Below are 72,089 nucleotides of genomic sequence, written 5' to 3'. Positions count from 1 at the left end.
AGAGGCCCAAGCAAGACGCGCCCCGAGGAGTGTCTTGCCACATGTCACCACTGGGTCTGACTGAGCGCCTCCAGGAGAGAGGCCCAAGCAAGACGCGCCGTGAGGAGCGTCTTGTCACATGTTAACACTGGGTCTTTCTGAGCGCCTCCAGGAGAGAAGCCCAAGCAAGACGAGCCCCGAGGAGCGTCTTTCCACATGTCAGCACTCGGTCTGACTGAGCGCCTCCAGGAGAGAGGCCCAAGCAAGACGCGCCCAAAGGAGCGTCTTGCAACATGTCAACAATGGGTCTGACTGAGGGCTTCCAGGAGAGAAGCCCAAGCAACACGCGGCCCGAGGAGCGTCTTGCCACATGTCAGCACTCGGTCTGACTGAGCGCCTCCAGGAGAGAGGCCAAAGCAAGACGCGCCCCGAGGAGCGTCTTGCCACATGTCAACAATGGGTATGACTGAGGGCCTCCCGGAGAGAAGCCCAAGCAATACGCGCCCCGAGGAGCGTCTTGACACATGTCAACACTGGGTCTGACAGAGGGCCTCCAGGAGAGAGGACCAAGCAAGACGCGCCCCGAGGAGTGTCTTGCCACATGTCACCACTTGGTCTGACTGAGCGCCTCCAGGAGAGAGGCCCAAGCAACACGCGCCCCGAGGAGCGTCAGGCCACATGTCACTACTCAGTCTGACTGAGCGCCTCCAGGAGAGAGGCCCAAGTAAGACGCGCCCCGAGGAGCGTCTTGCCACTGTCAACACTGGTTCTTACTGAGGGCCTCCAGGAGAGAAGCCCAAGCAACACGCGCCCCGAGGAGCTTCTTGCCACATGTCAAAACTCGGTCTGACTGAGCGCCTCCAGGAGAGAGGCCAAAGCAAGACGCGCCCCGAGGAGCGTCTTGCCACATGTCAACACTGGGTCTGACTGAGCGCCTCCAGGAGAGAGGCCCAAGCAAGACGCGCCCCGAGGAGCGTCTTGCCACGTGTCAACACCGGGTCTGACTGAGCGCCTCCAGGAGAGAGGCCCAAGTAGGATGCGCCCCGAGGAGCGTCTTGCCACGTGTCACCACTGGGTCTGACTGAGCGCCTCCAGGAGAGAGGCCCAAGCAAGACGAGCCCCGAGGAGTGTCTTGCCACGTGTCACCACTGGGTCTGATTGAGCCCCTCCAGGAGAGAGGCCCCAGCAAGACGCGCCCCAAGGAGCGTCTTGCCTTATGTCACTACTCGGTCTGACTGAGCGCCTCCAGGAGACAGGCCCAAGCAAGACGTGCCCCGAGGAGCGTCTTGCCACATGTCAACAATGGGTCTGACTGAGGGCCTCCAGGAGAGAAGCCCAAGCAAGATGCGCCCCGAGGAGCGTCTTGCCACATGTCAACACTGGGTCTGACTGAGCGCCTCCAGGAGAGAGGCCCAAGCAAGACGCACCCTGAGGAGCGTCAGACCACATGTCACTACTCAGTCTGACTGAGCGCCTCCAGGAGAGAGGCCCAAGCGAGACGCGCCCTGAGGAGCGTCTTGCCACATGTCAACACTGGGTCTGATTGAGGGCCTTCTGGAGAGAGGCCCAAGCAAGACGCGCCCCGAGGAGCGTCTTGCCACATGTCAACAATGGGTCTTACTGAGGACCTCCAGGAGAGTGGCCCAAGCAAGATGCGCCCGGAAGAGCGTCTTGCCACATGTCAACACAGGGTCTGACAGAGGGCCTCCAGGAGAGAGACCGAAGCAAGACGCGCCCCGAGGAGCGTCTTGCCACATGTCACCTCTGGTTCTGACTGAGCGCCTCCAGGAGAGAGGCCCAAGCAAGACGCAACCCGAGGAGCGTCTTGCCAAATGTCAACAATGGGTCTGACTGAGGGCCTCCAGGAAAGAAGCCCAAGCAACACGCGGCCCGAGGAGCGTCAGGCCACATGTCACTACTCAGTCTGACTGAGCACCTCCAGGAGAGAGGCCCAAGCAAGACGCGCCCCGAGGAGTGTCTTGCCACATGTCAACACTGGGTCTGACTGAGCGCCTCCAGGAGAGAGGCCCAAGCAAGACGCGCCCCGAGAAGCGTCTGGCCACGTGTCAACACTGGGTCTGATTGAGGGCCTTCTGGAGAGAGGCCCAAGCAAGACGCGCCCCGAGGAGCGTCTTGCCACATGTCAACAATGGGTCTTACTGAGGGCCTCCAGGAGAGAAGCCCAAGCAACACGCGCCCCGAGGAGCTTCTTGCCACATGTCAGCACTCGGTCTGACTGAGCGCCTCCAGGAGAGAGGCCAAAGCAAGACGCGCCCCGAGGAGCGTCTTGACACAAGTCAACACTGGGTCTGACAGAGGGCCTCCATGAGAGAGGCCCAAGCAAGACGCGCCCCGAGGAGCGTCTTGCCACATGTCAACACTGGGTCTGACTGAGCGCCTCCAGGAGAGAGGCCCAAGCAAGACGCAACCCGAGGAGCGTCTTGCCACGTGTCAACACTGGGTCTGACTGAGCGCCTCCAGGAGAGAGGCCCAAGCAAGATGCGCCCCGAGGAGCGTCTTGCCACGTGTCACCACTGGGTCTGACTGAGTGCCTCCAGGAGAGAGGCCCAAGCAAGACGCGCCCCGAGGAGCGTCTTGCCACGTTTCACCACTGGGTCTGACTGAGCGCCTCCAGGAGAGAGGCCCAAGCAAGACGCACCGCGAGGAGCGTCAGACCACATGTCACTACTCAGTCTGACTGAGCGCCTCCAGGAGAGAGGCCCAAGCGAGACGCGCCCCGAGGAGCGTCTTGCCACATGTCAACAATGGGTCTTACTGAGGGCCTCCAGGATAGTGGCCTAAGCAAGATGCGCCCGGAGGAGCGTCTTGCCACATGTCAACACTGGGTCTGACAGAGGGCCTCCAGGAGAGAGGCCCAAGCAAGACGCGCCCCGAGGAGCGTCTTGCCACATGTCACCTCTGGTTCTAACTGAGCGCCTCCAGGAGAGAGGCCAAAGCAAGACGCAACCCGAGGAGCGTCTTGCCAAATGTCAACAATGGGTCTGACTGAGGGCCTCCAGGAAAGAAGCCCAAGCAACACGCGGCCCGAGGAGCGTCAGGCCACATGTCACTACTCAGTCTGACTGAGCGCCTCCAGGAGAGAGGCCCAAGCAAGACGCGCCCCGAGGAGTGTCTTGCCACATGTCAACACTGGGTCTGACTGAGCGCCTCCAGGAGAGAGGCCCAAGCAAGACGCGCCCCGAGGAGCGTCTGGCCACGTGTCAACACTGGGTCTGATTGAGGGCCTTCTGGAGAGAGGCCCAAGCAAGACGCGCCCCGAGGAGCGTCTTGCCACATGTCAACAATGGGTCTTACTGAAGGCCTCCAGGAGAGAAGCCCAAGCAACACGCGCCCCGAGGAGCTTCTTGCCACATGTCAGCACTCGGTCTGACTGAGCGCCTCCAGGAGAGAGGCCAAAGCAAGACCCGCCCCGAGGAGCGTCTTGACACATGTCAACACTGGGTCTGACAGAGGGCCTCCAGGAGAGAGGCCCAAGCAAGACGCGCCCCGAGGAGTGTCTTGCCACATGTCAACACTGGGTCTTACTGAGCGCCTCCAGGAGAGAGGCCCAAGCAAGACGCGCCCCGAGGAGCGTCTTGCCACGTGTCAACACTGGGTCTGACTGAGCGCCTCCAGGAGAGAGGCCCAAGCAAGATGCGCCCCAAGGAGCGTCTTGCCACGTGTCACCACTGGGTCTGACTGAGCACCTCCAGGAGAGAGGCCCAAGCAAGACGCGCCCCGAGGAGCGTCTTGCCACGTGTCACCACTGGGTCTGACTGAGCGCCTCCAGGAGAGAGGCCAAAGCAAGACGCGCCCCGAGGAGTGTCTTGCCACATGTCACCACTGGGTCTGACTGAGCGCCTCCAGGAGAGAGGCCCAAGCAAGACGCGCCCCGAGGAGCGTCTTGTCACATGTCAACACTGGGTCTTTCTGAGCGCCTCCAGGAGAGAGGCCAAAGCAAGACGCGCCCCGAGGAGCGTCTTGCCACATGTCAACAATGGGTATGACTGAGGGCCTCCCGGAGAGAAGCCCAAGCAAGACGCGCCCCGAGGAGCGTCTTGACACATGTCAACACTGGGTCTGACAGAGGGCCTCCAGGAGAGAGGACCAAGCAAGACGCGCCCCGAGGAGTGTCTTGCCACATGTCACCACTTGGTCTGACTGAGCGCCTCCAGGAGAGAGGCCCAAGCAACACGCGCCCCGAGGAGCGTCAGGCCACATGTCACTACTCAGTCTGACTGAGCGCCTCCAGGAGAGAGGCCCAAGTAAGACGCGCCCCGAGGAGCGTCTTGCCACGTGTCAACACTGGGTCTGATTGAGGGCCTTCTGGGGAGAGGCCCAAGCAAGACGCGCCCCGAGGAGCGTCTTGCCACATGTCAACAATTGGTCTTACTGAGGGCCTCCAGGAGAGAAGCCCAAGCAACACGCGCCCCGAGGAGCTTCTTGCCACATGTCAAAACTCGGTCTGACTGAGCGCCTCCAGGAGAGAGGCCAAAGCAAGACGCGCCCCGAGGAGCGTCTTGACACATGTCAACACTGGGTCTGACAGAGGGCCTCCATGAGAGAGGCCCAAGCAAGACGCGCCCCGAGGAGTGTCTTGCCACATGTCAACACTGGGTCTGACTGAGCGCCTCCAGGAGAGAGGCCCAAGCAAGACGCGCCCCGAGGAGCGTCTTGCCACGTGTCAACACTGGGTCTGACTGAGCACCTCCAGGAGAGAGGCCCAAGCAAGATGCGCCCCGAGGAGCGTCTTGCCACGTGTCACCACTGGGTCTGACTGAGCGCCTCCAGGAGAGAGGCCCAAGCAAGACGCGCCCCGAGGAGCGTCTTGCCACGTGTCACCACTGGGTCTGATTGAGCGCCTCCAGGAGAGAGGCCCCAGCAAGACCCGCCCCGAGGAGCGTCTTGCCTTATGTCACTACTTGGTCTGACTGAGCGCCTCCAGGAGAGAGGCCCAAGCAAGACGTGCCCCGAGGAGCATCTTGCCACATGTCAACAATGGGTCTGACTGAGGGCCTCCAGGTTAGAAGCCCAAGCAAGATGCGCCCCGAGGAGCGTCTTGCCACATGTCAACACTGGGTCTGACTGAGCGCCTCCAGGAGAGAGGCCCAAGCAAGACGCACCCCGAGGAGCGTCAGACCACATGTCACTACTCAGTCTGACTGAGCGCCTCCAGGAGAGAGGCCCAAGCGAGACGCGCCCTGAGGAGCATCTTGCCACATGTCAACACTGGGTCTGATTGAGGGCCTTCTGGAGAGAGGCCCAAGCAAGACGCGCCCCGAGGAGCGTCTTGCCACATGTCAACAATGGGTCTTACTGAGGGCCTCCAGGAGAGTGGCCCAAGCAAGATGCGCCCGGAGGAGCGTCTTGCCACATGTCAACACTGGGTCTGACAGAGGGCCTCCAGGAGAGAGGCCCAAGCAAGACGCGCCCCGAGGAGCGTCTTGCCACATGTCACCTCTGGTTCTGACTGAGCGCCTCCAGGAGAGAGGCCCAAGCAAGACGCAACCCGAGGAGCGTCTTGCCAAATGTCAACAATGGGTCTGACTGAGGGCCTCCAGGAAAGAAGCCCAAGCAACACGCGGCCCGAGGAGCGTCAGGCCACATGTCACTACTCAGTCTGACTGAGCGCCTCCAGGAGAGAGGCCCAAGCAAGACGCGCCCCGAGGAGTGTCTTGCCACATGTCAACACTGGGTCTGACTGAGCGCCTCCAGGAGAGAGGCCCAAGCAAGACGCGCCCAGAGGAGCGTCTGGCCATGTGTCAACACTGGGTCTGATTGAGGGCCTTCTGGAGAGAGGCCCAAGCAAGACGCGCCCCGAGGAGCGTCTTGCCACATGTCAACAATGGGTCTTACTGAGGGCCTCCAGGAGAGAAGCCCAAGCAACACGCGCCCCGAGGAGCTTCTTGCCACATGTCAGCACTCGGTCTGACTGAGCGCCTCCAGGAGAGAGGCCAAAGCAAGACGCGCCCCGAGGAGCGTCTTGACACATGCCAGCACTGGGTCTGACAGAGGGCCTCCATGAGAGAGGCCCAAGCAAGACGCGCCCCGAGGAGTGTCTTGCCACATGTCAACACTGGGTCTGACTGAGCGCCTCCAGGAGAGAGGCCCAAGCAAGACGCGCCCCGAGGAGCGTCTTGCCACGTGTCAACACTGGGTCTGACTGAGCGCCTCCAGGAGAGAGGCCCAAGCAAGATGCGCCCCGAGGAGCGTCTTGCCACGTGTCACCACTGGGTCTGACTGAGCGCCTCCAGGAGAGAGGCCCAAGCAAGACGCGCCCCGAGGAGCGTCTTGCCACGTTTCACCACTGGGTCTGACTGAGCGCCTCCAGGAGAGAGGCCCAAGCAAGACGCACCCCGAGGAGCGTCAGACCACATGTCACTACTCAGTCTGACTGAGCGCCTCCAGGAGAGAGGCCCAAGCGAGACGCGCCCCGAGGAGCGTCTTGCCACATGTCAACACTGGGTCTGATTGAGGGCCTTCTGGAGAGAGGCCCAAGCAAGACGCGCCCCGAGGAGCGTCTTGCCACATGTCAACAATGGGTCTTACTGAGGGCCTCCAGGAGAGAGGCCCAAGCAAGATGCGCCCGGAGGAGCGTCTTGCCACATGTCAACACTCGGTCTGACAGAGGGCATCCAGGAGAGAGGCCCAAGCAATACGCGCCCCGAGGAGCGTCTGCCACATGTCACCACTGGGTCTGACTGAGCGCCTCCAGGAGAGAGACCCAACCAAGACGTGCCCTGAGGAGCGTCTTGCCACATGCCAACACTGGGTCTGACAGAGGGCCTCCAGGAGAGAGGCCCAAGCAAGACGCGCCCCGAGGAGTGTCTTGCCACATGTCACCACTGGGTCTGACTGAGAGCCTCCAGGAGAGAGGCCCAAGCAAGACGCGCCCCGAGGAGCGTCTTGTCACATGTCAACACTGGGTCTTTCTGAGCGCCTCCAGGAGAGAAGCCCAAGCAAGACGCGCCCCGAGGAGCGTCTTTCCACATGTCAGCACTCGGTCTGACTGAGCGCCTCCAGGAGAGAGGCCCAAGCAAGACGCGCCCAAAGGAGCGTCTCGCAACATGTCAACAATGGGTCTGACTGAGCGCCTCCAGGAGAGAGGCCCAAGCAACACGCGCCCCGAAGAGCGTCTTGCCACATGTCAACAATGGGTATGACTGAGGGCCTCCCGGAGAGAAGCCAAAGCAAGACGCGCCCCGAGGAGCATCTTGACACATGTCAACACTGGGTCTGACAGAGGGCCTCCAGGAGAGAGGCCCAAGCAAGACGCGCCCCGAGGAGTGTCTTGCCACATGTCACCACTTGGTCTGACTGAGCGCCTCCAGGAGAGAGGCCCAAGCAACACGCGCCCCGAGGAGCGTCAGGCCACATGTCACTACTCAGTCTGACTGAGCGCCTCCAGGAGAGAGGCCCAAGTAAGACGCGCCCCGAGGAGCGTCTTGCCACGTGTCAACACTGGGTCTGATTGAGGGCCTTCTGGAGAGAGGCCCAAGCAAGACGCGCCCGGAGGAGCGTCTTGCCACATGTCAACAATGGGTCTTACTGAGGGCCTCCAGGAGAGAAGCCCAAGCAACACGCGCCCCGAGGAGCTTCTTGCCACATGTCAGCACTCGGTCTGACTGAGCGCCTCCAGGAGAGAGGCCAAAGCAAGACGCGCCCCGAGGAGCGTCTTGACACATGTCAACACTGGGTCTGACAGAGGGCCTCCATGAGAGAGGCCCAAGCAAGACGCGCCCAGAGGAGTGTCTTGCCACATGTCAACACTGGGTCTGACTGAGCGCCTCCAGGAGAGAGGCCCAAGCAAGACGCGCCCCGAGGAGCGTCTTGCCACGTGTCAACACTGGGTCTGACTGAGCACCTCCAGGAGAGAGGCCCAAGCAAGATGCGCCCCGAGGAGCGTCTTGCCACGTGTCACCACTGGGTCTGACTGAGCGCCTCCAGGAGAGAGGCCCAAGCAAGACGTGCCCCGAGGAGCGTCTTGCCACATGTCAACAATGGGTCTGACTGAGAGCCTCCAGGAGAGAGGCCCAAGCGAGACGCGCCCCGAGGAGCGTCTTGCCACTTGTCAACACTGGGTCTGATTGAGGGCCTTCTGGAGAGAGGCCCAAGCAAGACGCGCCCCGAGGAGCGTCTTGCCACATGTCAACAATGGGTCTTACTGAGGGCCTCCAGGAGAGAGGCCCAAGCAAGATGCGCCCCGAGGAGCGTCTTGCCACATGTCAACAATGGGTCTTACTGAGGGCCTCCAGGAGAGAGGCCCAAGCAAGACGCGCCCCGAGGAGCGTCAGGCAACATGTCACTACTCAGTCTGACTGAGAGCCTCCAGGAGAGAGGCCCAAGCGAGACGCGCCCCGAGGAGCGTCTTGCCACTTGTCAACACTGGGTCTGATTGAGGGCCTTCTGGAGAGAGGCCCAAGCAAGACGCGCCCCGAGGAGCGTCTTGCCACATGTCAACAATGGGTCTTACTGAGGGCCTCCAGGAGAGAGGCCCAAGCAAGATGCGCCCCGAGGAGCGTCTTGCCACATGTCAACAATGGGTCTGACTGAGGGCCTCCAGGAAAGAAGCCCAAGCAACACGCGGCCCGAGGAGCATCTTGCCACATGTCAGCACTCGGTCTGACTGAGCGCCTCCAGCAGAGAGGCCCAAGCAAGACGCGCCCCGAGGAGCGTCTTGCCACATGTCAACAATGGGTCTGACTGAGGGCCTCCAGGAGAGAAGCCCAAGCAAGACGCGCCCCGTGGAGTGTCTTGACACATGTCAACACTGGGTCTGACAGAGGGCCTCCAGGAGAGAGGCCCAAGCAAGACGCGCCCCGAGGAGTGTCTTGCCACATGTCACCACTGGGTCTGACTGAGCGCCTCCAGGAGAGAGGCCCAAGCAAGACGCGCCCCGAGGAGCGTCAGGCCACATGTCACTACTCAGTGTGACTGAGCGCCTCCAGGAGAGAGGCCCAAGCAAGACGCGCCCCGAGGAGAGTCTTGCCACGTGTCAACACTGGGTCTGATTGAGGGCCTTCTGGAGAGAGGCCCAAGCAAGACGCGCCACAAGGAGCGTCTTGCCACATGTCAACAATGGGTCTTACTGAGGGCCTCCAGGAGAGAAGCCCAAGCAAGACGCGCCCCGAGGAGCTTCTTGCCACATGTCAGCACTCGGTCTGACTGAGCGCCTCCAGGAGAGAGGCCAAAGCAAGACGCGCCCCGAGGAGCGTCTTGACACATGTCAAAACTGGGTCTGACAGAGGGCCTCCATGAGAGAGGCCCAAGCAAGACGCGCCCCGAGGAGTGTCTTGCCACATGTCAACACTGGGTCTGACTGAGCGCCTCCAGGAGAGAGGCCCAAGCAAGACGCGCCCCGACGAGCGTCTTGCCACGTGTCAACACTGGGTCTGACTGAGCGCCTCCAGGAGAGAGGCCCAAGCAAGATGCGCCCCGAGGAGCTTCTTGCCACGTGTCACCACTGGGTCTGACTGAGCGCCTCCAGGAGAGAGGCCCAAGCAAGACACGCCGCGAGGAGCGTCTTGCCACGTGTCACCACTGGGTCTGATTGAGCGCCTCCAGGAGAGAGGCCCCAGCAAGACCGGTCAGGCCTGCAGTGTACACATCAGAGACATGATGTTCTTTCACAGAACTGAGGTTGTTCATTACTAAATGACTTTTACAGGAATATTTTTATTATACTATTCAACAGGTTGATCATAATAATGTGTATTAAACCCACAACCTAGCACTGAGGACAGAGGGACTTTATTTAAATTAGTACTTAATGGAAACGATACATAATGATACATAAGAGCCATGTCATACATTGAGCCTAGGAATAGTAGCATTGTGCACTATTAAAAATATACACATCAATTGCTCGAATCCCATTGTTGCAAAGTAAAACTCTAATAAAACTCTAGTCTGACATCAACAGAGAAGACTTAGTGTATGTACTACAAATACAGCATTAGGATTTCGAGTGGACCGTGCACCTTGTTAACCATCAGAGGCTTATGACGCAACATATCTTCCAGTTGCTATTAAACAAGTTATAATTCTCGACCATTTTTCGGAACTGGTTTCTTGGGTCTGTGAGTAAATGGCAAATGAGATGATAGTCCTTAAGTAAGTTCCTGGCGATCCCATGTCACGCTCTTGCCCATCAGCCGGTGAACGCTGAGACGGAACTCGATGAGAGCGATGTATTTTTTAAGTGCTCCGAATGTACTTCTAACAAGCGTGCGATTCACTTCGTGAGTAAACCGCAGCTGCAGCTGATTCAAACAGTCGAGCCAACTTTCTACATCACAATATGCGTTTTGTAGTTAGTTGAGTTACCTTTTGTGTGGCGCATGCACGGGTCGTTAGCGTCCAGCTCCCAGCTTAGAGAGTCCTGTATTGACACAGACGTCAATACATCTCGATGTCATGCAACACACAAAGTCTGTCGCATACAGGTGGGTTAACACATGTACGATACCTTTTGTGTGGCGCATGCACGGGTCGTTAGCGTCCAGCTCCCGGCTTATAGCGAGTCATGTATTGACACAGACGTCAATACATCTCGATGTCATGCAACACACAAAGTCTGTCGCATACAGCTGGGTTAACACACATGTACGATGTGTGCGATGGCGCGCCCGTTTACAAAGGGACACGACGATGATCATTGTTAACCAAACTCTTGTTTCTCACGACAGGTGGTAGCGTTGTCTCCTGCACCTGGTCTTCGTGCACAGAGGGTGTTGTAATGTGCTCGTCATAGTCGCGATCGTTGTCACTCGAATCCGTTGTTCTCACGACAGGTGGTAGCGTTGTCTCCTGCATGTTGTCTTCGCGTGCGGCAAGCGTTGTGCTGTGCTCGTTATAATGGTTGTCTTCGTACAAAGGGGGTGTTGAATACTCCTTCGCGAGTAGTCTAGGAGGTGGTGTGATGGGACGTATCTCAGAGGCGTTATGTGAGCGTACCACCATGGCCTGAGCAACTGCGACTACTGAGAGTACACCCAGTACAGACAGCGAGATCATTTTTTTTCTTGGGTGTTGTACGTGTGGGTACAGCCGCTTTAATGGCAGTGAGAGCAAGTGGGCAAATGTATTTATAGGTCACTAGCAGAAACTAAGGCACGTGGTCAGAGTGTAATCGTAACCACCATAGCTCTTGTCATAATTTAATATACATAGAAATCAGAAACGGGCATGTCAGGATAGACATCGCGAGTGATAATGCGGCCAGTATCTGTGTGCACTTGAGAGCACCTTGTTGTTCTACTGTGGTGCCCACGCCGCCGGGTCTGTAAATGTCATCGACCTTCTTTATATACGCATACGCTAAAGACCGTATATTCTCTATGGATTTGAACACGTCCTTTGTTTCGCGTAACGCTTGAGCTGTCTCGAGCGTGATGTTGTAAGCGTACGCCAGTGTTTCGCGTGCACCGAGGTCCGAAAGGGCGTGCGCTACAACTATTAACCTTGGTTTGGGAGTGTGGCGAAACGCTCGCTCCGCTGTAATGGGCGGATGCAATTTTATCACCTGGTACGTTTCGTTAGTCGGGTCGTAACACACCGGTCCGTCACACGGACCGTCACATTGTATGGGGCACAGTAAGGACAACACGCCGCCGACCGTGACTTCGCACTCGACCGCAGTGGTGTTGTCGATTTGCAAAGGATCACATACGCCTCTCCAGTCGCAATGAGGCACATTGTAGTCGACGCGACCGTCGGTCACCATAGCTTTCGTCAACCAACACACTCGATTGCCCTGCGAAACATCGGCGATCAACGTGAGCGTAGAGGTCGCCGTCGCTTTACTGTACGCCAGGATATCCGTGTGTGAGTGCACGCTCGACGTCGATTGACAACCGGTCATGTAAGACCTGATCAGACCTTCCGAACATATGACCATTAGTTGTTGTGCGGCCGAGAGTATCGCGATCATACCGATGAGATGTGTAGAAAGCGCGTACACGCCAGCCTTCCACGTTTCCAAAGTTTCCAGAAGTTCTAGAGGGACTTGTCTTAGCGCGCACGGCTGTGCTGAATTTGCATTGGGTAGACACAACGGCTTCGACCTCGCTTAGTATCTGTGGGCTCATGTACTCGTGGTAGGCCAAGACGTGTATAATCGAGCGCGGTGACGCCCCGAACACTTGACCCGGTTTTGTTGTGGTGACATGCTTGTCCAGTAACGCGGCAAAGTCCGCGTGACTAGCGTGTATTGATTTTACAGCTCGCTCATACCCCAACAGTACGGTCCGTAGAAGTTCGTTCACTTGTTTCCATGCGCTCGTGGAACACAGGACATCATAACCTCTGTGATACTCAAGTAAAGCGTCCCACGCCAGCTTGTTGGAAAAACAATCGGTAGTAACTTCTTACTCCACTCTATGTTGAACTCGTATAGAAAGTATTTGGGCGGTTGCGGCGGTTTGCACATTTTCTATCTACCCTCCGCTAATATGACTCTGTGGTCTGTCTCCTGAGATGGTGCAGTTGGAACTTGCGAGAGTGCACTATCGACGGTCGGCGTTTCCATTTCGTCAACTGTGCCATTTTCAGCCGCTGGCAAACGGCCGTCGACGGTCGATGCGAGACACCAACATAACGTTAGACCGCGACCCTCATGCCAGTTTTCTGTAGTACTGGTTGTAGTTTATGGTGCACACTCGATACGCCATTACGATCACAATTACGTTGATTAATAAATCCAGTGTTGTAGCGACTGCAGCCAGCGCCATCGCGCAACTCGTGTCGGTGTTATCTCTCGATACTTTCATTCGTATCCAAGCGTATGCAGAATCTACGGATCTGGTGAAGTTGCTTGTCACTAGCTTGCGCACGTTTTATATGGCACTTTGCGCGAGACTCACACAACCTGCAGTGGCGACTGTCGCGTCAGTGCAAAGTTTTTCCGATATATCGCTCGCAACATCGTTTGTCATTTGCTGTACACTGCGCACACTGGCCGCGAGGTCGCAGAGAGGGTCTTCGTTACGAGTTGAGTAATATCCGCTGACTTGCCTATTCAATTCTGGTGGCGCTGACCCAAACGAGAACGCTTTTAAGGCGCATGTCGTGGTAACTCTGGTAGCGCCGTGGTTGACGAGGACGATCATCTTTAGCAATAGTTCATCTCGAAGCGCAACGATGGTGAGGGCAACGGCTTGGCCGGTTCCGCCTTCAGGCCACTCGGTTGCCGCTAGATTGCCCAATGCCACACACGCAGACGAACCCTGTACACACTCAATGACCCGTGTGCGATCGTTGATTTCTGCTAGTACGTTTGCTAGTTCTACGTGCTTCCACGGATCGGGCGTGGGCACGCGCTTGTTTTAGAGGCGTTTTTGCGCAGCCTCTACCCTGCACGACCGCTCGTGGCCGCACTAGCTATATTTATCTTTATTTGTTTCACACACACACACACACACTTACACACACACACACACACACACACACACACACACACACACACACACACACACACACACACACACACACACACACACACACACACAGGCCCTTGCGTGCAAACCCCGGTCAGGCCTGCAGTGTACACATCAGAGACATGATGTTCTTTCACAGAACTGAGGTTGTTCATTACTAAATGACTTTTACAGGAATATTGTTATACTATTCAACAGGTTGATCATAATAATGTGTATTAAACCCACAACCTAGCACTGAGGACAGAGGGACTTTATTTAAATTAGTACTTAATTGAAACGATACATAATGATACATAAGAGCCATGTCATACATTCAGCCTAGGAATAGTAGCATTGTGCACTCTTAAAAATATACACATCAATTGCTCGAATCCCATTGTTGCAAAGTAAATCTCTAATAAAACTCTAGTCTGACATCAAGAGAGAAGACTTAGTGTATGTACTACAAATACAGCATTAGGATTTCGAGTGGACCGTGCACCTTGTGAACCATCAGAGGCTTAAGACGCAACATATCTTCCAGTTGCTATTAGACAAGTTATAATTCTCGACCATTTTTCGGAACTGGTTTCTTGGGTCCGTGAGTAAATGCCAAATGAGATGATAGTCCTTAAGTAAGTTCCTGGCGATCCCATGTCATGCTCTTGCCCATTAGCCGGTGAACACTGAGACGAAACTCAAAGAGAGCGATGTATTTTTTAAGTAATCCGAATGTACTTCTAACAAGCGTGCGATTCATTTCGTGAGTAAACCGCAGCTGCAGCTGATTCAAACAGTCGAGCCAACATTCTACATCACAATATGCATTTTGTACTTAGTCGAGTTACCTTTTGAGTGGCGCATGCACGGGTCGTTAGCGTCCAGCTCCCAGCTTATAGAGACCTGTATTGACACAGACGTCAATACATCTCGATGTCATGCAACACACAAAGTCTGTCGCATACAGGTGGGTTAACACATGTACGATACCTTTTGTGTGGCGCATGCACGGGTCGTTAGCGTCCAGCTCCTGGCTTATAGAGAGTCCTGTATTGACACAGACGTCAATACATCTCGATGTCATGCAACACACAAAGTCTGTCGCATACAGGTGGGTTAACACACATGTACGATGTGTGCGATGGCGCGCCCGTTTACAATGGGACACGACGATGATCATTGTTAACCAAACTCTTGTTTCTCACGACAGGTGGTAGCGATGTCTCCTGCTCCTGGTCTTCGTGCACAGAGGGTGTTGTAATGTGCTCGTCATAGTCGCGATCGTTGTCACTCGAATCCGTTGTTCTCACGACAGGTGGTAGCGTTGTCTCCTGCATGTTGTCTTCGCGTGCGGCAAGCGTTGTGCTGTGCTCGTTATAATGGTTGTCTTCGTACAAAGGGGGTGTTGAATACTGCTTCGCGAGTAGTCTAGGAGGTGGTGTGATGGGACGTATCTCAGAGGCGTTATGTGAGCGTACCACCATGGCCTGAGCAACTGCGACTACTGAGAGTACACCCAGTACAGACAGCGAGATAATTTTTTTTCTTGGGTGTTGTACGTGTGGGTACAGCCGCTTTAATGGCAGTGGGAGCAAGTGGGCAAATGTATTTATAGGTCACTAGCAGAAACTAAGGCACGTTGTCAGAGTGTAATCGTAACCACCGTAGCTCTTGTCATAATTTAATATACATAGAAATCAGAAACGGGATGTCAGGATAGACATCTCGAGTGATAATGCGGCCAGTATCTGTGTGCGCTTGAGAGCACCTTGTTGTTCTACTGTGGTACCCACGCCGCCGGGTCTGTAAATGTCATCGACCTTCTTTATATACGCATACGCTAAAGACCGTATATTCTCTATGGATTTGAACAGGTCCTTTGTTTTGCGTAACGCTTGAGCTGTCTCGAGCGTTATGTTGTGAGTGTAATTAAGTGTTTCGTGTGCACCGAGTCCGAAAGGGCGTGCGCTACAACTATTAACCTTGGTTTGGGAGTGTGGTGAAACGCTCGCTCCGCTGTAATGGGCGGATGCAATGATATCACCTGGTACGTTTCGTTAGTCGGGTCGTAACACACCGGTCCGTCACACGGACCGTCACATTGTATGGGGCACAGTAAGGACAACACGCCGCCGACCGTGACTTCGCACTCGACCGCGGTGGTGTTGTCGATTTGCAAAGGATCACATACGCCTCTCCAGTCGCAATGAGGCACATTGTAGTCGACGCGACCGTCGGTCACCATAGCTTTCGTCAGCCAACACACTCGATTGCCCTTCGAAACATCGGCGATCAACGTGAGCGTAGAGGTCACCGTCGCTTTACTGTACTTCAGGATATCCGTGTGTGAGTGCACGCTCGACGTCGATTGACAACCGGTCATGTCAGACCTGATCAGACCTTCCGAACATATGACCATTAGTTGTTGTGCGGCCGAGAGTATCGCGATCATACCGTTGAGATGTGTAGAAAGCGCGTACATGCCAGCCTTCCACGTTACCAAAGTTTTCAGCAGTCTAGAGGGACTTGTCTTAGCGCGCACGGCTGTGCTGAATTTGCGTTGGGTAGACACAACGGCTTCAACCTTGCTTAGGATCTGTGGGCTCATGTACTCGTGGTAGGCCAAGACGTGTACTTAATGGAAACGATACATAATGATACATAAGAGCCATGTCATACATTCAGCCTAGGAATAGTAGCATTGTGCACTATTAAAAATATACACATCAATTGCTCGAATCCCATTGTTGCAAAGTAAAACTCTAATAAAACTCTAGTCTGACATCAACAGAGAAGACTTAGTGTATGTACTACAAATACAGCATTAGGATTTCGAGTGGACCGTGCACCTTGTGAACCATCAGAGGCTTATGACGCAACATATCTTCCAGTTGCTATTAGACAAGTTATAATTCTCGACCATTTTTTGGAACTGGTTTCTTGGGTCCGTGAGTAAATGCCAAATGAGATGATAGTCCTTAAGTAAGTTCCTGGCGATCCCATGTCACGCTCTTGCACATCAGCCGGTGAACACTGAGACGGAACTCGATGAGAGTGATGTATTTTTTAAGTGCTCCGAATGTACTTCTAACAAGCGTGCGATTCACTTCGTGAGTAAACCGCAGCTGCAGCTGATTCAAACAGTCGAGCCAACATTCTACATCACAATATGCATTTTGTACTTAGTCGAGTTACCTTTTGAGTGGCGCATGTACGGGTCGTTAGCGTCCAGCTCCCAGCTTATAGAGTCCTGTATTGACACAGACGTCAATACATCTCGATGTCATGCAACACACAAAGTCTGTCGCATACAGGTGGGTTAAGACATGTACGATACCTTTTGTGTGGCGCATGCACGGGTCGTTAGCGTCCAGCTCCCGGCTTATAGAGAGTCCTGTATTGACACAGACGTCAATACATCTCGATGTCATGCAACACACAAAGTCTGTCGCATACAGCTGGGTTAACACACATGTACGATGTGTGCGATGGCGCGCCCGTTTACAATGGGACACGACGATGATCATTGTTAACCAAACTCTTGTTTCTCACGACAGGTGGTAGCGTTGTCTCCTGCACCTGGTCTTCGTGCACAGAGGGTGTTGTAATGTGCTCGTCATAGTCGCGATCGTTGTCACTCGAATCCGTTGTTCTCACGACAGGTGGTAGCGTTGTCTCCTGCATGTTGTCTTCGCGTGAGGCAAGGGTTGTGCTGTGCTCGTTATGATGGTTGTCTTCGTACAAAGGGGGTGTTGAATACTCCTTCGCGAGTAGTCTAGGAGGTGGTGTGATGGGACGTATCTCAGAGGCGTTATGTGTACCACCATGGCCTAAGCAACTGCAACTACTGAGAGTACACCCAGTACAGACAGCGAGATCATTTTTTTTCTTGGGTGTTGTACGTGTGGGTACAGCCGCTTTAATGGCAGCGAGAGCAAGTGGGCAAATGTATTTATAGGTCACTAGCAGAAACTAAGGCACGTGGTCAGAGTGTAATCGTAACCACCGTAGCTCTTGTCATAATTTAATATACATAGAAATCAGAAACGGGCATGTCAGGATAGACATCGCGAGTGATAATGCAGCCAGTATCTGTGTGCGCTTGAGAGCACCTTGTTGTTCTACTGTGGTGCCCATGCCGCCGGGTCTGTAAATGTCATCGACATTCTTTATATACGCATACTCTAAAGACCGTATATTCTCTATGGATTTTAACACGTCCTTTGTTTCACATAATGCTTGAGCTGTCTCGAGCGTGATGTTGTGAGCCTACGCCAGTGTTTCTCGTGCACTGAGGTCCGAAAGGGCTTGCGCTACAACTATTAACCTTGGTTTGGGAGTGTGGCGAAACGCTCGCTCCGCTGTAATGGGCGGATGCAATTTTATCACCTGGTACGTTTCGTTAGTCGGGTCGTAACACACCGGTCCGTGACACGGACAGTCACATTGTATGGGGCACAGTAAGGACAACACGCCGCCGACCGTGACTTCGCACTCGACCGCGATGGTGTTGTCGATTTGCAAAGGATCACATACGCCTCTCCAGTCGCAATGAGGTACATTGTAGTCGACGCGACCTTCGGTCACCATAGCTTTCGTCAGCCAACACACTCGATTGCCCTTCGAAACATCGGCGATCAACGTGAGCGTAGAGGTCGCCGTCGCTTTACTGTATGCCAGGATATCCGTGTGTGAGTGCACGCTCGACGTCGATTGACAACCGGTCATGTCAGACCTGATCAGACCTTCCGAACACATGACCATTAGTTGTTGTGCGGCCGAGAGTATCGCGATCATACCTTTGAGATGTATAGAAAGCGCGTACACGCCAGCCTTCCACGTTTCCAAAGTTTCCAGCAGTTCTAGAGGGACTTGTCTTAGCGCGCACGGCTGTGAATTTGCATTGGGTAGACACAACGGCTTCGACCTCGCTTAGGATCTGTGGGCTCATGTACTCGTGGTAGGCCAAGACGTGTATAGTCGAGCGCGGTGACACCCTGAACACTTGACCCGGTTTTGTTGTGGCGACATGCGTGTCCAGTAACGCGGCAAAGTCCGCGTGACTAGCGTGTATTGATTTTACAGCTCGCTCATTCCCCAACAGTACGGTCCGTAGAAGTTCGTTCACTTGTTTCCATGCGCTCGTGGAACACAGTACATCGCAACCTCTGTGATACTCAAGTAAAGCGTCACAGACCAGCTGCTTGCACGTTGGAAATACAATCGGTAGTAACTTCTTACTCCACTCTATGTTGAACTCGTATAGTATGTATATGGGCGGTTGCGGCGGTTTGCGCATTTTCTATCTACCCTCCGCTAATATGACTCTGTGGTCTGTCTCCTGAGATGGTGCGGTTGGAACTTGCGAGAGTGCACTATCGATGGTCGGCGTTTCCATTTCGTCAACTGTGCCATTTTTAGCCGCTGGCAAACGGCCGATGACGGTCGATGCGAGACACCAACATAACGTTAGACCGCGACCCTCATGCCAATTTTCTGTAGTACTGGTTGTAGTTTCTGGTTCACACTCGATACGCCATTAAGATCACAATTACGTTGATTAATAAATCCAGTGTTGTAGCGACTGCAGCCAGCGCTGTCGCACAACTCGTGTCGGTGTTATCTCTCGATACTTTCATTCGTATCCGAGTGTATGCAGAATCTACGGATCTGGTGAAGTTGCTTGTCAGTAGCTTGCGCACATTTGATATGGCACTTTGCGCGAGACTCACACAACCTGCAGTGGCGACCGTCGCGTCAGTGCAAAGTTTTTCCGATATATCGCTCGCAACATCGTTTGTCATTTGCTGTACACTGCGCACACTGGCCGCGAGGTCGCGGAGAAAGTCTTCGTTACGATTTACTCTGGCAGCGCCGTGGTTGATGAGGATGATCATCTTTAGCAATAGTTCATCTCGAAGCGCAACGATGGTGAGGGCGACGGGTTGGCCGGTTCCGCCTTCAGGCCACTCGGTTGCCGCTAGATTGCCCAATGCCACACACGCAGACAAACCCTGTACACACTCAATGACCCGTGTGCAATCGTTGATTTCTGCTAGTACGTTTGCTAGGTCTACGTGCTTCCACGGATCGGGCATGGGCACGCGCTTGTTTTAGAGGCGTTTTTGCGCAGCCTCTACCCTGCACGACCGCTCGTGGCTGCCCTAGCTATATTTTTCTTTATTTGTTTCACACACACACACACACACACACACACACACACACACACACACACACACACACACACACACACACACACACACACACACACACACACACACACACACAACACACACACACACACACACACACAAACACACAAGCCCTTGCGTGCAAACCCCGGTCAGGCCTGCAGTGTACACATCAGAGACATGATGTTCTTTCACAGACCTGAGGTTGTTCATTACTAAATGACTTTTACAGGAATATTGTTATACTATTCAACAGGTTGATCATAATAACGTGTATTAAACCCACAACCTAGCACTGAGGACAGAGGGACTTTATTTAAATTAGTACTTAATGGAAACGATACATAATGATACATAAGAGCCATGTCATACATTCAGCCTAGGAATAGTAGCATTGTGCACTATTAAAAATATACACATCAATTGCTCGAATCCCATTGTTGCAAAGTAAAACTCTAATAAAACTCTAGTCTGACATCAACAGAGAACACATAGTGTATGTACTACAAATACAGTATTAGGATTTCGAGTGGACCGTGCACCTTGTGAACCATCAGAGGCTTATGACGCAACATATCTTCCAGTTGCTATTAGACAAGTTATAATTCTCGACCATTTTTCGGAACTGGTTTCTTGGGTCCGTGAGTAAATGCCAAATGAGATGATAGTCCTTAAGTAAGTTCCTGGCGATCCCATGTCACGCTCTTGCCCATCAGCCGGTGAACGCTGAGACGGAACTCGATGAGAGCGATGTATTTTTTAAGTGCTCCGAATGTACTTCTAACAAGCGTGCGATTCACTTCGTGAGTAAACCGCAGCTGCAGCTGATTCAAACAGTCGAGCCAACTTTCTACATCACAATATGCGTTTTGTAGTTAGTTGGGTTACCTTTTGTGTGGCGCATGCACGGGTCGTTAGCGTCCAGCTCCCAGCTTAGAGAGTCCTGTATTGACACGGACGTCAATACATCTCGATGTCATGCAACACACAAAGTCTGTCGCATACAGGTGGGTTAACACATGTACGATACCTTTTGTGTGGCGCATGCACGGGTCGTTAGCGCCCAGCTCCCGGCTTATAGAGAGTCCTGTATTGACACAGACGTCAATACATCTCGACGTCATGCAACACACAAAGTCTGTCGCATACAGCTTGGTTAACACACATGTACGATGTGTGCGATGGCGCGCCCGTTTACAATGGGACACGACGATGATCATTGTTAACCAAAATCTTGTTTCTCACGACAGGTGGTAGCGTTGTCTCCTGCACCTGGGCTTCGTGCACAGAGGGTGTTGTAATGTGCTCGTCATAGTCGCGATCGTTGTCACACGAATCCGTTGTTCTCACGACAGGTGGTAGCGTTGTCTCCTGCATGTTGTCTTCGCTTGCGGCAAGCGTTGTGCTGTGCTCGTTATAATGGTTGTCTTCATACAAAGGGGGTGTTGAATACTCCTTTGCGAGTACTCTAGGAGGTGGTGTGATGGGACGTATCTCAGAGGCGTTATGTGAGCGGACCACCATGGCCTGAGCAACTGCGACTACTGTGAGTACACCCAGTACAGACAGCGAGATCATTTTTTTTTCTTGGGTGTTGTACGTGTGGGTACAGCTGCTTTAATGGCAGTGAGAGCAAGTGGGCAAATGTATTTTTAGGTCACTAGCAGAAACTAAGGCACGTGGTCAGAGTGTAATCGTAACCACCTTGTCGTAACCATCTTGTCATAATTTAATATACATAGAAATCAGAAACGGGCATGTCAGGATAGACATCGCGAGTGATAATGCGGCCAGTATCTGTGTGCGCTTGAGAGCACCTTGTTGTTCTACTGTGGTGCCCACGCCGCCGGGTCTGTAAATGTGATCGTCCTTCTTTATATACGCATACGCTAAAGACCGTATATTCTCTATGGATTTGAACACGTCCTTTGTTTCGCGTAACGCTTGAGCTGTCTCGAGCGTGATGTTGTGAGTGTACGCCAGTGTTTCGTGTGCACCGAGGTCCGAAAGGGCGTGCGCTACAACTATTAACCTTGGTTTGGGAGTGTGGCGAAACGCTCGCTCCGCTGTAATGGGCGGATGCAATTTTATCACCTGGTACGTTTCGTTAGTCGGGTCGTAACACACCGGTCCGTGACACGGACCGTCACATTGTATGGGGCACAGTAAGGACAACACGCCGCCGACCGTGACTTCGCACTCGACCGCGGTGGTGTTGTCGATTTGCAAAGGATCACATACGCCTCAGGAGAGGAAGGCAGCAACTCGCTCACACTGTTTACAGTGGGGATGGGGAGCTGCTGACGTCAACTGAGGCTATAGTCGGACGGTGGAAGGAATACTTTGAGGAGCTCCTCAATCCCACCAATGCGCATTCCGAGGAGGAACCAGAGCTGGGAGGCCTGGGGATGGACTGTCCGATCTCGGGGGCAGAAGTTGCTGAGGTAGTCAAACAACTACACAGCGGCGGAGCCCCGGGGGCGGATAAGGTTCGTCCTGGGTATCTCAAGGCTATGGATGTTGTAGGGCTGTCATGGTTGACACGTCTCTACAACATTGCGTGGTCATCGGGGGCAGTTCCTAGGGAGTGGCATACCGGGGTGGTGGTCCCCATCTTTAAGAAGGGTGACCTGAGGGTGTGTTCCAACTATAGGGGGATCACACTCCTCAGCCTCCCTGGAAAGGTCTACTCCAAGGTACTGGAGAGGAGGGTCCGATCGATAGTTGAATCTCAGATAGAGGAGGAGCAATGTGGTTTTCGTCCTGGCCGTGGAACTGTGGACCAGCTCTATACCCTTGCAAGGGTGATGGAGGGGGCATGGGAGTTTGCCCAACCAATCCACATGTGCTTTGTGGATTTGGAGAAGGCCTATGACCGTGTCCCCAGGGGCACCCTGTGGGGGACGCTCCAGGAGTATGGGGTGGGTGGCTTTCTGTTAAGGGCCATTCAGTCCCTTTACCAGAGGAGCGTGAGTTTGGTCCGCATAGCCGGTAGTAAGTCGGACCTGTTCCCAGTGAGGGTTGGACTCCGCCAGGGCTGCCCTTTGTCACCGGTTCTGTTCATCACTTTTATGGACAGATATTCTAGACGCAGCCATGGTGTGGAGTGTGTCGAGTTTGGTGGCAGGAGAATCTCGTCTCTGCTTTTTGCGGATGATGTGGTCCTCCTAGCTTCATCCAGCTCTGACCTTCAGCTCTTGCTTGGTAGGTTCGCGGCCGAATGTGAAGCGGCTGGGATGAGGATCAGCACCTCCAAATCTGAGACCATGGTTCTCGACCGGAAAAGGGAGGCTTGCCACCTCCGGGTCGGGGGAGAGGTCCTACCTCAAGTGGAGGAGTTTAAGTATCTCGGGGTCTTGTTCACGAGTGAGGGTAGGAGGGATCGGGAGATCGACAGGCGGATTGGTTCGGCGTCTGCAGTGACGTGGACGCTGAGCCGATCTGTCGTGGGGAAGAGGGAGCTGAGCCAGAAGGCCAGGCTCTCGATTTACCGGTCGATCTACGTCCCAATCCTCACCTATGGTCATGAGCTTTGGGTAATGACCGAAAGAACGAGATTGCGGATACAAGCGGCCGAAATGAGTTTCCTCCGTAGGGTGGCCGGGCTCAGCCTTAGAGATAGGGTGAGGAGCTCGGACATTCGGGAGGGACTCGGAGTAGAACCGCTGCTCCTCCGGATCGAAAGGAGCCAGTTGAGGTGGTTTGGGCATCTGGTCAGGATGCCTCCTGGACGCCTCCCCGGGGAGGTGTTTCGGGCATGTCCTGCCGGCAGAAGGCCCGCGGGTCGACCCAGGACACGTTGGAGAGGTTACATCTCCAATCTGGTCCGGGAACGCCTTGGGGTACTGCCGGAGGAGCTGGTGGACAAGGCTGGGGAGAGGACGGCCTGGAGCTCCCTAGTTGGGATGCTGCCCCCGCGACCCGGACCCGGATAAGCGGAGGAAGACGAAGACGAAGACGAAGACACATACGCCTCTCCAGTCGCAATGAGGCACATTGTAGTCGACGCGACCGTCAGTCACCATAGCTTTCGTCAGCCAACACACTCGATTGTCCTTCGAAACATCGGCGATCAACGTGAGCGTAGAGGTCGCCGTCGCTTTACTGTACGCCAGGATATCCGTGTGTGAGTGCACGCTCGACGTCGATTGACAACCGGTCATGTCAGACCTGATCAGACCTTACGAACACATGACCATTAGTTGTGCGGCCGAGAGTATCGCGATCATACCATTGAGATGTGTAGAAAGCGCGTACACGCCAGCCTTCCACGTTTCCAAAGTGTCCAGCAGTCTAGAGGGACTTGTCTTAGCGCGCACGGCTGTGCTGAATTTGCGTTGGGTAGACACAATGGCTTCGACCTCGCTTAGGATCTTGTGGGCTCATGTACTCGTGGTAGGCCAAGACGTGTATAGTAGAGCGCGGTGACGCCCCGAACACTTGACCCGGTTTTGTTGTGGCGATATGCGTGTCCAGTAACGCGGCAAAGTCCGCGTGTCTAGCGTGTATTGATTTTACAGCTCGCTCATACCCCAACAGTACGGTCCGTAGAAGTTCGTTCACTTGTTTCCATGCGCTCGTGGAACACAGGACATCACAACCTCTGTGATACTCAAGTAAAGCGTCACACACCAGCTGCTTGCACGTTGGAAATACAATCGGTAGTAACTTCTTACTCCACTCTATGTTGAACTCGTATAGTATGTATATGGGCGGTTGCGGCGGTTTGCGCATTTTCTATCTAGCCTCCGCTAATATGACTCTGTGGTCTGTCTCCTGAGATGGTGCGGTTGGAACTTGCGAGAGTGCACTATCGACGGTCGGCGTTTCCATTTCGTCAACTGTGCCATTTTCAGCCGCTGGCAAACGGCCGTCGACGGTCGATGCGAGACACCAACATAACGTTAGACCGTGACCCTCGTGCCAGTTTTCTGTAGTACTGGTTGTAGTTTCTGGTGCACACTCGATACGCCATTACGATCACAATTACATTGATTAATAAATCCAGTGTTGTAGCGACTGCAGCCAACGCCGTCGCGCAACTCGTGTCGGTGTTATCTCTCGATACTTTTATTCGTATCAGAGCGTATGCAGAATCTACGGATCTGGTGAAGTTGCTTGTCACTAGCTTGCGCACGTTTGATATGGCACTTTGCGCAAGACTCACACAACCTGCAGTGGTGACCGTCGCGTCAGTGCAAAGTTTTTCCGATATATCGCTCGCAACATCGTTTGTCATTTGCTGTACACTGCGCACACTGGCCGCAACGTCGCGGAGAGGGTCTTTGTTACAAGTTGTGTAATATCCGCTGACTTAACGATGCAATTGTGGTGGCGCTGACCCAAACGAGAACGCTTTTAAGGCGCATGTCGTGGTAACTCTGGTAGCGCCGTGGTTGACGAGGACGATCATCTTTAGCAATAGTTCATCTCGAAGCGCAACGATGGTGAGGGCGACGGGTTGGCCGGTTCCGCCTTCAGGCCACTCGGTTGCCGCTAGACTGCCCAATGCCACACACGCAGACGAACCCTGTACACACTCAATGACCCGTGTGCGATCGTTGATTTCTGCTAGTACGTTTGCTAGTTCTACGTGCTTCCACGGATCGGGCATGGGCACGCGCTTGTTTTTAGAGGCGTTTTCGCGCAGCCTCTACCCTGCACGACCGCTCGTGGCCGCACTAGCTATATTTATCTTTATTTGTTTCACACACACACACACACACACACACACACACACACACACACACACACACACACACACACACACACACACACACACACACACACACACACACACACACACACACACACACACACACACACACACGCCCTTGCGTGCAAACCCCGGTCAGGCCTGCAGTGTACACATCAGAGACATGATGTTCTTTCACAGAACTGAGGTTGTTCATTACTAAATGACTTACTGGAATATTGTTATTATACTATTCAACAGGTTGATCATAATAATGTGTATTAAACCCACAACCTAGCACTGAGGACAGAGGGACTTTATTTAAATTAGTACTTAATGGAAACGATACATACTGATACATAAAAGCCATGTCATACATTCAGCCTAGGAATAGTAGCATTGTGCACTATTAAAAATAAACACATCAATTGCTCGAATCCCATTGTTGCAGAGTAAAACTCTAATAAAACTCTAGTCTGACATCAACAGAGAAGACTTAGTGTATGTACTACAAATACTGCATTAGGATTTCGAGTGGACCGTTCACCTTGTGAACCATCAGAGGCTTATGACGCAACATATCTTCCAGTTGCTATTAGACAAGGTATAATTCTCGACCATTTTTCGGAACTGGTTTCTTGGGTCCGTGAGTAAATGCCAAATGAGATGATAGTCCTTAAGTAAGTTCCTGGCGATTCCATGTCACGCTCTTGCCCATCAGCCGGTGAACGCTGAGACGGAACTCGATGAGAGCGATGTATTTTTTAAGTGCTCCGAATGTACTTCTAACAAGCGTGCGATTCACTTCGTGAGTAAACCGCAGCTGCAGCTGATTCAAACAGTCGAGCCAACTTTGTACATCACAATATGCGTTTTGTAGTTAGTCGAGTTACCTTTTGTGTGGCGCATGCACGGGTCGTTAGCGTCCAGCTCCCGGCTTATAGAGTCCTGTATTGACACAGACGTCAATACATCTCGATGTCATGCAACACACAAAGTCTGTCGCATACAGGTGGGTTAACACATGTACGATACTTTTTGTGTGGCGCATGCACGGGTCGTTAGCGTCCAGCTCCCGGCTTATAGAGAGTCCTGTATTGACACAGACGTCAATACATCTCGATGTCATGCAACACACAAAGTCTGTCGCATACAGGTGGGTTAACACACATGTACGATGAGTGGGATGGCGCGCCCGTTTACAATGGGACACGACGATGATCATTGTTAACCAAACTCTTGTTTCTCACGACAGGTGGTAGCGTTGTCTCCTGCACCTGGTCTTCGTGCACAGAGGGTGTTGTAATGTGCTCGTCATAGTCGCGATCGTTGTCACTCGAATCCGTTGTTCTCACGACAGGTGGTAGCGTTGTCTCCTGCATGTTGTCTTCGCGTGCGGCAAGCGTTATGCTGTGCTCGTTATAATGGTTGTCTTCTTACAAAGGGGGTGTTGAATACTCCTTCGCGAGTAGTCTAGGAGGTGGTGTGATGGGACGTATCTCAGAGGCGTTATGTGAGCGTACCACCATGGCCTGAGCAACTGCGACTACTGAGAGTACACCCAGTACAGACAGCGAGATCATTTTTTTTCTTGGGTGTTGTACGTGTGGGTACAGCTGCTTTAATGGCAGTGAGAGCAAGTGGGCAAATGTATTCATAGGTCACTAGCAGAAACTAAGGCACGTGGTCAGAGTGTAATCGTAACCACCGTAGCTCTTGTCATCATTTAATGTACATAGAAATCAGAAACGGGCATGTCGGGATAGACATCACGAGTGATAATGCGGCCAGTATCTGTGTGCGCCTGAGAGCACCTTGTTGTTCTACTGTGGTCCCCACGCCGCCGGGTCTGCAAATGTCATCGACCTTCTTTATATACGCATACGCTAAAGACCGTATATTCTCTATGGATTTGAACACGTCCTTTGTTTTGCGTAACGCTTGAGCTGTCTCGAGCGTGATGTTGTGAGCGTACGCCAGTGTTTCGCGTGCACCGAGGTCCGAAAGGGCGTGCGCTACAACTATTAACCTTGGTTTGGGAGTGTGGCGAAACGCTTGCTCCACTGTAATGGGCAGATGCAATGTTATCACCTGGTACGTTTCGTTAGTCGGGTCGTAACACACCGGTCTGTGACACGGACCGTCACATTGTATGGGGCACAGTAAGGACAACACGCCGCCGACCGTGACTTCGCACTCAACCGCGGTGGTGTTGTCGATTTGCAAAGGATCACATACGCCTCTCCAGTCGCAATGAGGCACATTGTAGTCGACGCGACCGTCGGTCATCATAGCTTTCGTCAGCCAACACACTCAATTGCCCTTCGAAACATCGGCGATCAACGTGAGCGTAGAGGTCGCTGTCGCTTTACTGTACGCCAGGATATCCGTGTGTGAGTGCACGCTCGACGTCGATTGACAACCGGTCATGTCAGACCTGATCAGACCTTCCGAACACATGACCATTAGTTGTTGTGCGGCCGAGAGTATCGCGATCATACCATTGAGATGTGTAGAAAGCGCGTACACGCCAGCCTTCCACGTTTCCAAAGTTTCCAGCAGTTCTAGAGGGACTTGTCTTAGCGCGCACGGCTGTGCTGAATTTGCGTTGGGTAGACACAACGGCTTCCACCTCGCTTAGGATCTTGTGGGCTCATGTACTCGTGGTAGGCCAAGACGTGTATAGTCGAGCGCGGTGACGCCCCGAACACTTGACCCGGTTTTGTTGGGGCGACATGCGTGTCCAGTAACGCGGCAAAGTTCGCGTGACTAGCGTGTATTGATTTTACAGCTCGCTCATACCCCAACAGTACGGTCCGTAGAAGTTCGTTCACTTGTTTCCATGCGCTCGTGGAACACAGGACATTGTAACCTCTGTGATACTCAAGTAAAGCGTCCCACGCCAGCACATTTGGAAAAACAATCGGTAGTAACTTCTTACTCCACTCTATGTTGAACTCGTATAGTATGTATTTGGGCGGTTGCGGCGGCTTGCGCATTTTCTATCTACCCTTCGCTAATATGACTCTGTGGTCTGTCTCCTGAGATGGTGCGGTTGGAACTTGCGAGAGTGCACTATCGACGGTCGGCATTTCCATTTCGTCAACTGTGCCATTTTCAGCCAATGGCAAACGGCCGTCGACGGTCGAGGCGAGACACCAACATAAAGTTAGACCGCGACCCTCATGCCAGTTTTCTGTAGTACTGGTTGTAGTTTCTGGTGCACACTCAATACGCCATTACGATCACAATTACGTTGATTAATAAATCCAGTGTTGTAGCGACTGCAGCCAGCACCATCGCGCAACTCGTGTCGGTGTTATCTCTCGATACTTTCATTCGTATCCAAGCGTATGCAGAATCTACGGATCTGGTGAAGTTGCTTGTCACTAGCTTGCGCACGTTTGATATGGCACTTTGCGCGAGACTCACACAACCTGCAGTGGCGACTGTCGCGTCAGTGCAAAGTTTTTCCGATATATCGCTCGCAACATCGTTTGTCATTTGCTGTACACTGCGCACACTGGCCGCGAGGTCGCGAAGAGGGTCTTCGTTACGAGTTGTGTAATATCCGCTGACTTGCCGATTCAATTCTGGTGGCGCTGACCCAAACGAGAACGCTTTTAAGGCGCATGTCGTGGTAACTCTGGTAGCGCCGTGGTTGACGAGGACGCTCATCTTTAGCAATAGTTCATCTCGAAGCGCAACGATGGTGAGGGCGACGGGTTCGCCGGTTCCGCCTTCAGGCCACTCGGTTGCCGCTAGATTGCCCAATGCCACACACGCAGACGAACCCTGTACACACTCAATGACCCGTGTGCGATCGTTGATTTCTGCTAGTACGTTTGCTAGTTCTACGTGCTTCCACGGATCGGGCGTGGGCACGCGCTTGTTTTTAGAGGCGTTTTTGCGCAGCCTCTACCCTGCACGACCGCTCGTGGCCGCACTAGCTATATTTATCTTTATTTGTTTCACACACACACACTTACACACACACACACACACACACACACACACACACACACACACACACACACACACACACACACACACACACACACACACACACACACACACACACACACACACACACACACACACACAGGCCCTTGCGTGCAAACCCCGGTCAGGCCTGCATTGTACACATCAGAGACATGATGTTCTTTCACAGAACTGAGGTTGTTCATTACTAAATGACTTTTACAGGAATATTGTTATTATACTATTCAACAGGTTGATCATAATAATGTGTATTAAACCCACAACCTAGCACTGAGGACAGAGGGACTTTATTTAAATTAGTACTTAATGGAAACGATACATAATGATACATAAAAGCCATGTCATACATTCAGCCTAGGAATAGTAGCATTGTGCACTATTGAAAATATACACATCAATTGCTCAAATCCCATTGTTGCAAAGTAAAACTCTAATAAAACTCTAGTCTGACATCAACAGAGAAGACTTAGTGTATGCACTACAAATATAGCATTAGGATTTCGAGTGGACCGTGCACCTTGTGAACCATCAGAGGCTTATGACGCAACATATCTTCCAGTTGCTATTAGACAAGTTATCACAATTACGTTGATTAATAAATCCAGTGTTGTAGCGACTGCAGCCAGCGCCGTCGCGCAACTCGTGTCGGTGTTATCTCTCGATACTTTCATTCGTATCCGAGCGTATGCAGAATCTACGGATCTGGTGAAGTTGCTTGTCACTAGCTTGCGCACATTTGATATGGCACTTTGCGCGAGACTCACACAACCTGCAGTGGCGACCGTCGCGTCAGTGCAAAGTTTTTCCGATATATCGCTCGCAACATCGTTTGTCATTTGCTGTACACTGCGCACACTGGCCGCGAGGTCGCGGAGAGGGTCTTCGTTACGAGTTGTGTAATATCCGCTGACTTGCCGATTCAATTCTGGTGGCGCTGACCCAAACGAGAACGCTTTTAAGGCGCATGTCGTGGTAACTCTGGTAGCGCCGTGGTTGACGAGGACGATCATCTTCAGCAATAGTTCATCTCGAAGCGCAACGATGGTGAGGGCGACGGGTTGGCCGGTTCCGCCTTCAGGCCACTCGGTTGCCGCTAGATTGCCCAATGCCACACACGCAGACGAACCCTGTACACACTCAATAACCCGTGTGCGATCGTTGATTTCTGCTAGTACGTTTGCTAGTTCTACGTGCTTCCACGGATCGGGCGTGGGCATGCGCTTGTTTTAGAGGCGTTTTCGCGCAGCCTCTACCCTGCACGACCGCTCGTGGCCGCACTACCTATATTTATCTTTATTTAGTTCACACACAAACACACACACACACACACACACACACACACACACACACACACACACACACACACACACACACACACACACACACACACACAGGCCCTTGCGTGCAAACCCCGGTCAGGCCTGCAGTGTACACATCAGAGACATGATGTTCTTTCACAGAACTGAGGTTGTTCATTACTAAATGACTTTTACAGGAATATTGTTATTATACTATTCAACAGGTTGATCATAATAATGTGTATTAAACCCACAACCTAGCACTGAGGACAGAGGGACTTTATTTAAATTAGCACTTAATGGAAACGATACATAATGATACATAAGAGCCATGTCATACATTCAGCCTAGGAATAGTAGCATTGTGCACTATTAAAAATATACACATCAATTGCTCGAATCCCATTGTTGCAAAGTAAAACTCTAATAAAACTCTAGTCTGACATCAACAGAGAAGACAGTGTATGTACTACAAATACAGCATTAGGATTTCGAGTGGACCGTGCACCTTGTGAACCATCAGAGGCTTATGACGCAACATATCTTCCAGTTGCTATTAGACAAGTTATCACAATTACGTTGATTAATAAATCCAGTGTTGTAGCGACTGCAGCCAGCGCCGTCGCGCAACTCGTGTCGGTGTTATCTCTCGATACTTTCATTCGTATCCGAGCGTATGCAGAATCTACGGATCTGGTGAAGTTGCTTGTCACTAGCTTGCGCACATTTGATATGGCACTTTGCGCGAGACTCACACAACCTGCAGTGGCGACCGTCGCGTCAGTGCAAAGTTTTTCCGATATATCGCTCGCAACATCGTTTGTCATTTGCTGTACACTGCGCACACTGGCCGCGAGGTCGCGGAGAGGGTCTTCGTTACGAGTTGTGTAATATCCGCTGACTTGCCGATTCAATTCTGGTGGCGCTGACCCAAACGAGAACGCTTTTAAGGCGCATGTCGTGGTAACTCTGGTAGCGCCGTGGTTGACGAGGACGATCATCTTCAGCAATAGTTCATCTCGAAGCGCAACGATGGTGAGGGCGACGGGTTGGCCGGTTCCGCCTTCAGGCCACTCGGTTGCCGCTAGATTGCCCAATGCCACACACGCAGACGAACCCTGTACACACTCAATAACCCGTGTGCGATCGTTGATTTCTGCTAGTACGTTTGCTAGTTCTACGTGCTTCCACGGATCGGGCGTGGGCATGCGCTTGTTTTAGAGGCGTTTTCGCGCAGCCTCTACCCTGCACGACCGCTCGTGGCCGCACTACCTATATTTATCTTTATTTAGTTCACACACAAACACACACACACACACACACACACACACACACACACACACACACACACACACACACACACACACACACACACACACACACACACACACACAGGCCCTTGCGTGCAAACCCCGGTCAGGCCTGCAGTGTACACATCAGAGACATGATGTTCTTTCACAGAACTGAGGTTGTTCATTACTAAATGACTTTTACAGGAATATTGTTATTATACTATTCAACAGGTTGATCATAATAATGTGTATTAAACCCACAACCTAGCACTGAGGACAGAGGGACTTTATTTAAATTAGCACTTAATGGAAACGATACATAATGATACATAAGAGCCATGTCATACATTCAGCCTAGGAATAGTAGCATTGTGCACTATTAAAAATATACACATCAATTGCTCGAATCCCATTGTTGCAAAGTAAAACTCTAATAAAACTCTAGTCTGACATCAACAGAGAAGACAGTGTATGTACTACAAATACAGCATTAGGATTTCGAGTGGACCGTGCACCTTGTGAACCATCAAAGGCTTATGACGCAACATATCTTCCAGTTGCTATTAGACAAGTTATAATTCTCGACCATTTTTCGGAACTGGTTTCTTGGGTCCGTGAGTAAATGCCAAATGAGATGATAGTCCTTAAGTAAGTTCCTGGCGATCCCATGTCACGCTCTTGCCCATCAGCCGGTGAACGCTGAGACGGAACTCGATGAGAGCGATGTATTTTTTAAGTGCTCCGAATGTACTTCTAACAAGCGTGCGATTCACTTCGTGAGCAAAGCCTGATTTATGCTTCTCCGTCTGCGTCAGTGCGGAGAAATGCAACGCCATTATCCGTCCTTGCGTAGGGCACGCAAGGACGTACGGAGTCGAGCCCACTTTTTTAAAAATCCTTCGAACGAGACGGATTACGCAAGCTTGTGATTGGTCAGGACACCACTGTTGTTTACAGCGCCGCCATTGCAAAGAGAGCCGAGGATAACTAGCGGCAGACACGGAGAAGCTTGAAGAATACCTCACAAAAAAACTCTAAATATATGAACGTTTAATTCTCCCGTGACTGGAGGAGTGAAAAGATGCGCAGCAAGCGTTTTATTTGTGGACGGAAATGACAGGAAACGTAGGTTTAGAGGTGGGGAGCGCATGAAGCGGTGGGAGAATGAGAGACAAATATGTCCGTGTTAAAAAGTCTCTTATATACACAAAAAACACAATATAAACACACTATCTTGGACCGATACATGACAGGATACCACAGAACAGCGCTACGCCCTCTGTTGTCCTGCCGGGCAATTGCTTTGCAACACTCCCCAGGAGACGGAGAAGTAAAAGAGCAAAACGCTTCCGTCAATCCGTGCGTGTCTGTCCCTTGCGGAGCTGACGGAGAAGCATAAACCAGGCTTTAACCGCAGCTGCAGCTGATTCAAACAGTCGAGCCAACTTTCTACATCACAATATGCGTTTTGTAGTTAGTCGAGTTACCTTTTGTGTGGCTCATGCACGGGTCGTTAGCGTCCAGCTCCCAGCTTATAGAGTCCTGTATTGACACAGACGTCAATACATCTCGATGTCATGCAACACACAAAGTCTGTCGCATACAGGTGGGTTAACACATGTACGATACCTTTTGTGTGGCACATGCACGGGTCGTTAGCGTCCAGCTCCTGGCTTATAGAGAGTCCTGTATTGACACAGACGTCAATACATCTCGATGTCATGCAACACTCAAAGTCTGTCGCATACAGGTGGGTTAACACACATGTACGATGTGTGCGATGGCGCGCCCGTTTACAATGGGACACGACGATGATCGTTGTTAACCAAACTCTTGTTTCTCACGACAGGTGGTAGCGTTGTCTCCTGCACCTGGTCTTCGTGCACAGAGGGTGTTGTAATGTGCTCGTCATAGTCGCGATCGTTGTCACTCGAATCCGTTGTTCTCACGACAGGTGGTAGCGTTGTCTCCTGCATGTTGTCTTCGCGTGCGGCAAGCGTTGTGCTGTGCTCGTTATAATGGTTGTCTTCGTACAAAAGGGGGTGTTGAATACTCCTTCGCGAGAAGTCTAGGAGGTGGTGTGATGGGACGTATCTCAGAGGCGTTATGTGAGCGTACCACCATGGCCTGAGCAACTGCGACTACTGAGAGTACACCCAGTACAGACAGCGAGATCATTTTTTTTCTTGGGTGTTGTACGTGTGGGTACAGGTGCTTTAATGGCAGCGAGAGCAAGTGGGCAAAGGTCACTAGCAGAAACTAAGGCACGTGGTCAGAGTGTAATCGTAACCACCTAAAGTAGCTCTTGTCATAATTTAATATACATAGAAATCCGAAACGGGCATGTCAGGATAGACATCGCGAGTGATAATGCGGCCAGTATCTGTGTGCGCTTTGAGAGCACCTTGTTGTTCTACTGTGGTGCCCACGCCGCCGGGTCTGCAAATGTCATCGACCTTCTTTATATACGCATACGCTAAAGACTGTATATTCTCTATGGATTTGAACACGTCCTTTGTTTCGCATAACGCTTGAGCTGTCTCGAGCGTGATGTTGTGAGCGTACACCAGTGTTTCGCGTGCACCGAAGTCCGAAAGGGCGTGTGCTACAACTATTAACCTTGGTTTGGGAGTGTGGCGAAACGCTCGCTCCGCTGTAATGGGCGGATGCAATGTTATCACCTGGTACGTTTCGTTAGTCGGGTCGTAACACACCGGTCCGTGACACGGACCGTCACATTGTATGGGGCGCAGTAAGGACAACACGCCGCCGACCGTGACTTCGCACTCGACCGCGGTGGTGTTGTCGATTTGCAAAGGATCACATACGCCTCTCCAGTCGCAATGAGGCACATTGTAGTCGACGCGACCGTCGGTCACCATAGCTTTCGTCAGCCAACACACTCGATTGCCCTTCGAAACATCGGCGATCAACGTGAGCTTAGAGGTCGCCGTCGCTTCTACCTTCTTGTAACGTTTCAGCCTGATTGGACCTTGTTTTCACACAAATGGACCCAGAATGATGTGAAATTGTGCTTCATGCAACATAATTCTGGGTGCCATTAACAAACCATAAGTGCTAATGACTCCATTCCTTTTTGTGGTTGTAGGGGCTGTTGATTGGAGTATATTAAAACAAACCTGATATCTCTAGGACATTCAGAAGCCAAGTTATAAGCCCACAAAGGTGTAACTGGACTACTTCTTTAAATTGACACCAGGCCCGGTGACCTTTGGGACATGGTTTGACCCCCTTAGGAAAGTGCTATCATCATGAAAAAGTTCAGATCAATTACAACTCAATAGATTCTACCTTCCTGTAACGTTTCAGCCTGATTGGACCTTGTTTTCACACAAATGAACCCAGAATGATGTGAAATTGTGCTTCGTGCAACATAATTCTGGGTGCCATTTAAAAACCATAAGTGCTAATGACTCCATTCCTTTTTGTGTAGGGGCTGTTGATTGGAGTATACCAAAACAAACCTGATCTCTCTAGGACATTCAGAAGCCAAGTTATAAGCCCACAAATGTGTAACTGGACTACTTCTTTAAATTGACACCAGATCCGGTGACCTTTGGGACATGGTTTGACCCCCTTAGGAAAGTGCGATCATCTTGAAACGTTCAGATCACTTACAACTCAATAGATTCTACCTTCTTGTAACGTTTCAGCCTGATTGGACCTTGTTTTCACACAAATGGCCCCAGAATGATGTGAAATTGTGCTTCATGCAACATAATTCTGGGTGCCATTTACAAACCATAAGTGCTAATGACTCCATTCCTTTTTGTGGTTGTAGGGGCTGTTGATTGGAGTACATTAAAACAAACCTGATCTCTCTAGGACATTCAGAAGCCAAGTTATAAGCCCACAAATGTGTAACTGGACTACTTCTTTAAATTGACACCAGATGCGGTGACCTTTGGGACATGGGTTGATCCCCTTAGGAAAGTACTATCATCATGAAACGTTCAGATCACTTACAACTCAATAGATTCTACCTTCTTGTAAAGTTTCAGCCTGATTGGACCTTGTTTTCACACAAATGGACCCAGAATGATGTGAAATTGTGCTTCGTGCAACATAATTCTGGGTGCCATTTACAAACCATAAGTGCGAATGACTCCATTCCTTTTTGTGGTTGTAGGGGCTGTTGGTAGGAGTACACTAAAACAAACCTGATCTCTCTAGGACATTCAGAAGCCAAGTTATAAGCCCACAAATGTGTAACTGGACTACTTCTTTAAATTGACACCAGATCCGGTGACCTTTGGGACATGGTTTGACCCCCTTAGGAAAGTGCTATCATCATGAAACGTTCAGATCAATTACAACTCAATAGATTCTACCTTCCTGTAACATTTCAGCCTGATTGGACCTTGTTTTCACACAAATGAACCCAGAATGATGTGAAATTGTGCTTCGTGCAACATAATTCTGGGTGCCATTTAAAAACCATAAGTGCTAATGACTCCATTCCTTTTTGTGTAGGGGCTGTTGATTGGAGTATACCAAAACAAACCTGATCTCTCTAGGACATTCAGAAGCCAAGTTATAAGCCCACAAATGTGTAACTGGACTACTTCTTTAAATTGACACCAGATTCTGTGACCTTTGGGACATGGTTTGACCCCCTTAGGAAAGTGCGATCATCTTGAAACGTTCAGATCACTTACAACTCAATAGATTCTACCTTCTTGTAACGTTTCAGCCTGATTGGACCTTGTTTTCACACAAATGAACCCAGAATGATGTGAAATTGTGCTTCGTGCAACATAATTCTGGGTGCCATTTAAAAACCATAAGTGCTAATGACTCCATTCCTTTTTGTGGTTGTAGGGGCTGTTTTTTGGAGTATACTAAAACAAACCTGATCTCTCTAGGACATTCAGAAGCCCAGTTATAAGCCCACAAAGGTGTAACTGGACTACTTCTTTAAAATGACACCAGATCCGGTGACCTTTGGGACATGGTTTGATCCCCTTAGGAAAGTACTGTCATCATGAAACGTTCAGATCACTTACAACTCAATAGATTCTACCTTCTTGTAACGTTTCAGCCTGATTGGACCTTGTTTTCACACAAATGAACCCAGAATGATGTGAAATTGTGCTTCGTGCAACATAATTCTGGGTGCCATTTAAAAACCATAAGTGCTAATGACTCCATTCCTTTTTGGGGTAATGGGGGCTGTTAATTGGAGTACTCTAAAACAACCCTGACCTCTCTAGGATATTCAGAAACCAAGTTATAAGCCCACAAAGGTGTAACTGGACTACTTCTTTAAAGTGGCACCAAGCCCGGTGACCTTTGGGACATGGTTTGACCCCCTTAGGAAAGTGCGATCATCTTGAAACGTTCAGATCACTTACAACTCAATAGATTCTACCGTCTTCTAACGTTTCATCCTGATTGGACCTTGTTTTCACACAAATGGACCCAGAATGATGTGAAATTGTGCTTCATGCAACATAATTCTGGGTGCCATTTACAAACCATAAGTGCTAATGACGCCATTCCTTTTTGTGGTTGTAGGGGCTGTTGATTGGAGTATACTAAAACAAACCTGATATCTCTAGGACATTCAGAAGCCAAGTTATAAGCCCACAAAGGTGTAACTGGACTACTTCTTTAAATTGACACCAGGCCCGGTGACCTTTGGGACATGGTTTGACCCCCTTAGGAATGTGCGATCATCATGAAACGTTCAGATCACTTACAGCTCAATAGATTCAACCTTCTTGTAACGTTTCAGCCTGATTGGACCTTGTTTTCACACAAATGAACCCAGAATGATGTGAAATTGTGCTTCGTGCAACATAATTCTGGGTGCCATTTACAAACCATAAGTGCTAATGACTCCATTCCTTTTTGTGGTTGTAGGGCCTGTTGCTTGGAGTACACTAAAACAAACCTGATCTCTCTAGGACATTCAGAAGCCAAGTTATAAGCCCACAAATGTGTAACTGGACTACTTCTTTAAAGTGACACCAGGCCCGGTGACCTTTGGGACATGGTTTTACCCCCTATAGGAATGTGCGATCATCATGAAACGTTCAGATCACTTACAACTCAATAGATTCTACCTTCTTGTAACGTTTCAGCCTGATTGGACCTTGTTTTCACACAAATGAACCCAGAATGATGTGAAATTGTGCTTCGTGCAACATAATTCTGGGTGCCATTTAAAAACCATAAGTGCTAATGACTCCATTCCTTTTAGTGGTAATGGGGGCTGTTAATTGGAGTACTCTAAAACAAACCTGATCTCCCTAAGACATTCAGAAGCCAAGTTATAAGCCCACAAATGTGTAACTGGACTACTTCTTTAAAGTGACACCAGGCCCGATGACCTTTGGGACATGGTTTGACCCCCTTAGGAAAGTGCTATCAACATGAAACGTTCAGATCACTTACAACTCAATAGATTCTACCTTCTTGTAACGTTTCAGCCTGATTGGACCTTGTTTTCACACAAATGGACCCAGAATGATGTGAAATTGTGCTTCATGCAACATAATTCTGGGTGCAATTAACAAACCATAAGTGCTAATGACTCCATTCCTTTTTGTGGTTGTAGGGGCTGTTGATTGGAGTACATTAAAACAAACCTGATCTCTCTAGGACATTCAGAAGCTAAAGTTATAAGCCCACAAATGTGTAACTGGACTACTTCTTTAAATTGACACCAGATCCGGTGACATTTGGGACATGGTTTGATCCCCTTAGGAAAGTGCTATCATCATGAAACATTCAGATCACTTACATCTCAATAGATTCTACCTTCCTGTAACGTTTCAGCCTGATTGGACCTTGTTTTCACACAAATGAACCCAGAATGATGTGAAATTGTGCTTTGTGCAACATAATTCTGGGTGCTATTTAAAAACCATAAGTGCTAATGACTCCATTCCTTTTTGTGGTTGTAGGGGCTGTTGATTGGAGTACACTAAAACAAACCTGATCTCTCTAGGACATTCAGAAGCCAAGTTATAAGCCCACAAAGGTGTAACTGGACTACTTCTTTAAATTGACACCAGATCTGGTGACATTTGGGACATGGTTTGACCACCTTAGGAAAGTGCTACCATCATGAAACGTTCAGATCACTTACAACTCAATAGATTCTACCTTCCTGTAACGTTTCAGCCTGATTGGACCTTGTTTTCACACAAATGAACCCAGAATGATGTGAAATTGTACTTCGTGCAACATAATTCTGGGTGTCTTTTAAAAACCATAAGTGCTAATGACTCCATTCCTTTTTGGGGTAATGGTGGCTGTTAATTTGAGTACTCTAAAACAACCCTGACCTCTCTATGATATTCAGAAACCAAGTTATAAGCCCACAAAGGTGTAACTGGACTACTTCTTTAAAGTGACACCAGGCCCGGTGACCTTTGGGACATGGTTTGACCCCCTATAGGAATGTGTGATCATCATGAAACGTTCAGATCACTTGCAACTCAATAGATTCTACCTTCCTGTAATGTTTCAGCCTGATTGGACCTTGTTTTCACACAAATGAACCCAGAATGATGTGAAATTGTGCTTCGTGCAACATAATTCTGGGTGCCATTTAAAAACCATAAGTGCTAATGACTCCATTCCTTTTTGGGGTAATGGGGCTGTTAATTGGAGTACTCTAAAACAACCCTGACCTCTCTAGGATATTCAGAAGCCAAGTTATAAGCCCTCAGAGGTGTAATTGGACTACTTCTTTAAAGTGACACCAGGCCCGGTGACTTTTGGGACATGGTTTGACCCCCTTAGGAAAGTGCGATCATCTTGAAACGTTCAGATCACTTACAACTCAATAGATTCTACCTTCTTGTAACGTTTCATCCTGATTGGACCTTGTTTTCACACAAATGGACCCAGAATGATGTGAAATTGTGCTTCATGCAACATAATTCTGGGTGCCATTTACAAACCATAAGTGCTAATGACTCCATTCCTTTTTGTGGTTGTAGGGGCTGTTGATTGGAGTACATTAAAACAAACCTGATCTCTCTAGGACATTCAGAAGCCAAGTTCTAAGCCCACAAATGTGTAACTGGACTACTTCTTTAAATTGACACCAGATCCGATGACCTTTGGGACATGGTTTGATCCCCTTAGGAAAGTACTGTCATCATGAAACGTTCAGATCACTTACAACTCAATAGATTCTACCTTCCTGTAACGTTTCAGCCTGATTGGACCTTGTTTTCACACAAATGAACCCAGAATGATGTGAAATTGTGCTTCGTGCAACATAATTCTGGGTGCCATTTAAAAACCATAAGTGCTAATGACTCCATTCCTTTTTGTGGTTGTAGGGGCTGTTGATTGGAGTATACTAAAACAAACCTGATATCTCTAGGACATTCAGAAGCCAAGTTATAAGCCCACAAAGGTGTAACTGGACTACTTCTACCAGGCCCGGTGACCTTTGGGACATGGTTTGACCCCCTATAGGAATGTGCGATCATCATGAAACGTTCAGATCACTTACAACTCAATAGATTCCACCTTCTTGTAACGTTTCAGCCTGATTGGACCTTGTTTTCACACAAATGAACCCAGAATGATGTGAAATTGTGCTTCGTGAAACATAATTCTGGGTGCCATTTACAAACCATAAGTGCTAATGACTCCATTCCTTTTTGTGGTTGTAGGGCCTGTTGATTGGAGTACACTAAAACAAACCTGATCTCTCTAGGACATTCAGAAGCCAAGTTATAAGCCCACAAATGTGTAACTGGACTACTTCTTTAAAGTGACACCAAGCCCGGTGACCTTTGGGACATGGTTTTACCCCCTATAGGAATGTGCGATCATCATGAAACGTTCAGATCACTTACAACTCAATAGATTCTACCTTCTTGTAACGTTTCAGCCTGATTGGACCTTGTTTTCACACAAATGAACCCAGAATGATGTGAAATTGTGCTTCGTGCAACATAATTCTGGGTGCCATTTTAAAACCATAAGTGCTAATGACTCCATTCCTTTTTGTGGTAATGGGGGCTGTTAATTGGAGTACTCTAAAACAAACCTGATCTCCCTAGGACATTCAGAAGCCAAGTTATAAGCCCACAAAGGTGTAACTGGACTACTTCTTTAAAGTGACACCAGGCCCGGTGACCTTTGTGACATGGTTTGACCCCCTATAGGAATGTGCGATCATCATGAAACGTTCGGATCACTTACAACTCAATAGATTCTACCTTCTTGTAACGTTTCAGCCTGATTAGACCTTGTTTTCACACAAATGGACCCAGAATGATGTGAAATTGTGCTTCGTGCAACATAATTCTGGGTGCCATTTACAAACCATAAGTGCGAATGACTCCATTCCTTTTTGTGGTTGTAGGGGCTGTTGGTAGGAGTACACTAAAACAATTCTCATCTCTCTAGGACATTCAGAAGCCAAGTTATAAGCCCACAAATGTGTAACTGGACTACTTCTTTAAATTGACACCAGATCCGGTGACCTTTGGGACATGGTTTGACCCCCTTAGGAAAGTGCTATCATCATGAAACGTTCAGATCAATTACAACTCAATAGATTCTACCTTCCTGTAACGTTTCAGCCTGATTGGACCTTGTTTTCACACAAATGAACCCAGAATGATGTGAAATTGTGCTTCGTGCAACATAATTCTGGGTGCCATTTAAAATCCATAAGTGCTAATGACTCCATTCCTTTTTGTGTAGGGGCTGTTGATTGGAGTATACCAAAACAAACCTGATCTCTCTCGGACATTCAGACGCCAAGTTATAAGCCCACAAATGTGTAACTGGACTACTTCTTTAAATTGACACCAGATCCGGTGACCTTTGGGACATGGTTTGACCCCCTTAGGAAAGTGCGATCATCTTGAAACGTTCAGATCACTTACAACTCAATAGATTCTACCTTCTTGTAACGTTTTAGCCTGATTGGACCTTGTTTTCACACACATGGACCCAGAATGATGTGAAATTGTGCTTCATGCAACATAATTCTGGGTGCCATTTACAAACCATAAGTGCTAATGACTCCATTCCTTTTTGTGTTTGTAGGGGCTGTTGATTGGAGTACATTAAAAAAAACCTGATCTCTCTAGGACATTCAGAAACCAAGTTATAAGCCCACAAATGTGTAACTGGACTACTTCTTTAAATTGACACCAGATCCGGTGACCTTTGGGACATGGTTTGATCCCCTTAGGAAAGTACTATCATCATGAAACGTTCAGATCACTTACAACTCAATAGATTCTACCTTCTTGTAACGTTTCAGCCTGATTGGACCTTGTTTTCACACAAATGGACCCAGAATGATCTGAAATTGTGCTTCGTGCAACATAATTCTGGGTGCCATTTAAAAACCATAGGTGCTAATGACTCCATTCCTTTTTGTGTAGGGGCTGTTGATTGGAGTATACCAAAACAAACCTGATCTCTCTAGGACATTCAGAAGCCAAGTTATAAGCCCACAAATGTGTAACTGGACTACTTCTTTAAATTGACACCAGATCCGGTGACCTTTGGGACATGGTTTGACCCCCTTAGGAAAGTGCAATCATCTTGAAACGTTCAGATCACTTACAACTCAATAGATTCTACCTTCTTGTAACGTTTCAGCCTGATTGGACCTTGTTTTCACACAAATGGCCCCAGAATGATGTGAAATTGTGCTTCATGCAACATAATTCTGGGTGCCATTTACAAACCATAAGTGCTAATGACTCCATTCCTTTTTGTGGTTGTAGGGGCTGTTGATTGGAGTACATTAAAACAAACCTGATCTCTCTAGGACATTCAGAAGCCAAGTTATAAGCCCACAAATGTGTAACTGGACTACTTCTTTAAATTGACACCAGATGCGGTGACCTTTGGGACATGGGTTGATCCCCTTAGGAAAGTACTATCATCATGAAACGTTCAGATCACTTACAACTCAATAGATTCTACCTTCTTGTAACGTTTCAGCCTGATTGGACCTTGTTTTCACACAAATGGACCCAGAATGATGTGAAATTGTGCTTCGTGCAACATAATTCTGGGTGCCATTTACAAACCATAAGTGCGAATGACTCCATTCCTTTTTGTGGTTGTAGGGGCTGTTGGTAGGAGTACACTAAAACAAACCTGATCTATCTAGGACATTCAGAAGCCAAGTTATAAGCCCACAAAGGTGTAACTGGACTACTTCTTTAAATTGACACCAGATCTGGTGACCTTTGGGACATGGTTTGACCCCCTTAGGAAAGTGCTACCATCATGAAACGTTCAGATCACTTACAACTCAATAGATTCTACCTTCCTGTAACGTTTCAGCCTGATTGGACCTTGTTTTCAAACAAATGAACCCAGAATGATGTGAAATTGTACTTCGTGCAACATAATTCTGGGTGTCTTTTAAAAACCATAAGTGCTAATGACTCCATTCCTTTTTGGGGTAATGGTGGCTGTTAATTGGAGTACTCTAAAACAACCCTGACCTCTCTAGGATATTCAGAAACCAAGTTATAAGCCCACAAAGGTGTAACTGGACTACTTCTTTAAAGTGACACCAGGCCCGGTGACCTTTGGGACATGGTTTGACCCCCTATAGGAATGTGTGATCATCATGAAACATTCAGATCACTTACAACTCAATAGATTCTACCTTCCTGTAACGTTTCAGCCTGATTGGACCTTGTTTTCACACAAATGAACCCAGAATGATGTGAAATTGTGCTTCGTGCAACATAATTCTGGGTGCCATTTAAAAACCATAAGTGCTAATGACTCCATTCCTTTTTGGGGTAATGGGGGCTGTTAATTGGAGTACTCTAAAACAACCCTGACCTCTCTAGGATATTCAGAAGCCAAGTTATAAGCCCTCAAAGGTGTAATTGGACTACTTCTTTAAAGTGACACCAGGCCCGGTGACTTTTGGGACATGGTTTGACCCCCTTAGGAAAGTGTGATCATCTTGAAACGTTCAGATCACTTACAACTCAATAGATTCTACCTTCTTCTAACGTTTCATCCTGATTGGACCTTGTTTTCACACAAATGGACCCAGAATGATGTGAAATTGTGCTTCATGCAACATAATTCTGGGTGCCATTTACAAACCATAAGTGCTAATGACTCCATTCCTTTTTGTGGTTGTAGGGGCTGTTGATTGGAGTACATTAAAACAAACCTGATCTCTCTAGGACATTCAGAAGCCAAGTTCTAAGCCCACAAATGTGTAACTGGACTACTTCTTTAAATTGACACCAGATCCGATGACCTTTGGGACATGGTTTGATCCCCTTAGGAAAGTACTGTAATCATGAAACATTCAGATCACTTACAACTCAATAGATTCTACCTTCCTGTAACGTTTCAGCCTGATTGGACCTTGTTTTCACACAAATGAACCCAGAATGATGTGAAATTGTGCTTCGTGCAACATAATTCTGGGTGCCATTTAAAAACCATAAGTGCTAATGACTCCATTCCTTGTTGTGGTTGTAGGGGCTGTTGATTGGAGTATACTAAAACAAACCTGATATCTCTAGGACATTCAGAAGCCAAGTTATAAGCCCACAAAGGTGTAACTGGACTACTTCTACCAGGCCCGGTGACCTTTGGGACATGGTTTGACCCCCTATAGGAATGTGCGATCATCATGAAACGTTCAGATCACTTACAACTCAATAGATTCCACCTTCTTGTAACGTTTCAGCCTGATTGGACCTTGTTTTCACACAAATGAACCCAGAATGATGTGAAATTGTGCTTCGTGAAACATAATTCTGGGTGCCATTTACAAACCATAAGTGCTAATGACTCCATTCCTTTTTGTGGATGTAGGGCCTGTTGATTGGAGTACACTAAAACAAACCTGATCTCTCTAGGACATTCAGAAGCCAAGTTATAAGCCCACAAATGTGTAACTGGACTACTTCTTTAAAGTGACACCAGGCCCGGTGACCTTTGGGACATGGTTTTACCCCCTATAGGAATGTGCGATCATCATGAAACGTTCAGATCACTTACAACTCAATAGATTCTACCTTCTTGTAATGTTTCAGCCTGATTGGACCTTGTTTTCACACAAATGAACCCAGAATGATGTGAAATTGTGCTTCGTGCAACATAATTCTGGGTGCCATTTAAAAACCATAAGTGCTAATGACTCCATTCCTTTTAGTGGTAATGGGGGCTGTTAATTGGAGTACTGTAAAACAAACCTGATCTCCCTAGGACATTCAGAAGCCAAGTTATAAAGCCACAAATGTGTAACTGGACTACTTCTTTAAAGTGACACCAAGCCCGATGACCTTTGGGACATGGTTTGACCACCTTAGGAAAGTGCTATCATCATGAAACGTTCAGATCACTTACAACTCAATAGATTCTACCTTCTTGTAACGTTTCAGCCTGATTGGACCTTGTTTTCACACAAATGAACCCAGAATGATGTGAAATTGTGCTTCGTGCAACATTATTCTGGGTGCCATTTAAAAACCATAAGTGCTAATGACTCCATTCCTTTTAGTGGTAATGGGGGCTGTTGATTGGAGTACTCTAAAACAAACCTGACCTCTCTAGGATATTCAGAAGCCAAGTTATAAGCCCACAAAGGTGTAACTGGACTACTTCTTTAAAGTGACACCAGGCCCGGTGACCTTTGTGACATGGTTTGACCCCCTATAGGAATGTGCGATCATCATGAAACGTTCGGATCACTTACAACTCAATAGATTCTACCTTCTTGTAACATTTCAGCCTGATTGGACCTTGTTTTCACACAAATGGACCCAGAATGATGTGAAATTGTGCTTCGTGAAACATAATTCTGGGTGCCATTTACAAACCATAAGTGCGAATGACTCCATTCCTTTTTGTGGCTGTAGGGGCTGTTGGTAGGAGTACACTAAAACAAACCTGATCTCTCTAGGACATTCAGAAGCCAAGTTATAAGCCCACAAATGTGTAACTGGACTACTTCTTTAAATTGACACCAGATCCGGTGACCTTTGGGACATGGTTTGACCCCCTTAGGAAAGTGCTATCATCATGAAAAAGTTCAGATCAATTACAACTCAATAGATTCTACCTTCCTGTAACGTTTCAGCCTGATTGGACCTTGTTTTCACACAAATGAACCCAGAATGATGTGAAATTGTGCTTCGTGCAACATAATTCTGGGTGCCATTTAAAAACCATAAGTGCTAATGACTCCATTCCTTTTTGTGTAGAGGCTGTTGATTGGAGTTTACCAAAACAAACCTGATCTCTCTAGGACATTCAGAAGCCAAGTTATAAGCCCACAAATGTGTAACTGGACTACTTCTTTAAATTGACACCAGATCCGGTGACCTTTGGGACATGGTTTGACCCCCTTAGGAAAGTGCGATCATCTTGAAACGTTCAGATCACTTACAACTCAATAGATTCTACCTTCTTGTAACGTTTCAGCCTGATTGGACCTTGTTTTCACACAAATGGCCCCAGAATGATGTGAAATTGTGCTTCATGCAACATAATTCTGGGTGCCATTTACAAACCATAAGTGCTAATGACTCCATTCCTTTTTGTGGTTGTAGGGGCTGTTGATTGGAGTACATTAAAACAAACCTGATCCCTCTAGGACATTCAGAAGCTAAGTTAAAAGCCCACAAATGTGTAACTGGACTACTTCTTTAAATTGACACCAGATGCGGTGACCTTTGCGAGATGGGTTGATCCCCTTAGGAAAGTGCTATCATCATGAAACGTTCAGATCACTTACAACTCAATAGATTCTACCTTCTTGTAACGTTTCAGCCTGATTGGACCTTGTTTTCACACAAATGGACCCAGAATGATGTGAAATTGTGCTTCGTGCAACATAATTCTGGGTGCCATTTACAAACCATAAGTGCGAATGACTCCATTCCTTTTTGTGGTTGTAGGGGCTGTTGGTAGGAGTACACTAAAACAAACCTGAACTCTCTAGGACATTCAGAAGCCAAGTTATAAGCCCACAAATGTGTAACTGGACTACTTCTTTAAATTGACACCAGATCCGGTGACCTTTGGGACATGGTTTGACCCCCTTAGGAACGTGCTATCATCATGAAACGTTCAGATCAATTACAACTCAATAGATTCTACCTTCCTGTAATGTTTCAGCCTGATTGGACCTTGTTTTCACACAAATGAACCCAGAATGATGTGAAATTGTGCTTCGTGCAACATAATTCTGGGTGCCATTTAAAAACCATAAGTGCTATTGACTCCATTCCTTTTTGTGGTTGTAGGGGCTGTTTTTTGGAGTATACTAAAACAAACCTGATCTCTCTAGGACATTCAGAAGCCCAGTTATAAGCCCACAAAGGTGTAACTGGACTACTTCTTTAAATTGACACCAGATCCGGTGACCTGTGGGAAATGGTTTGATCCCCTTAGGAAAGTACTGTCATCATGAAACGTTCAGATCACTTACAACTCAATAGATTCTACCTTCTTGTAACGTTTCAGCCTGATTGGACCTTGTTTTCACACAAATGAACCCAGAATGATGTGAAATTGTGCTTCGTGCAACATAATTCTGGGTGCCATTTAAAAACCATAAGCGCTAATGACTCCATTCCTTTTTGGGGTAATGGGGGCTGTTAATTGGAGTACTCTAAAACAACCCTGACCTCTCTAGGATATTCAGAAACCAAGTTATAAGCCCACAAAGGTGTAACTGGACTACTTCTTTAAAGTGGCACCAAGCCCGGTGACCTTTGGGACATGGTTTGACCCCCTTAGGAAAGTGCGATCATCTTGAAACGTTCAGATCACTTACAACTCAATAGATTCTACCTTCTTCTAAAGTTTCATCCTGATTGGACCTTGTTTTCACACAAATGGACCCAGAATGATGTGAAAATGTGCTTCATGCAACATAATTCTGGGTGCCATTTACAAACCATAAGTGCTAATGACTCCATTCCTTTTTGTGGTTGTAGGGGCTGTTGATTGGAGTATACTAAAACAAACCTGATATCTCTAGGACATTCAGAAGCCAAGTTATAAGCCCACAAAGGTGTAACTGGACTACTTCTTTAAATTGACACCAGGCCCGGTGACCTTTGGGACATGGTTTGACCCCCTTAGGAATGTGCGATCATCATGAAACGTTCAGATCACTTACAACTCAATAGATTCTACCTTCTTGTAACGTTTCAACCTGATTGGACCTTGTTTTCACACAAATGAACCCAGAATGATGTGAAATTGTGCTTCGTGCAACATAATTCTGGGTGCCATTTACAAACCATAAGTGCTAATGACTCCATTCCTTTTTGTGGTTGTAGGGCCTGTTGATTGGAGTACACTAAAACAAACCTGATCTCTCTAGGACATTCAGAGGCCAAGTTATATGCCCACAAATGTGTAACTGGACTACTTCTTTAAAGTGACACCAGGCCCGGTGACCTTTGGGACATGGTTTTACCCCCTATAGGAATGTGCGATCATCATGAAACGTTCAGATCACTTACAACTCAATAGATTCTATCTTCTTGTAACGTTTCAGCCTGATTGGACCTTGTTTTCACACAAATGAACCCAGAATGATGTGAAATTGTGCTTCGTGCAACATAATTCTGGGTGCCATTTAAAAACCATAAGTGCTAATGACTCCATTCCTTTTAGTGGTAATGGGGGCTGTTGATTGGAGTACTCTAAAACAAAGCTGACCTCTCTAGGATATTCAGAAGCCAAGTTATAAGCCCACAAAGGTGTAACTGGACTACTTCTTTAAAGTGACACCAGGCCCGGTGACCTTTGTGACATGGTTTGACCCCCTATAGGAATGTGCGATCATCATGAAACGTTCAGATCACTTACAACTCAATAGATTCTACCTTCCTGTAACGTTTCAGCCTGATTGGACCTTGTTTTCACACAAATGAAGCCAGAATGATGTGAAATTGTGCTTCGTGCAACATAATTCTGGGTGCCATTTAAAAACCATAAGTGATAATGACTCCATTCCTTTTTGTGTAGGGGCTGTTGATTGGAGTATACCAAAACAAACCTGATCTCTCTCGGACATTCAGAAGCCAAGTTATAAGCCCACAAATGTGTAACTGGACTACTTCTTTAAATTGACACCAGATCCGGTGACCTTTGGGACATGGTTTGACCCCCTTAGGAAAGTGCGATCATCTTGAAACGTTCAGATCACTTACAACTCAATAGATTCTACCTTCTTGTAACGTTTTAGCCTGATTGGACCTTGTTTTCACACACATGGACCCAGAATGATGTGAAATTGTGCTTCATGCAACATAATTCTGGGTGCCATTTACAAACCATAAGTGCTAATGACTCCATTCCTTTTTGTGGTTGTAGGGGCTGTTGATTGGAGTACATTAAAACAAACCTGATCTCTCTAGGACATTCAGAAACCAAGTTATAAGCCCACAAATGTGTAACTGGACTACTTCTTTAAATTGACACCAGATCCGGTGACCTTTGGGACATGGTTTGATCCCCTTAGGAAAATACTATCATCATGAAACGTTCAGATCACTTACAACTCAATAGATTCTACCTTCTTGTAACGTTTCAGCCTGATTGGACCTTGTTTTCACACAAATGGACCCAGAATGATGTGAAATTGTGCTTTGTGCAACATAATTCTGGGTGCCATTTACAAACCATAAGTGCTAATGACTCCATTCCTTTTTGTGGTTGTAGGGGCTGTTGATTGGAGTACACTAAAACAAACCTGATCTCTCTAGGACATTCAGAAGCCAAGTTATAAGCCCACAAAGGTGTAACTGAACTACTTCTTTAAATTGACACCAGATCTGGTGACCTTTGGGACATGGTTTGACCCCCTTAGGAAAGTGCTACCATCATGAAACTTTCAGATCACTTACAACTCAATAGATTCTACCTTCCTGTAACGTTTCAGCCTGATTGGACCTTGTTTTCACACAAATGAACCCAGAATGATGTGAAATTGTACTTCGTGCAACATAATTCTGGGTGTCTTTTAAAAACCATAAGTGCTAATGACTCCATTCCTTTTTGGGGTAATGGTGGCTGTTAATTGGAGTACTCTAAAACAACCCTGACCTCTCTAGGATATTCAGAAACCAAGTTATAAGCCCACAAAGGTGTAACTGGACTACTTCTTTAAAGTGACACCAGGCCCGGTGACCTTTGGGACATGGTTTGACCCCCTATAGGAATGTGTGATCATCATGAAACGTTCAGATCACTTACAACTCAATAGATTCTACCTTCCTGTAACGTTTCAGCCTGATTGGACCTTGTTTTCACACAAATGAACCCAGAATGATGTGAAATTGTGCTTCGTGCAACATAATTCTGGGTGCCATTTAAAAACCATAAGTGCTAATGACTCCATTCCTTTTTGGGGTAATGGGGGCTGTTAATTGGAGTACTCTAAAACAACCCTGACCTCTCTAGGATATTCAGAAGCCAAGTTATAAGCCCTCAAAGGTGTAATTGGACTACTTCTTTAAAGTGACACCAGGCCCGGTGACTTTTGGGACATGGTTTGACCCCCTTAGGAAAGTGCGATCATCTTGAAACGTTCAGATCACTTACAACTCAATAGATTCTACCTTCTTCTAACGTTTCATCCTGATTGGACCTTGTTTTCACACAAATGGACCCAGAATGATGTGAAATTGTGCTTCATGCATCATAATTCTGGGTGCCATTTACAAACCATAAGTGCTAATGACTCCATTCCTTTTTGTGGTTGTAGGGGATGTTGATTGGAGTACATTAAAACAAACCTGATCTCTCTAGGACATTCAGAAGCCAAGTTCTAAGCCCACAAATGTGTAACTGGACTACTTCTTTAAATTGACACCAGATCCGATGACCTTTGGGACATGGTTTGATCCCCTTAGGAAAGTACTGTCATCATGAAACGTTCAGATCACTTACAACTCAATAGATTCTACCTTCCTGTAACGTTTCAGCCTGATTGGACCTTGTTTTCACACAAATGAACCCAGAATGATGTGAAATTGTGCTTCGTGCAACATAATTCTGGGTGCCATTTAAAAACCATAAGTGCTAATGACTCCATTCCTTTTTGTGGTTGTAGGGGCTGTTGATTGGAGTATACTAAAACAAACCTGATATCTCTAGGACATTCAGAAGCCAAGTTATAAGCCCACAAAGGTGTAACTGGACTACTTCTACCAGGCCCGGTGACCTTTGGGACATGGTTTGACCCCCTATAGGAATGTGTGATCATCATGAAACGTTCAGATCACTTACAACTCAATAGATTCCACCTTCTTGTAACGTTTCAGCCTGATTGGACCTTGTTTTCACACAAATGAACCCAGAATGATGTGAAATTGTGCTTCGTGAAACATAATTCTGGGTGCCATTTACAAACCATAAGTGCTAATGACTCCATTCCTTTTTGTGGTTGTAGGGCCTGTTGATTGGAGTACACTAAAACAAACCTGATCTCTCTAGGACATTCAGAAGCCAAGTTATAAGCCCACAAATGTGTAACTGGACTACTTCTGTAAAGTGACACCAGGCCCGGTGACCTTTGGGACATGGTTTTACCCCCTATAGGAATGTGCGATCATCATGAAATGTTCAGATCACTTACAACTCAATAGATTCTACCTTCTTGTAACGTTTCAGCCTGATTGGACCTTGTTTTCACACAAATGAACCCAGAATGATGTGAAATTGTGCTTCGTGCAACATAATTCTGGGTGCCATTTAAAAACCATAAGTGCTAATGACTCCATTCCTTTTTGTGGTAATGGGGGCTGTTAATTGGAGTACTCTAAAACAAACCTGATCTCCCTAGGACATTCAGAAGCCAAGTTATAAGCCCACAAAGGTGTAACTGGACTACTTCTTTAAAGTGACACCAGGCCTGGTGACATTTGTGACATGGTTTGACCCCCTATAGGAATGTGCGATCATCATGAAACGTTCGGATCACTTACAACTCAATAGATTCTACCTTCTTGTAACGTTTCAGCCTGATTAGACCTTGTTTTCACACAAATGGACCCAGAATGATGTGAAATTGTGCTTCGTGCAACATAATTCTGGGTGCCATTTACAAACCATAAGTGCGAATGACTCCATTCCTTTTTGTGGTTGTAGGGGCTGTTGGTAGGAGTACACTAAAACAAACCTCATCTCTCTAGGACATTCAGAAGCCAAGTTATAAGCCCACAAATGTGTAACTGGACTACTTCTTTAAATTGACACCAGATCCGGTGACCTTTGGGACATGGTTTGACCCCCTTAGGAAAGTGCTATCATCATGAAACGTTCAGATCAATTACAACTCAATAGATTCTACCTTCCTGTAACGTTTCAGCCTGATTGGACCTTGTTTTCACACAAATGAACCCAGAATGATGTGAAATTGTGCTTCGTGCAACATAATTCTGGGTGCCATTTAAAAACCATAAGTGCTAATGACTCCATTCCTTTTTGTGTAGGGGCTGTTGATTGGAGTATACCAAAACAAACCTGATCTCTCTCGGACATTCAGAAGCCAAGTTATAAGCCCACAAATGTGTAACTGGACTACTTCTTTAAATTGACACCAGATCCGGTGACCTTTGGGACATGGTTTGACCCCCTTAGGAAAGTGCGATCATCTTGAAACGTTCAGATCACTTACAACTCAATAGATTCTACCTTCTTGTAACGTTTTAGCCTGATTGGACCTTGTTTTCACACACATGGACCCAGAATGATGTGAAATTGTGCTTCATGCAACATAATTCTGGGTGCCATTTACAAACCATAAGTGCTAATGACTCCATTCCTTTTTGTGGTTGTAGGGGCTGTTGATTGGAGTACATTAAAACAAACCTGATCTCTCTAGGACATTCAGAAACCAAGTTATAAGCCCACAAATGTGTAACTGGACTACTTCTTTAAATTGACACCAGATCCGGTGACCTTTGGGACATGGTTTGATCCCCTTAGGAAAATACTATCATCATGAAACGTTCAGATCACTTACAACTCAATAGATTCTACCTTCTTGTAACGTTTCAGCCTGATTGGACCTTGTTTTCACACAAATGGACCCAGAATGATGTGAAATTGTGCTTCGTGCAACATAATTCTGGGTGCCATTTACAAACCATAAGTGCGAATGACTCCATTCCTTTTTGTGGCTGTAGGGGCTGTTGGTAGGAGTACACTAAAACAAACCTGATCTCTCTAGGACATTCAGAAGCCAAGTTATAAGCCCACAAATGTGTAACTGGACTACTTTTTTAAATTGACACCAGATCCGGTGACCTTTGGGACATGGTTTGACCCCCTTAGGAAAGTGCTATCATCATGAAACATTCAGATCAATTACAACTCAATAGATTCTACCTTCCTGTAACGTTTCAGCCTGATTGGACCTCGTTTTCACACAAATGAACCCAGAATGATGTGAAATTGTGCTTCGTGCAACATAATTCTGGGTGCCATTTAAAAACCATAAGTGCTAATGACTCCATTCCTTTTTGGGGTAATGGGGGCTGTTAATTGGAGTACTCTAAAACAACCCTGACCTCTCTAGGATATTCAGAAGCCAAGTTATAAGCCCTCAAAGGTGTAATTGGACTACTTCTTTAAAGTTACACCAGGCCCGGTGACTTTTGGGACATGGTTTGACCCCCTTAGGAAAGTGCGATCATCTTGAAACGTTCAGATCACTTACAACTCAATAGATTCTACCTTCTTCTTACGTTTCATCCTGATTGGACCTTGTTTTCACACAAATGGACCCAGAATGATGTGAAATTGTGCTTCATGCAACATAATTCTGGGTGCCATTTACAAACCATAAGTGCTAATGACTCCATTCCTTTTTGTGGTTGTAGGGTCTGTTGATTGGAGTACATTAAAACAAACCTGATCTCTCTAGGACATTCAGAAGCCAAGTTCTAAGCCCACAAATGTGTAACTGGACTACTTCTTTAAATTGACACCAGATCCGATGACCTTTGGGACATGGTTTGATCCCCTTAGGAAAGTACTGTAATCATGAAACGTTCAGATCACTTACAACTCAATAGATTCTACCTTCCTGTAACGTTTCAGCCTGAATGGACCTTGTTTTCACACAAATGAACCCAGAATGATGTGAAATTGTGCTTCGTGCAACATAATTCTGGGTGCCATTTAAAAACCATAAGTGCTAATGACTCCATTCCTTTGTGTGGTTGTAGGGGCTGTTGATTGGAGTATACTAAAACAAACCTGATATCTCTAGGACATTCAGAAGCCAAGTTATAAGCCCACAAAGGTGTAACTGGACTACTTCTACCAGGCCCGGTGACCTTTGGGACATGGTTTGACCCCCTATAGGAATGTGCGATCATCATGAAACGTTCAGATCACTTACAACTCAATAGATTCCACCTTCTTGTAACGTTTCAGCCTGATTGGACCTTGTTTTCACACAAATGAACCCAGAATGATGTGAAATTGTGCTTCGTGAAACATAATTCTGGGTGCCATTTACAAACCATAAGTGCTAATGACTCCATTCCTTTTTGTGGATGTAGGGCCTGTTGATTGGAGTACACTAAAACAAACCTGATCTCTCTAGGACATTCAGAAGCCAAGTTATAAGCCCACAAATGTGTAACTGGACTACTTCTTTAAAGTGACACCAGGCCCGGTGACCTTTGGGACATGGTTTTACCCCCTATAGGAATGTGCGATCATCATGAAACGTTCAGATCACTTACAACTCAATAGATTCTACCTTCTTGTAACGTTTCAGCCTGATTGGACCTTGTTTTCACACAAATGAACCCAGAATGATGTGAAATTGTGCTTCGTGCAACATAATTCTGGGTGCCATTTAAAAACCATAAGTGCTAATGACTCCATTCCTTTTAGTGGTAATGGGGGCTGTTAATTGGAGTACTCTAAAACAAACCTGATCTCCCTAGGACATTCAGAAGCCAAGTTATAAAGCCACAAATGTGTAACTGGACTACTTCTTTAAATTGACACCAGGCCCGATGAAGTTTGGGACATGGTTTGACCACCTTAGGAAAGTGCTATCATCATGAAACGTTCAGATCACTTACAACTCAATAGATTCTACCTTCTTGTAACGTTTCAGCCTGATTGGACCTTGTTTTCACACAAATGAACCCAGAATGATGTGAAATTGTGCTTTGTGCAACATTTTTCTGGGTGCCATTTAAAAACCATAAGTGCTAATGACTACATTCCTTTTAGTTGTAATGGGGGCTGTTGATTGGAGTACTCTAAAACAAACCTGACCTCTCTAGGATATTCAGAAGCCAAGTTATAAGCCCACAAAGATGTAACTGGACTACTTCTTTAAAGTGACACCAGGCCCGGTGACCTTTGTGACATGGTTTGACCCCCTATAGGAATGTGCGATCATCATGAAACCTTCGGATCACTTACAACTCAATAGATTCTACCTTCTTGTAACATTTCAGCCTGATTGGACCTTGTTTTCACACAAATGAACCCAGAATGATGTGAAATTGTGTTTCGTGCAACATAATTATGGGTGCCATTTAAAAACCAGAAGTGCTAATGACTCCATTCCTTTTAGTGGTAATGGGGGCTGTTGATTGGAGTACTCTTAAACAAACCTGATCTCCCTAGGACATTCAGAAGCCAAGTTATAAGCCCACAAATGTGTAACTTGACTACTTCTTTAAAGTGACACCAGGCCCGATGACCTTTGGGACATGGTTTGACCCCCTTAGGAAAGTGCTATCATCAAGAAACGTTCAGATCACTTACAACTCAATAGATTCTACCTTCTTGTAACGTTTCAGCCTGATTGGACCTTGTTTTCACACAAATGAACCCAGAATGATGTGAAATTGTGCTTCGTGCAACATAATTCTGGGTGCCATTTAAAAACCATAAGTGCTAATGACTCCATTCCTTTTAGTGGTAATGGGGGCTGTTGATTGGAGTACTCTAAAACAAAGCTGACCTCTCTAGGATATTCAGAAGCCAAGTTATAAGCCCACAAAGGTGTAACTGGACTACTTCTTTAAAGTGACACCAGGCCCGGTGACCTTTGTGACATGGTTTGACCCCCTTAGGAAAGTGCGATCATCTTGAAACGTTCAGATCACTTACAACTCAATAGATTCTACCTTCTTCTTACGTTTCATCCTGATTGGACCTTGTTTTCACACAAATGGACCCAGAATGATGTGAAATTGTGCTTCATGCAACATAATTCTGGGTGCCATTTACAAACCATAAGTGCTAATGACTCCATTCCTTTTTGTGGTTGTAGGGTCTGTTGATTGGAGTACATTAAAACAAACCTGATCTCTCTAGGACATTCAGAAGCCAAGTTCTAAGCCCACAAATGTGTAACTGGACTACTTCTTTAAATTGACACCAGATCCGATGACCTTTGGGACATGGTTTGATCCCCTTAGGAAAGTACTGTAATCATGAAACGTTCAGATCACTTACAACTCAATAGATTCTACCTTCCTGTAACGTTTCAGCCTGAATGGACCTTGTTTTCACACAAATGAACCCAGAATGATGTGAAATTGTGCTTCGTGCAACATAATTCTGGGTGCCATTTAAAAACCATAAGTGCTAATGACTCCATTCCTTTGTGTGGTTGTAGGGGCTGTTGATTGGAGTATACTAAAACAAACCTGATATCTCTAGGACATTCAGAAGCCAAGTTATAAGCCCACAAAGGTGTAACTGGACTACTTCTACCAGGCCCGGTGACCTTTGGGACATGGTTTGACCCCCTATAGGAATGTGCGATCATCATGAAACGTTCAGATCACTTACAACTCAATAGATTCCACCTTCTTGTAACGTTTCAGCCTGATTGGACCTTGTTTTCACACAAATGAACCCAGAATGATGTGAAATTGTGCTTCGTGAAACATAATTCTGGGTGCCATTTACAAACCATAAGTGCTAATGACTCCATTCCTTTTTGTGGATGTAGGGCCTGTTGATTGGAGTACACTAAAACAAACCTGATCTCTCTAGGACATTCAGAAGCCAAGTTATAAGCCCACAAATGTGTAACTGGACTACTTCTTTAAAGTGACACCAGGCCCGGTGACCTTTGGGACATGGTTTTCCCCCCTATAGGAATGTGCGATCATCATGAAACGTTCAGATCACTTACAACTCAATAGATTCTACCTTCTTGTAACGTTTCAGCCTGATTGGACCTTGTTTTCACACAAATGAACCCAGAATGATGTGAAATTGTGCTTCGTGCAACATAATTCTGGGTGCCATTTAAAAACTATAAGTGCTAATGACTCCATTCCTTTTAGTGGTAATGGGGGCTGTTAATTGGAGTACTCTAAAACAAACCTGATCTCCCTAGGACATTCAGAAGCCAAGTTATAAAGCCACAAATGTGTAACTGGACTACTTCTTTAAAGTGACACCAGGCCCGATGAAGTTTGGGACATGGTTTGACCACCTTAGGAAAGTGCTATCATCATGAAACGTTCAGATCACTTACAACTCAATAGATTCTACCTTCTTGTAACGTTTCAGCCTGATTGGACCTTGTTTTCACACAAATGAACCCAGAATGATGTGAAATTGTGCTTCGTGCAACATTTTTCTGGGTGCCATTTAAAAACCATAAGTGCTAATGACTACATTCCTTTTAGTTGTAATGGGGGCTGTTGATTGGAGTACTCTAAAACAAACCTGACCTCTCTAGGATATTCAGAAGCCAAGTTATAAGCCCACAAAGGTGTAACTGGACTACTTCTTTAAAGTGACACCAGGCCCGGTGACCTTTGTGACATGGTTTGACCCCCTATAGGAATGTGCGATCATCATGAAACGTTCGGATCACTTACAACTCAATAGATTCTACCTTCTTGTAACATTTCAGCCTGATTGGACCTTGTTTTCACACAAATGGACCCAGAATGATGTGAAATTGTGCTTCGTGAAACATAATTCTGGGTACCATTTACAAACCATAAGTGCGAATGACTCCATTCCTTTTTTTGGCTGTAGGGGCTGTTGGTAGGAGTACACTAAAACAAACCTGATCTCTCTAGGACATTCAGAAGCCAAGTTATAAGCCCACAAATGTGTAACTGGACTACTTCTTTAAATTGACACCAGATCCGGTGACCTTTGGGACATGGTTTGACCCCCTTAGGAAAGTGCTATCATCATGAAAAAGTTCAGATCAATTACAACTCAATAGATTTTACCTTCCTGTAACGTTTCAGCCTGATTGGACCTTGTTTTCACACAAATGAACCCAGAATGATGTGAAATTGTGCTTCGTGCAACATAATTCTGGGTGCCATTTAAAAACCATAAGTGCTAATGACTCCATTCCTTTTTGTGTAGGGGCTGTTGATTGGAGTATACCAAAACAAACCTGATCTCTCTAGGACATTCAGAAGCCAAGTTATAAGCCCACAAATGTGTAACTGGACTACTTCTTTAAATTGACACCAGATCCGGTGACCTTTGGGACATGGTTTGACCCCCTTAGGAAAGTGCGATCATCTTGAAACGTTCAGATCACTTACAACTCAATAGATTCTACCTTCTTGTAACGTTTCAGCCTGATTGGACCTTGTTTTCACACAAATGGCCCCAGAATGATGTGAAATTGTGCTTCATGCAACATAATTCTGGGTGCCATTTACAAACCATGAGTGCTAATGACTCCATTCCTTTTTGTGGTTGTAGGGGCTGTTGATTGGAGTACATTAAAACAAACCTGATCTCTCTAGGACATTCAGAAGCCAAGTTATAAGCCCACAAATGTGTAACTGGACTACTTCTTTAAATTGACACCAGATGCGGTGACCTTTGGGACATGGGTTGATCCCCTTAGGAAAGTACTATCATCATGAAACGTTCAGATCACTTACAACTCAATAGATTCTACCTTCTTGTAACGTTTCAGCCTGATTGGACCTTGTTTTCACACAAATGGACCCAGAATGATGTGAAATTGTGCTTCGTGCAACATAATTCTGGGTGCCATTTACAAACCATAAGTGCGAATGACTCCATTCCTTTTTGTGGTTGTAGGGGCTGTTGGTAGGTGTACACTAAAACAAACCTGATCTCTCTAGGACATTCAGAAGCCAAGTTATAAGCCCACAAATGTGTAACTGGACTACTTCTTTAAAGTGACACCAGATCCGGTGACCTTTGGGACATGGTTTGACCCCCTTAGGAAAGTGCTATCATCATGAAACGTTCAGATCAATTACAACTCAATAGATTCTACCTTCCTGTAACGTTTCAGCCTGATTGGACCTTGTTTTCACACAAATGAACCCAGAATGATGTGAAATTGTGCTTCGTGCAACATAATTCTGGGTGCCATTTAAAAACCATAAGTGCTAATGACTCCATTCCTTTTTGTGTAGGGGCTGTTGATTGGAGTATACCAAAACAAACCTGATCTCTCTAGGACATTCAGAAGCCAAGTTATAAGCCCACAAATGTGTAACTGGACTACTTCTTTAAATTGACACCAGATCCTGTGACCTTTGGGACATGGTTTGACCCCCTTAGGAAAGTGTGATCATCTTGAAACGTTCAGATCACTTACAACTCAATAGATTCTACCTTCTTGTAACGTTTCAGCCTGATTGGACCTTGTTTTCACACAAATGAACCCAGAATGATGTGAAATTGTGTTTCGTGCAACATAATTATGGGTGCCATTTAAAAACCAGAAGTGCTAATGACTCCATTCCTTTTAGTGGTAATGGGGGCTGTTGATTGGAGTACTCTTAAACAAACCTGATCTCCCTAGGACATTCAGAAGCCAAGTTATAAGCCCACAAATGTGTAACTTGACTACTTCTTTAAAGTGACACCAGGCCCGATGACCTTTGGGACATGGTTTGACCCCCTTAGGAAAGTGCTATCATCAAGAAACGTTCAGATCACTTACAACTCAATAGATTCTACCTTCTTGTAACGTTTCAGCCTGATTGGACCTTGTTTTCACACAAATGAACCCAGAATGATGTGAAATTGTGCTTCGTGCAACATAATTCTGGGTGCCATTTAAAAACCATAAGTGCTAATGACTCCATTCCTTTTAGTGGTAATGGGGGCTGTTGATTGGAGTACTCTAAAACAAAGCTGACCTCTCTAGGATATTCAGAAGCCAAGTTATAAGCCCACAAAGGTGTAACTGGACTACTTCTTTAAAGTGACACCAGGCCCGGTGACCTTTGTGACATGGTTTGACCCCCTATAGGAATGTGCGATCATCATGAAACGTTCAGATCACTTACAACTCAATAGATTCTACCTTCTTGTAATGTTTCAGCCTGATTGGACCTTGTTTTCACACAAATGGACCCAGAATGATGTGAAATTGTGCTTCATGCAACATAATTCTGGGTGCCATTTACAAACCATAAGTGCTAATGACTCCATTCCTTTTTGTGGTTGTAGGGGCTGTTGATTGGAGTACACTAAAACAAACCTGATCTCTCTAGGACATTCAGAAGCCAAGTTATAAGCCCACAAAGGTGTAACTGGACTACTTCTTTAAATTGACACCAGATCTGGTGACCTTTGGGACATGGTTTGACCCCCTTAGGAAAGTGCTACCATCATGAAACGTTCAGATCACTTACAACTCAATAGATTCTACCTTCCTGTAACGTTTCAGCCTGATTGGACCTTGTTTTCACAAAAATGAACCCAGAATGATGTGAAATTGTACTTCGTGCAACATAATTCTGGGTGTCTTTTAAATACCATAAGTGCTAATGACTCCATTCCTTTTTGGGGTAATGGTGGCTGTTAATTGGAGTACTCTAAAACAACCCTGACCTCTCTAAGATATTCAGAAACCAGGTTATAAGCCCACAAAGGTGTAACTGGACTTCTTCTTTAAAGTGACACCAGGCCCGGTTACCTTTGGGACATGGTTTGACCCCCTATAGGAATGTGTGATCATCATGAAACATTCAGATCACTTACAACTCAATAGATTCTACCTTCCTGTAACGTTTCAGCCTGATTGGACCTTGTTTTCACACAAATGAACCCAGAATGATGTGAAATTGTGCTTCGTGCAACTTAATTCTGGGGGCCATTTAAAAACCATAAGTGCTAATGACTCCATTCCTTTTTGGGGTAATGGGGGCTGTTAATTAGAGTACTCTAAAACAACCCTGACCTCTCTAGGATATTCAGAAGCCAAGTTATAAGCCCTCAAAGGTGTAATTGGACTACTTCTTTAAAGTGACACCAGGCCCGGTGACTTTTGGGACATGGTTTGACCCCCTTAGGAAAGTGCGATCATCTTGAAAAGTTCAGATCACTTACAACTCAATAGATTCTACCTTCTTCTAACGTTTCATCCTGATTGGACCTTGTTTTCACACAAATGGACCCAGAATGATGTGAAATTGTGCTTCATGCAACATAATTCTGGGTGCCATTTACAAACCATAAGTGCTAATGACTCCATTCCTTTTTTTGGTTGTAGGGGCTGTTGATTGGAGTACAATAAAACAAACCTGATCTCTCTAGGACATTCAGAAGCCAAGTTCTAAGCCCACAAATGTGTAACTGGACTACTTCTTTAAATTGAGACCAGATCCGATGACCTTTTTGACATGGTTTGATCCCCTTAGGAAAGTACTGTAATCATGAAACGTTCAGATCACTTACAACTCAATAGATTCTACCTTCCTGTAACGTTTCAGCCTGATTGGACCTTGTTTTCACACAAATGAACCCAGAATGATGTGAAATTGTGCTTCGTGCAACATAATTCTGGGTGCCATTTAAAAACCATAAGTGCTAATGACTCCATTCCTTTTTGTGGTTGTAGGGGCTGTTGATTGGAGTACACTAAAACAAACCTGATATCTCTAGGACATTCAGAAGCCAAGTTATAAGCCCACAAAGGTGTAACTGGACTACTTCTACCAGGCCCGGTGACCTTTGGGACATGGTTTGACCCCCTATAGGAATGTGCGATCATCATGAAACGTTCAGATCACTTACAACTCAATAGATTACACCTTCTTGTAACGTTTCAGCCTGATTGGACCTTGTTTTCACACAAATGAACCCAGAATGATGTGAAATTGTGCTTCGTGAAACATAATTCTGGGTGCCATTTACAAACCATAAGTGCTAATGACTCCATTCCTTTTTGTGGATGTAGGGCCTGTTGATTGGAGTACACTAAAACAAACCTGATCTCTCTAGGACATTCAGAAGCCAAGTTATAAGCCCACAAATGTGTAACTGGACTACTTCTTTAAAGTGACACCAGGCCCGGTGACCTTTGGGACATGGTTTTACCCCCTATAGGAATGTGCGATCATCATGAAACGTTCAGATCACTTACAACTCAATAGATTCTACCTTCGTGTAACGTTTCAGCCTGATTGGACCTTGTTTTCACACAAATGAACCCAGAATGATGTGAAATTGTGCTTCGTGCAACATAATTCTGGGTGCCATTTAAAAACCATAAGTGCTAATGACTCCATTCCTTTTAGTGGTAATGGGGGCTGTTAACTGGAGTACTCTAAAACAAACCTGATCTCCCTAGGACATTCAGAAGCCAAGTTATAAAGCCACAAATGTGTAACTGGACTACTTCTTTAAAGTGACACCAGGCCCGATGACCTTTGGGACATGGTTTGACCCCCTTAGGAAAGTGCTATCATCATGAAATGTTCAGATCACTTACAACTCAATAGATTCTACCTTCTTGTAACGTTTCAGCCTGATTGGACCTTGTTTTCACACAAATGAACCCAGAATGATGTGAAATTGTGCTTCGTGCAACATTATTCTGGGTGCCATTTAAAAACCATAAGTGCTAATGACTCCATTCCTTTTAGTGGTAATGGGGGCTGTTGATTGGAGTACTCTAAAACAAACCTGACCTCTCTAGGATATTCAGAAGCCAAGTTATAAGCCCACAAAGGTGTAACTGGACTACTTCTTTAAAGTGACACCAGGCCCGGTGACCTTTGTGACATGGTTTGACCCCCTATAGGAATGTGCGATCATCATGAAACGTTCGGATCACTTACAACTCAATAGATTCTACCTTCTTGTAACGTTTCAGCCTGATTGGACCTTGTTTTCACACAAATGGACCCAGAATGATGTGAAATTGTGCTTCGTGCAACATAATTCTGGGTGCCATTTACAAACCATAAGTGCGAATGACTCCATTCCTTTTTGTGGTTGTAGGGGCTGTTGGTAGGAGTACACTAAAACAAACCTGATCTCTCTAGGACATTCAGAAGCCAAGTTATAAGCCCACAAATGTGTAACTGGACTACTTCTTTAAAGTGACACCAGATCCGGTGACCTTTGGGACATGGTTTGACCCCCTTAGGAAAGTGCTATCATCATGAAACGTTCAGATCAATTACAACTCAATAGATTCTACCTTCCTGTAACGTTTCAGCCTGATTGGACCTTGTTTTCACACAAATGAACCCAGAATGATGTGAAATTGTGCTTCGTGCAACATAATTCTGGGTGCCATTTAAAAACCATAAGTGCTAATGACTCCATTCCTTTTTGTGTAGGGGCTGTTGATTGGAGTATACCAAAACAAACCTGATCTCTCTAGGACATTCAGAAGCCAAGTTATAAGCCCACAAATGTGTAACTGGACTACTTCTTTAAATTGACACCAGATCCTGTGACCTTTGGGACATGGTTTGACCCCCTTAGGAAAGTGTGATCATCTTGAAACGTTCAGATCACTTACAACTCAATAGATTCTACCTTCTTGTAACGTTTCAGCCTGATTGGACCTTGTTTTCACACAAATGAACCCAGAATGATGTGAAATTGTGTTTCGTGCAACATAATTATGGGTGCCATTTAAAAACCAGAAGTGCTAATGACTCCATTCCTTTTAGTGGTAATGGGGGCTGTTGATTGGAGTACTCTTAAACAAACCTGATCTCCCTAGGACATTCAGAAGCCAAGTTATAAGCCCACAAATGTGTAACTTGACTACTTCTTTAAAGTGACACCAGGCCCGATGACCTTTGGGACATGGTTTGACCCCCTTAGGAAAGTGCTATCATCAAGAAACGTTCAGATCACTTACAACTCAATAGATTCTACCTTCTTGTAACGTTTCAGCCTGATTGGACCTTGTTTTCACACAAATGAACCCAGAATGATGTGAAATTGTGCTTCGTGCAACATAATTCTGGGTGCCATTTAAAAACCATAAGTGCTAATGACTCCATTCCTTTTAGTGGTAATGGGGGCTGTTGATTGGAGTACTCTAAAACAAAGCTGACCTCTCTAGGATATTCAGAAGCCAAGTTATAAGCCCACAAAGGTGTAACTGGACTACTTCTTTAAAGTGACACCAGGCCCGGTGACCTTTGTGACATGGTTTGACCCCCTATAGGAATGTGCGATCATCATGAAACGTTCAGATCACTTACAACTCAATAGATTCTACCTTCTTGTAATGTTTCAGCCTGATTGGACCTTGTTTTCACACAAATGGACCCAGAATGATGTGAAATTGTGCTTCATGCAACATAATTCTGGGTGCCATTTACAAACCATAAGTGCTAATGACTCCATTCCTTTTTGTGGTTGTAGGGGCTGTTGATTGGAGTACACTAAAACAAACCTGATCTCTCTAGGACATTCAGAAGCCAAGTTATAAGCCCACAAAGGTGTAACTGGACTACTTCTTTAAATTGACACCAGATCTGGTGACCTTTGGGACATGGTTTGACCCCCTTAGGAAAGTGCTACCATCATGAAACGTTCAGATCACTTACAACTCAATAGATTCTACCTTCCTGTAACGTTTCAGCCTGATTGGACCTTGTTTTCACAAAAATGAACCCAGAATGATGTGAAATTGTACTTCGTGCAACATAATTCTGGGTGTCTTTTAAATACCATAAGTGCTAATGACTCCATTCCTTTTTGGGGTAATGGTGGCTGTTAATTGGAGTACTCTAAAACAACCCTGACCTCTCTAAGATATTCAGAAACCAAGTTATAAGCCCACAAAGGTGTAACTGGACTTCTTCTTTAAAGTGACACCAGGCCCGGTTACCTTTGGGACATGGTTTGACCCCCTATAGGAATGTGTGATCATCATGAAACATTCAGATCACTTACAACTCAATAGATTCTACCTTCCTGTAACGTTTCAGCCTGATTGGACCTTGTTTTCACACAAATGAACCCAGAATGATGTGAAATTGTGCTTCGTGCAACTTAATTCTGGGGGCCATTTAAAAACCATAAGTGCTAATGACTCCATTCCTTTTTGGGGTAATGGGGGCTGTTAATTAGAGTACTCTAAAACAACCCTGACCTCTCTAGGATATTCAGAAGCCAAGTTATAAGCCCTCAAAGGTGTAATTGGACTACTTCTTTAAAGTGACACCAGGCCCGGTGACTTTTGGGACATGGTTTGACCCCCTTAGGAAAGTGCGATCATCTTGAAAAGTTCAGATCACTTACAACTCAATAGATTCTACCTTCTTCTAACGTTTCATCCTGATTGGACCTTGTTTTCACACAAATGGACCCAGAATGATGTGAAATTGTGCTTCATGCAACATAATTCTGGGTGCCATTTACAAACCATAAGTGCTAATGACTCCATTCCTTTTTTTGGTTGTAGGGGCTGTTGATTGGAGTACATTAAAACAAACCTGATCTCTCTAGGACATTCAGAAGCCAAGTTCTAAGCCCACAAATGTGTAACTGGACTACTTCTTTAAATTGAGACCAGATCCGATGACCTTTTTGACATGGTTTGATCCCCTTAGGAAAGTACTGTAATCATGAAACGTTCAGATCACTTACAACTCAATAGATTCTACCTTCCTGTAACGTTTCAGCCTGATTGGACCTTGTTTTCACACAAATGAACCCAGAATGATGTGAAATTGTGCTTCGTGCAACATAATTCTGGGTGCCATTTAAAAACCATAAGTGCTAATGACTCCATTCCTTTTTGTGGTTGTAGGGGCTGTTGATTGGAGTACACTAAAACAAACCTGATATCTCTAGGACATTCAGAAGCCAAGTTATAAGCCCACAAAGGTGTAACTGGACTACTTCTACCAGGCCCGGTGACCTTTGGGACATGGTTTGACCCCCTATAGGAATGTGCGATCATCATGAAACGTTCAGATCACTTACAACTCAATAGATTACACCTTCTTGTAACGTTTCAGCCTGATTGGACCTTGTTTTCACACAAATGAACCCAGAATGATGTGAAATTGTGCTTCGTGAAACATAATTCTGGGTGCCATTTACAAACCATAAGTGCTAATGACTCCATTCCTTTTTGTGGATGTAGGGCCTGTTGATTGGAGTACACTAAAACAAACCTGATCTCTCTAGGACATTCAGAAGCCAAGTTATAAGCCCACAAATGTGTAACTGGACTACTTCTTTAAAGTGACACCAGGCCCGGTGACCTTTGGGACATGGTTTTACCCCCTATAGGAATGTGCGATCATCATGAAACGTTCAGATCACTTACAACTCAATAGATTCTACCTTCGTGTAACGTTTCAGCCTGATTGGACCTTGTTTTCACACAAATGAACCCAGAATGATGTGAAATTGTGCTTCGTGCAACATAATTCTGGGTGCCATTTAAAAACCATAAGTGCTAATGACTCCATTCCTTTTAGTGGTAATGGGGGCTGTTAACTGGAGTACTCTAAAACAAACCTGATCTCCCTAGGACATTCAGAAGCCAAGTTATAAAGCCACAAATGTGTAACTGGACTACTTCTTTAAAGTGACACCAGGCCCGATGACCTTTGGGACATGGTTTGACCCCCTTAGGAAAGTGCTATCATCATGAAATGTTCAGATCACTTACAACTCAATAGATTCTACCTTCTTGTAACGTTTCAGCCTGATTGGACCTTGTTTTCACACAAATGAACCCAGAATGATGTGAAATTGTGCTTCGTGCAACATTATTCTGGGTGCCATTTAAAAACCATAAGTGCTAATGACTCCATTCCTTTTAGTGGTAATGGGGGCTGTTGATTGGAGTACTCTAAAACAAACCTGACCTCTCTAGGATATTCAGAAGCCAAGTTATAAGCCCACAAAGGTGTAACTGGACTACTTCTTTAAAGTGACACCAGGCCCGGTGACCTTTGTGACATGGTTTGACCCCCTATAGGAATGTGCGATCATCATGAAACGTTCGGATCACTTACAACTCAATAGATTCTACCTTCTTGTAACGTTTCAGCCTGATTGGACCTTGTTTTCACACAAATGGACCCAGAATGATGTGAAATTGTGCTTCGTGCAACATAATTCTGGGTGCCATTTACAAACCATAAGTGCGAATGACTCCATTCCTGTTTGTGGTTGTAGGGGCTGTTGGTAGGAGTACACTAAAACAAACCTGATCTCTCTAGGACATTCAGAAGCCAAGTTATAAGCCCACAAATGTGTAACTGGACTACTTCTTTAAATTGACACAAGATCCGGTGACCTTTGGGACATGGTTTGACCCCCTTAGGAAAGTGCTATCATCATGAAACGTTCAGATCAATTACAACTCAATAGATTCTACCTTCCTGTAACGTTTCAGCCTGATTGGACCTTGTTTTCACACAAATGAACCCAGAATGATGTGAAATTGTGCTTCGTGCAACATAATTCTGGGTGCCATTTAAAAACCATAAGTGCTAATGACTCCATTCCTTTTTGTGTAGGGGCTGTTGATTGGAGTACACTAAAACAAACCTGATCTCTCTAGGACATTCAGAAGCCCAGTTATAAGCCCACAAAGGTGTAACTGGACTACTTCTTTAAATTGACACCAGATCCGGTGACCTTTGGGACATGGTTTGATCCCCTTAGGAAAGTACTGTCATCATGAAACGTTCAGATCACTTACAACTCAATAGATTCTACCCTCTTGTAACGTTTCAGCCTGATTGGACCTTGTTTTCACACAAATGAACCCAGAATGATGTGAAATTGTGCTTCGTGCAACATAATTCTGGGTGCCATTTAAAAACCATAAGTGCTAATGACTCCATTCCTTTTTGGGGTAATGGGGGCTGTTAATTGGAGTACTCTAAAACAACCCTGACCTCTCTAGGATATTCAGAAACCAAGTTATAAGCCCACAAAGGTGTAACTGGACTACTTCTTTAAAGTGGCACCAAGCCCGGTGACCTTTGGGACATGGTTTGACCCCCTTAGGAAAGTGCGATCATCTTGAAACGTTCAGATCACTTACAACTCAATAGATTCTACCTTCTTCTAACGTTTCATCCTGATTGGACCTTGTTTTCACACAAATGGACCCAGAATGATGTGAAATTGTGCTTCATGCAACATAATTCTGGGTGCCATTTACAAACCATAAGTGCTAATGACGCCATTCCTTTTTGTGGTTGTAGGGGCTGTTGATTGGAGTATACTAAAACAAACCTGATATCTCTAGGACATTCAGAAGCCAAGTTATAAGCCCACAAAGGTGTAACTGGACTACTTCTTTAAATTGACACCAGGCCCGGTGACCTTTGGGACATGGTTTGACCCCCTTAGGAATGTGCGATCATCATGAAACGTTCAGATCACTTACAACTCAATAGATTCTACCTTCTTGTAACGTTTCAGCCTGATTGGACCTTGTTTTCACACAAATGAACCCAGAATGATGTGAAATTGTGCTTCGTGCAAAATAATTCTGGGTGCCATTTACAAACCATAAGTGCTAATGACTCCATTCCTTTTTGTGGTTGTAGGGCCTGTTGATTGGAGTACACTAAAACAAACCTGATCTCTCTAGGACATTCAGAGGCCAAGTTATAAGCCCACAAATGTGTAACTGGACTACTTCTTTAAAGTGACACCAGGCCCGGTGACCTTTGGGACATGGTATTACCCCCTATAGGAATGTGCGATCATCATGAAACGTTCAGATCACTTACAACTCAATAGATTCTACCTTCTTGTAACGTTTCAGCCTGATTGGACCTTGTTTTCACACAAATGAACCCAGAATGATGTGAAATTGTGCTTCGTGCAACATAATTCTGGGTGCCATTTAAAAACCATAAGTGCTAATGACTCCATTCCTTTTAGTGGTAATGGGGGCTGTTAATTGGAGTACTCTAAAACAAACCTGATCTCCCTAAGACATTCAGAAACCAAGTTATAAGCCCACAAATGTGTAACTGGACTACTTCTTTAAAGTGACACCAGGCCCGATGACCTTTGGGACATGGTTTGACCCCCTATAGGAATGTGCGATCATCATGAAACGTTCAGATCACTTACAACTCAATAGATTCTACCTTCTTGTAACGTTTCAGCCTGATTGGACCTTGTTTTCACACAAATGAACCAAGAATGATGTGAAATTGTGCTTAGTGCAGCATAATTCTGGGTGCCATTAAAAAACCATAAGTGCTAATGACTCCATTCCTTTTTGAGGTTGTAGGGGATGTTGATTGGAGTGCACTAAAACAAACCTGATCTCTCTAGGACATTCAGAAGCCAAGTTATAAGCCCACAAATGTGTAACTGGACTACTTCTTTAAATTGACACCAGATCCGGTGACCTTTGGGACATGGTTTGACCCCCTTAGGAAAGTGCTATCATCATGAAACGTTAAGATCACTTACAACTGAATAGATTCTACCTTCCTGTAACGTTTCAGCTTGATTGGACCTTGTTTTCTCACAAATGGACCCAGAATGATGTGAAATTGTGCTTCGTGCAACATAATTCTGGGTACCATTTACAAACCATAAGTGCTAATGACTCCATTCATTTTTGTGGTTGTAGGGGCTGTTGATTGGAGTACACTAAATTAAACCTGATCTCTCTAGGACATTCAGAAGCCAAGTTATAAGCCCACAAATGTGTAACTGGACTACTTCTTTAAATTGACATCAGACCTGGTGACCTTTGGGACATGGTTTGACCCCCTTAGGAAAGTGCTATCATCATGAAACGTTCAGATCACTTACAACTCAATAGATTCTACCTTCCTGTAACGTTTCAGCCTGATTGGACCTTGTTTTCACACACATGGACCCAGAATGATGTGAAATTGTGCTTCGTGCAACATAATTCTGGGTGCCATTTACAAACCGTAAGTGCTAATGACTCCATTCCTTTTTGTGGTTGTAGGGGATGTTGATTGGAGTACACTAAAACAAACCTGATCTCTCTAGGACATTCGGAAGCCAAGTTATAAGCCCACAAATGTGTAACTGGACTACTTCTTTAAATTGACACCAGATCCGGTGACTTTTGGGACATGGTTTGACCCCCTTAGGAAAATGCTATCATCATGAAACGTTCAGATCACTTACAACTCAATAGATTCTACCTTCCAGTAGCGTTTCAGCCTGATTGGACCTTGTTTTCACACAAATGGACACAGAATGATGTGAAATTGTGCTTTGTGCAACATAATTCTGGGTGCCATTTACAAACCATAAGTGCTAATGACTCCATTCCTTTTTGTGGTTGTAGGGGCTGTTGATTGGAGTACATTAAAACAAACCTGATCTCTCTAGGACATTCAGAAGCCAAGTTATAAGCCCACAAATGTGTAACTGGACTCTTCTTTAAATTGACACCAGATCCGGTGACCTTTGGGACATGGTTTGACCCCCTTAGGAAAGTGCTATCATCATGAAACGTTCAGATCACTTACAACTCAATAGATTCTACCTTCCTGTAACGTTTCAGACTGATTGGAACTTGTTTTCACACAAATGAACCCAGAATGATGTGAAATTGTGCTTCGTGCAACATAATTCTGGGTGCCATTTACAAACCATAAGTGCTAATGACTCCACTCCTTTTTGTGGTTGTAGGGGCTGTTGATTGGAGTACACTAAAACAAACCTAACCTCTCTAGGACATTCAGAAGCCAAGTTATAAGCCCACAAAGGTGTAACTGGACTACTTCTTTAAAGTGACACCAGGCCCGGTGACCTTTGGGACATGGTTTTACCCCCTATAGGAATGTGCGATCATCTTGAAATGTTCAGATCACTTACAACTCAATAGATTCTACCTTCTTGTAGCGTTTTAGCCTGAATTGGACCTTGTTTTCACACAAATGGACCCAGAATGATGTGAAATTGTGCTTCGTGCAACATAATTCTGGGTGCCATTTACAAACCTTAAGTGCTAATGACTCCATTCCTTTTTGTGGTTGTAGGGGCTGTTGTTTGGAGTACACTAAAACAAACCTGATCTCTCTAGGGCATTCAGAAGCCAAGTTATAAGCCCACAAATGTGTAACTGGAATACTTCTTTAAACTGACATCAGATCCGGTGACATTTGGGACATGGTTTGACCCCCTTAGGAAAGTGCTATCATCATGAAACATTCAGATCACTTACAACTCAATAGATTCTACCTTCCTGTAACGTTTCAGCCTGATTGGACCTTGTTTTCACACAAATGAACCCAGAATGATGTGAAATTGTGCTTCGTGCAACATAATTCTGGGTGCCATTTACAAACCATAAGTGCTAATGACTCCCTTCCTTTTTGTGGTTGTAGGGGCTGTTGATTGGAGAACACTAAAACAAAACCAAACCTCTCTAGGACATTCAGAAGCCAAGTTATAAGCCCACAAAGGTGTAACTGGACTACTTCTTTAAAGTGACACCAGGCCCGGTGACCTTTGGGACATGGTTTGACCCCCTATAGGAATGTGCGATCATCTTGAAACGTTCAGATCACTTACAACTCAATAGATTCTACCTTCCTGTAACGTTTCAGCCTGATTGGACCTTGTTTTCACACAAATGAACCCAGAATGATGTGAAATTGTGCTTCGTGCAACATAATTCTGGGTGCCATTTAAAAACCATAAGTGCTAATGACTCCACCATAAGTGCTAATGACTCCATTCCTTTTTGGGGTAATGGGGGCTGTTAATTGGATTACTCTAAAACAAACCTGACCTCTCTAGGATATTCAGAAGCCAAGTTATAAGCCCACAAATGTGTAACTGGACTACTTCTTTAAATTGACACCAGATCCGGTGACATTTGGGACATGGTTTGACCCCCTTAGGAAAGTGTTATCATCATGAAACGTTCAGATCACTTACAACTCAATAGATTCTACCTTCCTGTAACGTTTCAGCCTGAATACACCTTGTTTTCACACAAATGAACCCAGAATGATGTGAAATTG

The sequence above is a fragment of the Nothobranchius furzeri genome, chromosome 11, assembly GCF_043380555.1.
Source record: "Nothobranchius furzeri strain GRZ-AD chromosome 11, NfurGRZ-RIMD1, whole genome shotgun sequence".
Lineage (NCBI taxonomy): Eukaryota > Metazoa > Chordata > Actinopteri > Cyprinodontiformes > Nothobranchiidae > Nothobranchius > Nothobranchius furzeri.
Note: the sequence above shows the minus strand (reverse complement) of the source record.